Source organism: Antennarius striatus, chromosome 16 (assembly GCF_040054535.1).
Source record: "Antennarius striatus isolate MH-2024 chromosome 16, ASM4005453v1, whole genome shotgun sequence".
Lineage (NCBI taxonomy): Eukaryota > Metazoa > Chordata > Actinopteri > Lophiiformes > Antennariidae > Antennarius > Antennarius striatus.
Window position 1 is genome coordinate 18,526,279 of NC_090791.1, and position 66,787 is coordinate 18,593,065.

Genomic DNA, 66,787 nt, shown 5'->3' on the forward strand with positions numbered 1-66,787 from the left:
TTGATCTTCCTCACCACCAGAGTCATCCTACACACCACCGTCCTATGCTGTTTGGCTACACTCTCACCTACCACTACTTTGCAGTCACTGATGTCCTTCAGGTTACACCGTCTACAAAAGATGTAGTCTACTTGTGTGCTCCTACCACCACTCTTATAGGTCACCCTATGTTCCTGCCTCTTCTGGAAGAAAGTATTCACTACAGCCATTTCCATCCTTTTTGCAAAGTCAACTACCATCTGTCCTTCTGCGTTCCTCTCCTGGATACCAAACCTACCCATCACCTACTTATCATCTCTGTTTCTTGCACCAACATGTCCATTGAAGTCTGCACCAATGACAACTCTCTCACTTTTAGGTATGCTCTGCAGCATTTCATCAAAGTCCTACCAGAATTTATCCTTCTCCTCCAGCTCACACCCTAACTGAGGAGCATACCCACTAACAACATTGAACATCACACCTTTGATTTCTAGCTTCAGACTCATCACTCTGACACTTTTTTTTAACCTCCAGGACATTCCTGACAAACTCCTCCTTCAAGATAACTCCTACTCCATTTATTTTACAATCTACACCATCGTAGAACAACTTGAACCCTGCTCCTAAACCTCTAGCCTTGCTACCTTTCCACCTGGTCTCCTGGACACGCAGTATGTCTACCTTCCTCCTCTGCATTAAGTCAACCTTTTCCTGTCATAGTTCCAACATTCAACGTCCTTAATCTTAGTTCTATACTCTTGGCATTCCTCTTCTCGCTCTTCCTACACTTTCCTCCTCTGCTTCTTCGACCAACAGTAGTCCAATTTCCACTAGGACCCTGTAGGTCAACAGCACCGATGGCGGTCGTTGTTAACCCGGGCCTCGACCGATCTATCACATCATCAGAAAGTATTCACTACAGCCATTTCCATCCTTTTTGCAAAGTCAACTACCATCTGTCCTTCTGCGTTCCTCTCCTGGATACCAAACCTACCCATCACCTACTTATCATCTCTGTTTCTTGCACCAACATGTCAATTGAAGTCTGCTCCAATGACAACTCTCTCACTTCTAGGCATGCTCTGCATCACTTCATCAAGGTCCGACCAGAATTTCTCCTTCTCCTCCAGCTCACATCCTACCTGTGGAGCATACCCGCTAACAACATTGAACATTACACCTTCTATTTCTAGTTTCAGACTCATCACTCTATCCGACACTCTTTTTACCTCCAGGACATTCCTAAAAAACTCCTCCTTCAAGATAACTCCTACTCCATTTCTCTTCCCATCTATTCCATCGTAGAACAACTTGAACCCTGCTCCTAAACTTCTAGCCTTGCTACCTTTCCACCTGGTCTCCTATACACACAGTATGTCTACCTTCCTCCTCTGCATCATGTCGACCAACTCTCTACCTTTTCCTGTCATAGTTCCAACATTCAACGTCCCTACTCTTAGTTCTATACTCTTGGTGTTCCTCTTCGAGCGAACACACTTTCCTCCTCTTTCTTCGACCAACAGTAATCCAATTTCCACCGGCGCCCTGTAGGTCAACAGCGCCAATGGCGGTCGTTGTTAACCGGGGCCTCGACCGATCCGGTATGGAAGTCATAGGTTTGATTCGCATCTTTGATTTGGCAAAAGTTTTACACCGGATGCCCTTCCTGACGCAACCCTCTGTATTTATCCGGGCTTGGGACCGGCACAATAAGACACTGGCTTGTGTCCTCTTGCGGCTACATTAATGTAGTATTGAATTAGTGGTCGTTAAGACTATAAATACTAAATTCAATCTACCCACTAAAAACACAGGTCAGTGTCCAGAACAAACGGGACAAGAGGCTGGTAATTAAACAAGAATTTACAATTTATTAAAACAGGTTACTGGGTTAAAACAATTAAAAATCCGACACCTAAAATTACAGGGCAGGCCAATGAGACAAGCCTAGCGCCACACAGTATAAAAACACCTGACAGGTAAGCAGTGGTAGTTATGCACAAGTACCCAAAGGCTTCACCTTCTAGAGCCCAAAACACACACTAAAATACTGGGAGTCACTGCGGACACAGCACACACGTTATGATGCCAATATACAGGCAAGGCACTCCAAACAATAAAATATAGGATAAATAAAGCAATGACTCAAAACAATTAAAAGGAGGGTCACTAGAGGAATGGAGCCATGCGTCTCCCCCCGACCCTACCACTCTTAAATAATTGTACCTGTCGGTATAGGTGACGCTCCTGCCCTTGTAATGTGTCAGTTAAAATAGAAATAAAATAATAAAAAGGGAAATAAAACACAGGCCAGTAACTCTAAAAGACTAGGGAAAGAACAGTGACAGTCATCGCACTTGTGGACAATTCTATAAAATGAACAGGAAATTAGAATACATTAATTCATACATTTTCTAAAAACCATAAGCATTCATAAAACAGTCCAACAAATGAGCGTTACCTGGCTCATCCAGGGACTTAGTCACACTAAGGTGTGGCTCAGGTGTGTGTCTGCCACCGCGCAAACCAATACTAAAAAGAACAGCATTTATTAGAATAAAAACAGGTGGCTGGAAGCATGGTGAACAATCCTTAAAAACCCCAGTTCTCGGCTGTCCAATAATCAGTGCATTTATGTCAGATTGTGTTATGAGCGGTCACCATATTAAAAGCTAAGACTACTCTTTAAAACACTAAAATCACAAATATCGCTCAGCCATATTTGGCGTGACTTCCTTCACCGCGGCCGCACTTACGCATGTGACGTCTGATGCTGATAGAGAGAGAGCGAGAGCATTGCTACCAGCTGCTTAAATAGCTTCCGCCCTGGGTCTTAAAGGTATCCCTGTTACATTAACAACAATATTAACACTATTAACACGAATAATAAAAATAATGTAACAGACAAGAAAAGATTGTTTAACTTTGGAGTTTTATTAATTTCACCAAAATCCCTCACGATGTGTTTTGATTTCTTTTGAGGATGTGAATTTATCCCAGTTTTATATTTTGTATTTCCTATGCGCTTACGGTCAGCACCTTTATTTTGAAGAATAAAGGAAGTGATGTCCGTAACATCCTGTCTGTCCGACTCTCGTCAGTCTGCCCTGAACCTGACTGCGGGAGGTACGTGCACCGAGCCGCTGTCCATAAAAAGTTTTAGTTACAAGTTTTGATGGCGATTTCTTGCGGTGATGGGGGGTGTTGTTGTTCGGTGACATGTTTGCAGTGTTTTCTGTTGTGGAATGTAATCGATTAGCTGCTCTTGAATGGGAAAATGTAAGCTAGCTTTCCACGTGTCCTACCTGTGTGCGTGTGTGTTAGCGGGTGTGTGGAGGGGTGCGCAGGAGCGCCCGTGCTAACTGTTCTCTCCTTTTTTTATTGCAACTTAACATATTTCCCCCTTGTGTTAGGTGTTGCATGGAGGGCATGAATATTCACACTCTGTTTTAATATCATCACGCTGCAGGTATGTGCAAAGGTGTTTAGTGTCCTGTGTTATGTTCATAAATTGTAGGTTTTCTTTCATGTACATTGTATTTTATTTTCATTCATTTATATTTTATTTATTTTCTGTGACATTTTGAATGTTTTAACAGAGTTTGCCCTGAACCTGACTGCGGGAGGTGTTGCATGGAGGGCATGAATATTCACACTCTGTTTTAATATCATCACGCTGCACGAATTAATTCCTACCGAACAAGTCGTCTCTGTGTCCAGACTATTGTGCACCAGAACACAACGCAGGGTAGTCGGAGCGTACGGACCGCCCCAGCTACAATAATAATAATAATAATAATAATAATAATAATAATAATAATAACAACAGTACCCATGCATGGTATTGTCATGATCACTCCATTCCTGCAGTCTGCTCCACAGTTTCCACTGTCCCACCTCCCAGCCTGACCACACCTCCCGCTGATCACCCACACCTACAGCCCATCTGCAATCAGTCCGGTATTTAAACCTACGTCTCATACTCAGTCTCTGCCAGATTGTAATTGACCCATGTCTTACTCTCCAGTGTGCTACTCCAGATTGCCTGCCCGATCACGACCCGTTTCGTCCCTGGACCCTGCCTCTCGTCTGCCTCCCAGCCAACCTAACCGCCCTTCGTCCACGGATTCTGCCTCGTCTCTCTGTGCCGGTGAACCTGACCCTCGCCTGTCCAACGACTCTGCCTCCTGTTCCAGCCCTGGCAAATTGGCTAGCCTTCCGTCCCTTGACCTCGTCTCCTGCCTGTTCCCTTTCTCTGGAGGGATCCTTTGTTTCTCTAGCGTGCTCCGCTGGCGTAGTGGTTACCTGCCTGCCACCTGGGAGACCCAGGTTCGATTCCCACTCCGCCCGGCCTGAAAATAAACCTTGTTGAACTTACTCCTGTCTTGCCTCTTTGTGCTGCACCTGGGTCCTGTTTGCACCCCGTGACAGGTATGCGTTTAGTCATAAATAAGTGTGGCACTCTGTGGCCATACACAGGAACTAGTGAAGCCATATCTTAACATCAGACTGGTGGTGGGACTGTAGCTGATATTTTCGAGTTGTTGTACAGCGCGATGGCTTGTGGCACGAATGACTTCCTGTACCTTTCTGTTCGACAGCAGAGCTGTAGTAGTCTATTGGAGAACGTGCTCCGCTGTCTGTCCAGTGTGTGGTGGAGAGGGTAAGCGGGGTTATATATGATGGATAAAAGTTTGTTAAGAGTCCTCCTCTCCACCACGGCCTCTACAGTGTCCAGACTGCAGCCAATCACAGAGCCAGCCTTCTTTATTAGCTTATTAAGTCGGTTAGTATGGCTTGCTCTGATGCTGCTCCCCCAGCAGACCACGGCAAAGAAAAGTATGCTGGCCACAACAGACTGGTAGAAGATCTCCAACAGCTTGCTGCATACAGTGAAGGATCTCAGCTTCCTCAAGAAATGGAGTCTGCTCATCCCCTTCTCGTAGACTGCATCAAGTTTGGAATTCCAGTCCAGTCTGTTCCTGATCTTCACACCCAGGTACTTATAGTCCTCCACCTCCTCTACAGCCTCTCCTAGGATGTGGATCGGTTGTGGCGTGCTCCCCTTCTTCCTGAAATCGGTCACCATCTCTCTAGTCTTGCTAACATTCAGCCTCAGGTGATTGGCTCTATCCCACTCCACAAAGTCGTCCACCACAGCCCTGTACTCCACCTCCCTCCCCTCACTTATACACACAACAACCACTGAGTCATCCGAGAACTTTTGTAGGTAACATGACTCAGCGTGTACTGAAAATCGTTTGTGTACAGTGTGAAGAGGAAGACGGACAGCACAGTCCCCTGAGGGGCTCCTGTATTGCAGATGGACAAACTGTGGCCTGTCTGTCAGGTAGTCACCGATCTCGGAGATGGTGGAGGTGTCGACACCCATCCCCCGCAGCTTCTCACCCAGCATCCTTGGCTGAAAGCACTGGAGAAATCAAAGAAGGTGATTCTCACAGTGCTTCCCCCACCATCCAGATGCAAATGGCTATCTGCAAGAGGTAGATGACATCGTCAGCAACCCCCAATTGGGGCCGATGCGCAAACTGTAGAGGGTCTAGCACAGGGGTGGACAACCTTAAACGTTCAAAGAGCCAAACTGAACCAAAAAACTAAAATCAAACCAGTCACAAAAAATTATAAACTTTATATGAAGGCAACACAAGCTCTAAGTGTAAATACTAGCTCTATTAACCTACTATCAAATTGATTAACTAGTCTACAAATGCATAATGAGATTCATGATTATTTATTTTCCATGCAGCGCATCCTGGAGAGAATGACACCACGTGACTACTGTGGTACATATTTGGTGCTTTAAGTTTACCTTCCATTACTATATTGCCGTTTTATGTTCTTTTGCATTGATGAATTTGTTAAATCTGCTCCCAAATGCAGCTCACATATCGACGATCGCTCCTAAATACAGTAATCCCCATTCAGTGTGTGATTGTGATGAACATCTCTGGACTCTTTCAGGGATGAATACAGTCAGTTTGAGCTCCAATGACAGAACAGTGTTTCTGCTCCATGAGACTTTCATTGAGCATGTTTAGGTAACGTGTTCCAAACAAGCAGTACTATTAACTATCACTCTTCTTGTGGCTCGTTGGAGTTTACATACCTGCACAACAGCGCTGTCTGTTTAATTTCGATCACATCACACGACTCATCACGTTTAATTGATAATGCTGGAGTCTAATTAATGTCCTACATTTGCTGATTGGTGATGTTGCATCTTCTTTCCTTCACTGTCTTTGCAGAGAGAAGCATGTCTAACTTTCTGTAGTTTTGTTTTCATTATTTTAATGAGTCCTTCGTGTAACATATTGCAGATATATGTAATCGGGGGGACTGTTTGTGTGTTGGAACCCCCTTATCCACAGCGGTAACTCTGGTCAGAGAGCAGGCACCACACAGGGAACAGTTGATTTCTGGCATTTAATCAGTAACTTGCAAGCATTGCAGAACATAATTTCGTGAACGACTCAGTTTTGTAGTTCACCCGCGCTCTCCAGAATCGCCTCCATCCAATGGATGCGTTCTTCAACGGAGCAACAGGCGCTTCTCTGGTCCTGAACCTGGTCCCGATTTCACCCCCTACCAGAAAAACCTGCCCTGCAGACAGACCATACATACATAATATTACACATAATAAGGCTGAACAAACCCAAAAGGAACACACTTGTTTGGATTAATGATAATAACTACCGTATTCACATCGCCATTATTAACAGTGCAATTAGCAGCCGGCATGGCTGGAGCGACTTACGTGACCAGCACACTTAGCATGGCTAATACGACCATCCTCACTAGCACAGCTAGCACGATAAACGTGGCTAGCGAGGCTAGTGCGACTTTCAATTCCTGTCCTAATCTATATGTACTCATATATATATATGTGTACATATATGTGTACCGACAAGCAGTGGGCCTCCTCCACTCACCACTGAATGGCCGCAGCGCTGCTGTCCTTTATTAAATAGAATGTGGAATCCTTGTGACTCTCTCTCTCCCAACCCGACACGGTTCGGCAGCTCTCCAGGACAGAGTGGTAGAGCTGTGGCTGATGGGAAGGAGTAGACCTTGGTAGACCCGCCCTCAGGTGGCCAGAGTCTCACCAAAGTGGCCAGAGTCACTGTCATATGTGGGAGGGTGCTGGTGGGGGAGGGTGTTGGTTCCATTAAGGATGTGGTGGTGTGTGTGTGTGTGTGTGTGTGTGTGTGTGTGTGTGTGTGTGTGTGGGCAAATGGTTGTAACTTAACCTGTTGAAGAAAATATTCAGCTCGTTGGCTCTATATAGACCGCCTTATGGTTGTCAGGAATGAGTGCTTTCCACTCTTCATCTTCTTCAATGCCCTCCTCACTTCTTCCTAACTAGTCTTCGCTACTTCCTGGTCCACAACAGCCACCTATTCTAGTCTTTGTTCTCTCTCATTTTCCTCATCCATCAACTCTTCAAAGTACTCTTTCCATCTTCCCATCACACAACTGGCACCTGTCAATGCACTTCCCTCCCTATCCTTAATCACCCTAACCTGCTTGTCCTTCCCATCTCTGTCTGGCATGCCAACCTGTATAGATCAGTCTCTCCCTTCTTACGGTCCAACCTAGCATACAAATCATCAAAAGCCCCTTGTTTGGCCTTTGCTACCTCTACAATCAGCTTACGCTGCATAGTCCTGTCTACTTTCCTCAGTCTTCTCAGTGTCCCACTTCTTCTTAACCTCTTTCTCTGTATACACTCCAGTACCTCCTCATTCCACCACCCAATCTCCTTATCTACTTTTCTTCCAGATGACACACCAAGTATTCTACTACCTGTCTCCCTGATCACATCAGCTGTAGTTGCTGTAGCACCTCCTGACCACCTAGAGCATGTCTTAACTCCTTCCTAAAAGTCATGCAACACTCTTCCTTTTTCAGCTTCCACCATTTCGTCCTCTGCTCTGCCTTTGTCCTCTTCATCTCTCACCACAAGAGTCATCCGGCACACCACCATCCTATGCTGTTTGGCTACACTCTCGCCTAATACTACTTATCAGTCAGTGACCTGCGTCAGATTACACCATCTACACAAGATGTAGTCTACCTGTGTGCTACTACCTGCACTCTTATAGGTCACCCTATGTTCCTGCCTCTTCTGGAAGAAAGTATTCACTATAGCCGTTTCCATCCTTCTCACAAAGTCAACCACCATCTGTCCTTCTGCATTCCTCTCCTGGATACCAAACCTACCCATCACCTACTCATCATCTCTGTTTCTTGCACCAACATGTCCATTGAAGTCTGCACCAATGACAACTCTCTCACTTTTAGGTATGCTCTGCAGCATTTCATCAAAGTCCTACCAGAATTTCTCCTTCTCCTCCAGCTCACACCCTAACTGAGGAGCATACCCACTAACAACATTGAACATCACACCTTTGATTTCTAGCTTCAGACTCATCACTCTGACACTTTTTTTTTAAAACTCCAGGACATTCCTGACAAACTCCTCCTTCAAGATAACTCCTACTCCATTTATTTTACAATCTACACCATCGTAGAACAACTTGAACCCTGCTCCTAAACCTCTAGCCTTGCTACCTTTCCACCTGGTCTCCTGGACACGCAGTATGTTTACCTTCCTCCTCTGCATTAAGTCAACCTTTTCCTGTCATAGTTCCAACATTCAACGTCCTTAATCTTAGTTCTATACTCTTGGCATTCCTCTTCTCGCTCTTCCTACACTTTCCTCCTCTGCTTCTTCGACCAACAGTAGTCCAATTTCCACTAGGACCCTGTAGGTCAACAGCACCGATGGCGGTCGTTGTTAACCCGGGCCTCGACCGATCCGGTATGGAAGTCATAGGTTTGATTTGGCAAAAGGTTTACGCCGGATGCCCTTCCTGACGCAACCCTCTGTATTTATCCGGGCTTGGGAACGGCACAATAATACACTGGCTTGTGTCCTCTTGCGGCTACATTCCCGATCTGAACAAGAGTGGTGTTCTGTTGTTGGACTTCTGTGCTAGTCACAGTTTGTCCATAACAAACACATTGTTCAACCACAGGGATGTCCATAAGTTCAAAGACAGTTTCACCAGGTGGTCAGGGGGCTCAACTCCCTCCCTGCTCCGCCCCCTGCCACAACCCAGAACTCTACTCTCACTCTGCCCTGCCCTCCCCCGAGCACCTGACTACCTATCTCTCTCCCCCGTCAACTTAGGGACTGCACACACGTCACTTCCCCTATGGGATTAAAGAGTGTATAGAGATGTTTATCGTCCCTTGTGTTTCGTCTCATACATTGTGTTGTACTGTCTGATGTACTGTCTGTGTTGTACTGCCTGTTGTCCTGCCTGTGTTGTACTGCCTATGTTGTCCTGCCTGTGTAGTCCTGCCTGTGTTTTTCTGCCTGTGTTATCCTGCCTTTGTTGTACTGTCTGTGTTGTACTGCCTGTTTTAAATCACTTTCACAGGAATCCATCCATCCCCCCACAAAGGAGTCACCACTCTGCCAACCAGTATGTTCCGGGGCATACAGCGTGATGAGCTCGGTTCCACCACAACAGTACTACCGGCAGATAGTCTGGTCCCAGGTGGAAGACGACCCCACACTACATGTTCGCTCAGGGGCTCCAATGTAACAGCTTTCTTCAGTCTAACTGTTCCCACCTTATCCGGAATTTCATCCCCACGCCACCTTTCCAAATTTGCGAGAAATCGGATAAACTCACTCGCACCCTGCTGCTGCGATGACTCAGGTTTGCTCAGAATACGCCAATAGGCCTCACTAGCCTTAAACTGCTTGATGACTGGTTTAAGCAGGTTAGTCCCCACGATTATCTCATCCACCTGTCCATCAACAACCAACACTGGGACAACATAGTCAGAGTCAAACAGTCTGAGTTTCAGATCACAAATCCCCACTGGCTCAGTTTGCTTCCCACCACACCCAATGAGAACAATGTCCGTAGGGGACAAGACATCACCATGTACAACTCCGGCCTCCCTCAACTGAGGTACAATGTCCGCACGCAGAGAAGTAGCCATGGACCCACTATCTAACATCCCCCGAATTTCAACTTTGTCCCCAACAACCACAGTAGTGAAAAACAAACCATCACTTTTGCCTACTCTCGTGGTGCTCTGAAAAACCACTGTTTTATCTGGTGAAGCTGATTCCCGTGCAGCCGAGAACACAGACTGTGAATATCATCATCATTGGAGGAGAAACCACTTAGCTCCACATTGCCCTCCACCAAGTTGGACCCAGCTAGTTTCCCGAATCCTGTGAAACCCGAGATACGTGAGATGGCTGAAAAGATGCTAGTTTCTTACAGTTTGCACCTATGTGACCCGGCGAGTAGCATTTGAAACATAACCTGTCCATCCGGCAGTGTGCGCTAGTGCCGTGGTCAGAGCTGCCACAGACCTTACAGTCACGGGTCTGACTCTTAACACCATTCCGGGGAGAACTGCGACCTAGCTGAACATTACAAGAAAGGGTCTGTTCCAGCAAACTCAGAACTCTATCTAGAGTATGACCCTCATCACCGGAGCTGGGCTGAGCTGATGTTGCTCTAACGTCAGGTGCGATGTACCCACCCACCTGAGCATCACAAACTGTCCCACCCTGGCTCGATATACCCTCCACCCCTGTCTGTACAGAGCTCTGGGCCCCACAAAATGTCTGCACCTTTCTGTTATTATCCAGGTGTTCCTGCACTTCCTTAGCGGACCACTCACGAGGGGGCTTGGTTTTAAAAATCAGAGCCAATTCTTTGTCAGGACAGTTGCGGATAAACATGATGACTACATGGCGATTCAGATCAGTAGTAGGTTCACCTTTACTGACGAGGCATTGTTCTGTCAATTCAGCTGCTTTGTTGAGCCTAATCCAGTAATCTAAAGATCTTTCTCCAGCTAAAGGCAACACCGCGTAAAAATCAGCCAAAGGCAGGTCCAAATGTACAACATCCCCAAAATGGCATCTGAGAACACCATATATCACATTGACGTCTGTAACATCAGGGTTGCTGCGCAGCCATACTTTGGTAACATCCCTAGCTCTGCCCATTAACCGACCCACAACCTCATCGACACATTTTTTTTCAATGAAACCTTGTTTCACAGAGTAATTTCGCATTAGCTCCTCCCACTCTGAAAGAGAGTACTTATCTGAGCTATCCCCCCTAAAGTAAGGCGGAGCATTGACATCAGATCGTAACACTAAGTTCAATTTAGATGCATCAATGACAGTGGCACCACAGTGGCCTGAATGGGAAACATTCCGACATCCATCGGCGGCCACTTCTGGTGTTCGGTCAGAGGAATTTGCATGCTGTAGACTAGCTTTAATGGACTCGCCGATCTCAGCTCCAATCGACCTCACCAGCTCTGCGAGCTGGCCAGGAGACGCTCCCAACCCGGAATCGGTCACGTTCTGAAGTGGGGGGTCTATAGGTGACAAACCTGGACTAAATGGCAGTGGCATGACTACAGAGTCACTCAATCCCCGTAACCCGCTCCTTTCCATAGAGCGACATGGCTCTACACGGCTCCCTGGCGTGGACTTTGACACAGGGGTATACATCAAAACACCTCTACCACGTCCCCCACTCATAAATGGATTAACGTTAAACGACTCCATATTGATGCAACGTACAATTATCACAGTGAGAATATTAGCAACAAACAAGTCACCAACTGCTGAAAGAAACAGAGTACAATGTTCGTATGAATCCTCAGCACTTTGAATCAGCTCACAAAGGATAAAGTTTCTTCATTCAGTCCGAGCAGGAACGATGACACCAGTGCACACGTCCGATAGCCTCCTAATAATCTCTGGTTCCCGCCGAAACCTCGCAGATTCCCGCGTCGTAGCTCGTACTGCAGCAACGAAGGTGGTCAGCTCCAGCCAACCAGTCGAAGGGTCACGGCACCAATTTGTGTAGTGGGTTTAACTCTGCGTTGTGTAATTTTTATAGTTATGGCAAATGAAGACACCTTCTCCTTTCGGCAATGAGTTTAATTGTTAGCGGGCAGGAATCCAAGGTTCGCACATGGCAGACCAGTAGCATGTATGCTAGGGTACTTCTCCATCGAACAGTGTCCATCCACGAATTAATGAATTCTCCTTACTGGGGTCGGCAAGGGTCCACAGCAATGTACCTGACGAGCGGAACTTTTTCCGTAAAGCTCGCAAGAAACGTCCACCAGTTGACTTCTCAAAGCACCGTCATCCCGTTTCTCCTCCGTCCGCTGCACCTGCTTGTCTTTCGCACACCCGGAGAACTTTTTTTCGAACCCCCGTCAAACACCCTAACATGTAAACGGAAATGCAAATTTCCGCATTTCAAAATAAAAGTATAAACTTCCCTTACAGAAAATTTCAAAATATAGGCTGTCCCGGTTTCATCATACAGCGCAACAACATACTACAGCTACACATATATGGTACACTTGACAATGAAGCTGACTTTGAACGTGAGATTGAAAGATGGATTGGTGCAGCTTCTACAGTGATGCAGTCGTTGTATAGGTCTGTCGTGGTGAAGAAGGAGCTGAGTCGCAAGACGTTCCTGATGTCACCTATGGTCATGAGCTTTGGGTCATGACCGAAAGGACACGATCTCGGATACAAGTGGCTGAAATGAGTTTCCTCCGTAATGTGGCTGACACTCATATACTAACACACTACTAGATGTTGCATCACTTCTATCATGTATGAAACTGGCTTTTTTCCAGCAGGGAAACAAGTCTCTTTGTGTATTTCCACTACAATTACACAGCTGCGCAAGTGCACCACATTATTTACACGCATCAAAGAAGAGCAAGAACTTTTTTTTTTAGTATATTTGTCATTTTATTTTGTTATAATTGAATTGATATAAATGAAATTGAATTTCAAGAACATTAAATATAAAAACTTATAAATGAAATACTTGTACAAAAGGCTTTCTTTCCTCAAGAATACTCCGTTAGCTAGAACAGGTTAGCTACTTCAGATTAGATAGAACAGGTTAACTAGTTCAGATTAGCTAGAACTGGTTAGCTGGTTAAGGTTAGCTAGAACAGGTTAGCTCCTTCAGGGACCAGACCCTCCTCTCACTAGAGGTTCTCTTCAAATGTGCGTCTGTATAGCGTCGCCTTCTCACGTGATCTGATTGGCTATCACATCTGTTTATTAAATATATGTTCCTATTCAGTCACAGCACAGGGAGACCTGTAGTCTAGATTCTGAAGGCCCTGGGCAGATTTAATTCAACCTGCTTGCTGAATTCTGATTGGATAAAACCTCTCTAACCTAAAAATAGAACACTGACCCAGTGTTGGCCTATGTCATATGATATCCCAATTATATATTTACACACATATTTGAATATGTTTATTTAAAGAAAATGCATTAAAATCTAATTAACTTTTATCATAAATATCATGATTTCTGGTTATGTTAGACCAGCAGAGAAGGCCTTGCTGGCCTTGACCACCCACCACTGAAATATACTGTACATGTATAATTAAGAATTCAAAGCTTGGGTTTGTGTCTGTGTCTCTGGTTCTATTGTGCAGTACAGCAACCTGTAACCACTGGTGATAACAGTATATCTTTAAAACCTTAGATCTATGAACCATTTCATAGGTAACATATTTTTAAAAATCTGCTGTATGGTTTGAAAATGATGTTGACAGAGCTTATGAAATATTTCATCATAGATATATGTTATATGACAAGAAAAGGTTAAGAAATCGATTACGCATGACAAAACTACACAGAGGGGTGGCACGATGGCACATGAGTAGCGCTGTCGCTGCACAGCAAGGCGGTTCCAGGTTCGAGTACCGCTCTGTGCAGAGTTTGCATGTTCTCGCCGTGTCTGCGTGGGTTCTCTCCGGATTGTCCACATCCAAAAACATGCGCTTCAGGTTTATTGGCCGGCCCCAAATTGACCATAGGAATGAGTGTGTGTGTGTGTGCCTGTGTGTGGCTCCGTGGTGCACTGGCGTTCCCCGCCTCACGCACTTTAGACAAGCTGGATGTCACAATCCACTCCTGGTTTTCCTCTCATCTGCCCAGCTCTACCTGCCTTCCACTCCCACCTCATCAGTGTAACTACCTTCACCTGTGTTTCCTCACCTGATTATCACCTGCCTGTTCAGTACATATACCCTTCCATTCCTCTCAGTCTCTGCCAGATTGTCTTCGTATCATGGAAAGCTCTCTCGCGTTGATCTCCGGACTGCTTCCTCGGTTTCGACCCTGCCTGTCTTCAACCAGTCTTCCTCGTCTCTGCCCCGGTAAACTGACCAGCCTTCTGTCCTTGACACTCTGCCTGCTCGTTCCTTGTCTGCTACCTGTCACCTGGGATTCCTGTTTACTGAGACTGTTTTCTGGAATATTGCTGCCATTCCGTGCGAACCTCAGAATAAACTGTTGGACTATTCCTGATCTGGTCTCAGTCTATGCTGTACTTGGGTCGTACCTCTGACTCGTTACACTAGGATAGACTCCAGCTCCCCGCGATCTGTACAAGCGGATGAAATGAGTTGAGAAAATGACTAAATTAATGAATGAAAAGTACACAGACCACAACCATCAGTCACTGAAGGACTACAAAAGGCTTGTTAGAAAAAAGAAAATTTCTTGAAGATAGACCCAAAGTAGTACAACAGAAATTTAAGAATGATAAAAATAAGATGAATTATCACTTTGCTAAAATATTGGCCTACGTCTGTAATTTGTCATTCATAACCGGATCAATTCCACTCAAAATGAAAACCACTAAAGTTATTCTACATTACAATGCTGGAGAGAAACACAGGCCTGTATTTTTACTTCCAATTCTTAAAATATTCGAAAATTTTATTCAGTCAGCTCTCTTTGTTGAAAGTATAATTTGTTGAAAGGTAGCTAATATGAGTTTTGACAAAAACAGATATGCATCAGTGTTCTCGTTTGTGTGTGTCCTTGCATATTTTATGCACATTTATGGACAGGGATGCACAATAGTCAGACAGCATGCATCCTGTTACGACCCAGCTAGAGGACTGGATAGATAACATAATAACAGATTTAAAAAGGGGGAACATAAAACATTTATTCAAAATTCTCGCAATAAGATCAAAGGTTTAACTAAGGATCTCGGTCAATGGGCGCATTTCAAAGATGAAAACTTCCGAACCTTCATTAACAAAAATACTCAAAATGGAACACGTTCTTAACAAAGGTCGGACACTAACTCAATACACACACAAGCTCACAATTTGACGGCATCAAAGGCGTGCTGCCACAGTCAGACAGGCGTCCTGACTAACTGGCTTGCAGAACTTTTAAAGTGTCCCTGCCAGGTGACGTGACAGGGCTTGGGCCATGCAGGAAGACAGCACACCAATCAGGAGATGGTCATGATGACGAGGCGTAGTCCGGAGTCCCAGAGAAACCACACCTGGCACTGACGGAGGGCGGAGCATCTGGGAGCAGAGCAGGGCAGGGCCAGCAGCTCAGAGGCAGGGCCGCAGAGGGACACACAATACAAACAGATGAGCTACAGCCGTAACACATCCCTAGGACTCAAGCTTTGAATGCACTGCCAGTCAGCAAAAATATTGATAATTTGTCAATTTCGGCATTTAAATTTCTAACTCGGAAATTGTCATTATGTTTTGATCCTGCACAAGTCTCTCATCACTAGACTCACCTGTGTGATTCTACTTGATTAAAATCGACCGAACGGCAACACGACGTCTGCATGTTTATGTGCTGCATTGAGAGCGAGGAGTTTGATAGACCCTCTAGAGCAATCATAAGTGTTCTGTTGGGTTTGTCTGTCAGTTAAAAAGGTTTGAAATGTCCGCCGATGTGATTAAATGTTAAACAAATAAAGGTCGATTGATTGATTGATTGATTATCAATATGCCTCCGAAAAAGATTCAAAAGTTGGAGAAAAACCAAGGGACAGTTAGTGCTTTCTTGAATAAAAAACAATCAAAAGCTAATGATGAAAAATATACAGTTATTACTGACATATTACTGAAATGTGTGCGGAGAAGGCTCTGTCAGCTTGGTGCAGCGTCCACAAGAGAATATATTAATTAAAGGCAAAGAAAACTGTTGTGTGAAAAGCAAAAGTAAAAAAAACCCCTGTTACATCTTCCTTTATTTCTAAAATTGTTTTTTTAAATAACTACCAGTCTTTAAGATTTTGATAAAACTAATATAAAATTAAGCTTTTTTTTTACTTAAACACTTATGACGTTGTTATTAATAAAATTATTTACATTTACAACAGTTTGTTCAGTTTTTACATTGGGCTATTGGAAAAATTATGCTATTGTCACTTACAACAACAAGGCGGACTTCTGCTACAACTCAGTACTGTGTCACATCCAGAAGTACGCAGATGACACAGCTATTGTGGGATGTATCAGGGACAATGAGGAGGAGGAGTATAGATGCCTGGTGAAGGACTTTGTTGACTGGTGTCACAGCAACAGCCTGCAGCTCAACACCTCCAAAACTAAAGAGCTGGTCATTGACTTCATGAGGGACAGACCCCAACCTAGACCAGTTCTGATAGGAACGGAGGAGGTGGAGATGGTGCAGACCTATAAATATCTTGGGCTGTGGCTAGACAATAAGCTGGACTGGACCAGCAACACGAGGCAGCTGTACAAGAAAGCACAGAGCAGGATGTACTTTCTGAGGAGGCTGAGGGCATTCAACATCTGCAGGAAGCTCCTTTGGATGTTCTATCAGTCTGTGGTCGCCAGCGTCCTGTCGTTTGCTGTGGTGTGTTGGGGAGGGAGCGTCACCGAGGAGGATCTCTCCAGGCTGGAGAAGCTGATCAAACGGGCCAGCTCAGTGGTCGGGATGAAGCTGGACCCTCTGGAAACGGTGGAAGAGAAGAGAACCTTGGATAAACTGCTGGACATCATGGACAATGTCAGCCACCCTCTGCACATCGTAGCAAACAACCAGAGAAGCCTGAGCAGCCAGAGGCTGCGCCTCCCAACATGCAGGACAAACAGACTTAAGAACTCGTTCAGCCATTAAACTGGTCAACTCCTCTCTGGGAAAGATAAAGAAGAGAGTCCACGCGAGAGCTGTGGGATGACACAAACAATGCACCAAAAGCAATGCAAACACTATTTATTTAACCTTTATTTAACCAGACAAGCAATTAAGAACAGGTTCTTATTTACAAATGCTGCCTGAGCCTATAGACATTATAGACATTTCAATATACCCATACTTAACTAGGCCTGTTTATTTTTATTTCTATACCTATTTATGATTTTCTATTTGTATATTCTTGATGGGTTATTTATTAATCTTTATATTTGGTGTTGTATTACTTTCTATGTGCTGGTGCTTTCTGTGTGTTTTTCTGTGTTTTGTGTAATTACTATGCTTTGTGCATACCACATACCTCCTTAAGGGATAAATAAAGTTATACTCTACTCTCTACTCTAATTGTTGTGTATGTAGATCGAGGGAAGTAGATAGCAGGACAGACACAATCCGTAACTTTCACAACGTGTTTACTTCTTCTTCTCCATGCATTTTATCACCTTCAATATCGTAGAGCAGTGCCACAGCTGGATGGGGAGTGTTTTGCACGATACCACATATTCCTCTTTTGTTAGAATAAACCCTCGAACAGTAACATAAGAATCTACTCCATTAGCAAGTAGAAATAACAAGTAGATTACCATTAATCTGTAAAATAAGCAGTAACCCTGAGCTAAGTATCAACAAATAGAAAATATTAGTGTCATATTCATTACCAAATTGCAGGTAAGTATTTATCAAAGATAAGCCATAGGCCTATTGTAAACATTGTGAACATAAGCATACTGTATGAAGATCACAAGTCATAAACAAACAGTATAATGACATTTCAAGGACATTTCAAGCACATTTCTCTCTTTTTTTTCTTTTCTTTTTTTTAAGTCACATAATCCTTAAACCATGCGGGAGCATGTTGTACTCTCGGTACACTTGGAGACTGATGCGGTGAGGGTGCAGTTTCAGGTTCAGGTGGCTCAGCACCTTGGTCATTTGGCAGGAGGCAAGCATCTGCAGGCAGTGATGCTGGAGCAGCAGCACAGGTGGAAGAAGAGGGGGCAAGGTGGAAGGCATTCCACACTTTTCCATCGGACAGCAAGTAAGTGGCGGGACCCTTTTGGGCTACCACTGTCAGTGGTTGGGTAAACTTTGAGTGTCCTTTGGCAATGACTCCAGGTTTGCGGATGCGGACAGCAGAGCCAATCTGGAAGCTTGGTGATTTTGCACCACGACGTTTGTCCGTGTATTGTTTCGACTTCTGTTGTCTGTTTTGGATGTTTTGTAGCATGTTGGCTTTCTCAGAGCAGGGGCGCATGGAGTACAGACCTGTGATGTGAAGCTTGGTATTCAGTGCTCTACCATGCAACAAGTTCAGCTGGGGACACTGAAGTCACAGCATGTGGTGTGGCTCTGTATGTGTGTAAAAACTCAGTAAAGAAGGCTTTCAGTGATTTACCTTCGATGTTGGCGGTTTGCAGGCCGTCCTTGAAGACTCTGTTGAAACGCTCGATTTTACCGTTGGCCTGTGGGTAGTACACAGAGCTGCGACAGTGCTGGATGTTCCTGTCACTAAGGAAAGCTTCAAACTCAGCTGACACGAACTGAGGGCCATTGTCAGTGACAATTTCCTGTGGATTACCCTCTCTGCTGAATAGAGTGGCAAGGAAAGTCATGACAGAGGCAGAAGTCACATTTGAGCAGAAGGCAATCTCGGGCCATCGACTGTAATAGTCAATGAGAGTGATGGCAAAGCGGCAGTCAGCAGGCGCTGTATGAATGGGACCGACAATGTCCACAGCAACCTTTTCCCAGGCTGCAGTTGGGGTAGGAACCGGCTGTAAGGGGGCAGTACGGGTGGTTGCAGTTTTATCATGCTGCAGGCAGGTGGCGCATGATTTGATGGCGGACTCAACCTGAACATCCATTCCAGGCCACCAGTACAAGTCTCTCAGTCAATGTTTGGTGCGAACGATCCCTTGGTGTGTAGCATGAGCAAGCTGGATCATCTTTTCCTGTAGCTGTCGCGGTACGACAACACGGTGAGTGCCACGCACAATGACACTGTTCTGCACAGCCAGCTCGTTCTGCACACAGAAGTATGGCACGATGAGGGGGTCAAGGCCTTTTGCAGTATGAGGCCATCCCTTTTGCATGTAGTGTTGCACTTGCTGTAGTACAGGGCATGTATCACAGGCACTGGAGAGCTCATCAGCTGTGACTGCAGCGAAGTCAGGGGACACAGCAGCCACCATTTCCAGCTCCATCTGCTCGTGGTCATCTGTGATGGGAAGAGGCAAGCGCGACAAGCAATCTGTAGTAACATTCTCATGGCCCGGTTTGTATTCGATGGTGTAGTTAAAACACAGCAGGCGAGCAGACCAGCGAGCTATTCTCATGCCTGCGCGTCCAAGGCCTTTGGTTGTAAGTAGAGTGGTCAAAGGGCTATGATCAGTCCGTAAAGTGAAGTGACGGCCCTAGAGGTAAGTACGCCACTTTTCAGTCGCCCAGACGCATGCCAAAGCCTCTTCTTCAACTGTTGAGTAGTTGCGCTCACATGCAGTAAATGTTCTGGAAGCGAATGCAATGGTCTGTTCAGTGTCGCCTTTCATTTGTGTCAGCACAGCACCGATGCCATAGTCTGACGCTTCTGTTGTCACGACAGTTGGCAGGGAAGGGTCGAACAAGGCAAGCGCAGAGCTGGTAGTGATGATTTCTTTTACTTTGCAGAAGTTCGCTTGCGCCTCCTCAGACCAGTGGAAAGTAGCAGACTGTCTGAGTAGAGCACGGAGAGGTTCCACAAGCATGGCATAGTTGGGAATGAACTTCGAATACCACGCAGTCAGGCCTAGGAAAGACCGCAGAGATTGAGCGTCATATGGAGGGGGAGCTTCAACCACAGCCAGTACGTGGCTAGGGTCTGGATGAAGGCCAGAAGCAGAGATGAGATGCCCAAGGAAGGACAGCTCAGTCTTTCTGAAGTGGCATTTTTTTGCATTGAGCTTCAACCCACTCTCCTGTAAGCAGTGAAGAACAGCATTCAATCTGGTGTCATGTATTTCAGGCGTTTCCCCACAGACGATGATGTCGTCCAGATAGCACTGTACGCCTTTTTGACCAGCCAGGATCTGAGACATCATGCGTTGGAAGGCACTGGGTGCTGAGGCCAGGCCGTAAGGCACCCGCGTGAAACGAAAAAGTCCCTCTTGTGTTATAAAAGCGGTAAGATCTCAGCTGCTTGGATGTAACTGCACTTGGTGGTATGCATTTTGTAGGTCAATCGTGGAGAACATTGTAGCGCCACGGAGCTCAGTGAAAACTTCCTCAATGTGTGGCAACGGGTGACTGTCGATCACCACAGCCCTGTTAGGTTCACGTAAGTCCACACAAACACGAAGGTCACCTGTCTTCTTGCTCACGACCACCAGAGGCGACACCCATGCAGATGAGTCCACTCTCTCAATGATGCCATCGGTTTTGAGTCTCTGCAGCTCCTCCGACACCTTGTCACGCACAGCATATGGGAGCCTGCGTAGCTTCTGCTGGACTGGAGGCACATCTGCACGTACCTTAACTTTGTGTATGAAACCAGTGGCAACGCCTAAAGCACTGGCGGCGTTGACGGTGTGACTCACCACAGATGCAGCAGGTGATGCAAATCTTCCCATCGTGAATGTGAAGGCGCAGGGCAGTGAACAGGTCCATTCCGAGCAGTGGTTTGCCATCGGGAACAATGTAGAAGTCGGTTTGTGCGCTCTGGTTGCAGAATGTGGCAGTAAGTTTAAGACAGCCCAGTACTGGAATCGGCTTCTTCATGTAGGTCACCAGGCGTACAGTAGGCTTTGAGAGAGGCACATGCATGAAAGACTGTCTGTAGGTGCTCTCTGGAAGAATGGAGACAGCTGAACCAGTGTCCACAAGCAGCTCAGTATTAAGAGACTGTTCATCCTTAACATGAAGAGTACAGGTAAGGTGCTTTGAGACTGCAGCTGGTGGGGCTACATGTAACACAGTAAGGTCTGGAACAGCAACTTCACGCACTGATTGTGTAGGGACTACACTGCGGCACACTTTACTAAAATGTCCCATTTTCCCACAGTGATTACATTTTGCCTTTTAGCAGGGCATTCGGGGTTGTTTGCTAGGTGAGAGTTGGATCCACAATGGTAGCAGGTTTTGTGTTGAACTGTAGATTGAGACTTGCCTTTGCCCCGACGCTTTTTGTGTGCACCATCACCTCTCGGCTGCACGAGTTTCACAGTAGCGTCGTGAACGTGCACAGGGGCGATAGCCTTAGCTTCTGCCATCGCTGATTCGATTTGTGTAGCAATAGCGATCGCCTTCTCTAGCTTTAAGTCCGTTTCCAACAGCAAGCGTTCTCTGATCCTTGTAGAGGACGTCTTCTCAATGAATTGATCCCTAATCATATCATCAGCAAACATACTAAAGTCACAGTTAACAACTAAATCCCTCAATGCAGCAATGTACTGTACTGTCGTTTCGCCAGGTCTCTGTGCACGCTGACGGAACTTGCTCCTCACAGCTACGACATTCACCTTCGGCACAAAGAAAGTTTTAAGCGCATCACAGGCGGATTTGTAAGAAGTGCCAGTGTTGGGGAGGGAAAGAAAAATCCGCTGACCTTCCGTGCCTAAACAGTGCAGCAGCAGTGCGCGCTTTCGTTTGTCCAGCATGTCATTATTAGTCAGTGCTAGCAGGTAATTTTCAAACATCTGTATCCACGTCGTATACAGCATTGTGGGCTCACCCGGGGTTTCAAGCAAAGCAGGAGGTTGTGAGATTCCGATACAAGCCATTCTCGTCGCCAATATGTTGTGTATGTAGATCGAGGGAAGTAGATAGCAGGACAGACACAATCCGTAACTTTCACAACGTGTTTACTTCTTCTTCTCCATGCATTTTATCACCTTCAATATCGTAGTGCAGTGCCACAGCTGGATGGGGAGTGTATTGCACGATACCACACTAATGATATAAAAATGACTTTGTAAAACGGGATTCCTAGGAAACTAGGAATACTGAAAACTAGGATTCCTTTGCATGTCCTACTTTTCATGTTTTGTAAACACATTATAAAATGTTGAATAAATTTGGTTCCACTTTACAATTTTGTCTTACATGTTGTTGATTCTTGAAAAAAGATTTTCATTTTTTTACCTTTCAGTTTAAAGCCTGAAATTTGGCAAAATGTCAAAAAGTTCTTGGGGGGCCAATATTTATGCAAGCCACTGTATGTCTTGTGACTGTCTCTATTTTATTAATGGAGGAACTCTTGAGTCTGTAAAATAAAGGACATGTTTTGAACCTGCTCTTTGTGACAAGTGTCTTGAAGTAGCATATAATGTGATTTAGATAGATAGATACTTTATTAATCCCGGAAGAAATTGCATATATCCACTGCTCAGGCATTACATAACAAATAATACTGGATAAACACCAGGAGAAAAGGAAACATTGACATCACAGGACATACCACAAGACATACATTACACTAACAGACAGGCACATGCAGCACTAACAGGACTTATATACTAAACTATAACTAAAATATAAACAGTATAAAATTTAAAAATATTACAGTATTAAAATATAAAACAGTATAAAATAAAATCTAAACAGTATAAAATTGAATTAAAATATAAAACAGTATAAAAAATAAATAAATAAATAATATATATATATATATATATATAACAGTATAAAATTAAATTTAAATTAAATTAAATCCATATTCAACCCCGTGCTGACCTCGCCACCTCCCCCCCGCTCCTCCTGAGAGAGTCATTGTACCCCCTGATGGCACGGGGCACGAAGGAGGACCTCAGCCTCTCTGTGGAGGCGCTGTGTGACAGCAGTCTGCCGCTGAAGGTGCTTCTCTGCTGGGAGAAGGTGGTGTGTAGGGGGTGGCTGGTGTTGTTCATGATGGCCTTAATTTTAGACATGGTCCTGCTCTCCAGAAGCATATCCACAGAGTCCAGGCTCAGCCCGACCACTGAGCCCGCTCTGCGGATGAGTCTGTTCAGACGGTCCATATCTCTTTTCCTGGCCCCCCCACCCCAACACACAATGGCGTATGACAGCACACTGGAGACTACGGACTGATAGAACATGAAAAGGAGCTTAGGACAGATGTTGAAGGAGGCCAGCCTCCTTAGGAAGTACATCCTGCTCTGCCCCTTCTTGTACACACAGTTGGAGTTAAGTGACCAGTCCAGTCTGCTGTCTAGCTGCAGTCCCAGGTACTTATAGTTTTCTACCACCTCCACCTCACTGCCTTTGATGATCACCGGCTGTGGAGAGGGAGGTGCAAGCCGGAAATCCAGAACCATCTCCTTTGTCTTGGAGACGTTGAGCTGGAGCTGGTTCTGTTGGCACCACTCCACGAAGTCAGCCACCAGTGTAGTACAAATAAAGTGGTTTGTATTGATTTGTTCATAATATATGTTAAAGGGGTCCTATTATGAAAAACCCATTTTTTCAGGTCTCTACATCTGCAGAGTGGTACTCCCTAACCCTACTAAATCATAGAATCTAGAAAACAAACACTTCCTGCCTCAATAGATTTTGGAATCTTTTGGATTCATGGCATGGACAGAATCAAAAATGATTGGAATGACCACAGCGCCGAACCTTACGTCATCTCCGGGGTGATTGATAGACTAAATTGACCTATCCTTAGTCATATTTGATTGTCCACCTGGATATGGGCGTGATCATCCCTGAGGCGGAGTTCCGACACCTTTATTTACAGCCTAATTCATTGTCACCAGTCAAGTGTTACGTTCAACTGACCTTGCATGTGAAATAATACAGACAGAAATCAAGAGGTGAATGTATCACTCATTCCCAGCCTTGTGAGAGACAAAGGGTGGATACACACAAACACACATGTGCACAGAGAGAGAGAGAGAGAGAGAGAGAGAGAGAGAGAGAGAGAGAAAGAGAATGCTTTTTTTCAGTTCAATTTCATTTTTATATACGTCTCCGGTAACTATGTTAGCTTCACTCCCCAGTGTTGTTAGTAAGTGATCTCTAACTGTCCGTGATGATTGTCTGGAAATACGGCTTTAAATACCATCTCTCGTCTTCTCGTCTCCACTGATTTCTATCCTATGTGTTTTCTGTTTTTTCCACAAATCTTCCCCCAGTCTCAGGTCGATCAGCCATCATATTTACTTAATGACCCACGAGTTACGTCAGCAGACTGAGAAAGCAGCTCCACACTTAGCGCCAAAAAATCAACCATTTAATCGTGGAAAACAAGACTAAAAAGTCTGATAAAAACAAGAGTGAAATACGTAATAGCAAAGTTACTGAAGGTTAAAAAAGTTCCAGACTACGGCAATCGATCGATAGGTGGTAAGCGTACATTCATGTGGCGCATGTAAACAAAATGCACATGAACACAAGGGGGGAGGGAGTTGTTGATAGAGGCAGCTCAGAGGGGGTGGGGTGGGAGATGTGATAAAGGGAGCTCAGAGCCAAGTGCATTAACACGGAACGTTTCAGGGCGGAAGTGATTTGAACAATATTCAATCAAAGATATTAAGGACCACGGATCAGTTTGGGGCAAGACATTTCAAATACAGTGTAGTCCGACATTTGGCAGCTGAATGACATGAATTAAAAAAAGAATAATAGGGGATCATTAAATTATTTTTTAGTTTACTTTTATTGCAGTTATCATTGTTTTTTTTCCCGAATGAAAGAGAAGGGGTGAATTTTTCCTTGAGTATGCAAGTACATCATTAGAGACTCCATGGGCACATTGCAAGCTTGTGAAAAGTTTCTGTTTGTTTCCGCAACTGAATATACAAGCAGAAGAAGAAATGTACTTTATTTATCCAGTAGGAAATATTTTTTTCATTCAAGGTGTTTTGTTTGTATATTCAGTCATGCATATACAGTATGTGTGTACAGGCCCCTGAAGCAAACCCCCCCACCCCAATCCCCTCTTGTTTTTACATTTTTACCTCTACTGAATGAATTTCCTCCCCGGGGGGTATAGGATAGGTCAAGCTTCAAGCCACAGAGGTATTACACCACACTTAAGTTAATGCCACTCTGATACGCTTCCTGGTAATCAAAAGTCTGACATGCATCTTTATGCTTGATTACTCTCTTTTATTTCCAGTTAGTTTCTAAGTTAACTCAACCAATAGTCAAACAGCAAAACATTCAGCGTTCAGCAGTTAATGCTTTCAGGCAGAAACCTAACCCTGCCATCACTGATTCTTGCATCCTTTAGCTTTTTTCACCAAAGCAAACAAGAAGAGGCTCAGAGCTGATCCCTGATGCAGTCTAACATACAATACTTCTCTGCCACTCCAGACTTCCTCATACAATACCACAGTTCCTCTCTGGGAATCTTGTCATGAGCTTTCTCCAGATCTACAAAAACAAAATGCAGCTGCGTCTGGCCTTCTCTGTGCTTCCCTATCAACATCCTCAAAGCAAACACTGCATCTGCACTAAGATTCTGTTGAACAACCCTGTCAGAAACTCTACTGCCACCTCTCCTAGACACTTCCATACCACCACATGAAAATCCTCAGGAACGACTGCCTTTCTGAAGCATGTTGTGTGTGAGGGATTTGTCAGGTTTTCTGCACATATACTTTACACTACCATCTTCTAAAGTGGGTGTGGTCATCTTTTCTGCACACTTGAACATTAAAATTTTAAATAGCAATTGACACATTGTTCATATTATTTTCATTCTTAAAATAGCATTTTGCTGTTTTATATGCTTCATACGTTCTTAACAGATTCAGCATATAGTCTCAGTCTCTCAGTCACTCACAGTGAAATAAGGCAAGGTATACAGACAGACAGACAGGTTTGCACTGGATCCGCCCTCTACCTGGAATGCTGACTAACAGGTTTGTAACATGACATCTCTCACAGAAAACAGTCAGTATAAAGAGCTTTAGTTTGAAGTAATGCTGGTACCTTTTTGAAAATCTAGAGCAGTACATTGTGTTTTTCTTCTACAGAGCTGAAACCAACTGAAGCCAACTGCAAGGTAACAGTGTCGAATAGGTGAGTGTGAAAGGGCCAATTCTCTATATAGGAATGTGTTCACACGTTTTGCAATCATTTATTTCCTTGTTGTTTTCACCCAGTTTTCGGCTTTGATGGCAGCTTTCTCAGCGGTGTTGATTGCTATGCTGAGCCTGCTGCAGCAGGCACACTGCTCTGTCCCCTCTAGATACTCTGCAGGTAAAGGAGATTTTACTCAAAGTTTGTCAGGTCCTACATAGACATTATCTCAAGTATGAGATCTCAATTTGTTCTCACACTGAATGACTGGTTGTCATTCATGATGGAATAGAAAATAGTTCTCATTGTTACGTCGTAGCCATCAGTTTCACTCATAAGACAAATGACATAAACACACACACACACACACACACACACACACACACAATATATATATATATATATATACATATATATATATATGTGGAAGAGTAAGGTTACAGGGAAAAGAGATCAAGAAGGTGGAGGATTTTAAGTACTTAGGGTCAACAGTCCAGAGCAATGGAGAGTGTGGAACATAGGTGAAGAAACGTGTACAGGCAGGATGGCATGGGCAGAGGAATATGTCAGGTGTGATAGAAGAGTTTAAGCTAAAATGAAAGGTGTACAAAAACTGTGGTGAGACCAGCGATGTTGTTTGGTCTAGAGACAGTGTCACTAAGGAAAATACAGGAGACAAAGCTGGAGGTAGCAGAGATGAAGATGCTGAGGTTTTCTTTGGGAGTGACCAGAATGGATAGGATCAGGATTGAGTACATCAGAGGCACAGCACATGTCAGAGGTTTTGGAGATAAAGTCAGAGAGGCCAAACTGAGATGGTTTGGACATGTGCAGAGGAGAGATAGTGAATATATTGGGAGAAGGATGCTGAGTTTTGAACTCCCAGGCAGGAGACTTAGAGGAAGACCAAAGAGGAGGTTTATGGATGTAGTAAAAGAGGACATGAAGGTAGTTGGTGTGGGAGAAGAGGAGGCAGAAGACAGGGTTAGATGGAGGCAACTGATTTGCTGTGGAGAACCCTGAAGGGAAAAGCCGAAAGGTAAAGAAAAAGAAGATAGATATACACATGTGCACGAGGGCATTAATAAACAAAACCCCACTTATTCAAATGAACACCACAATGTATTGAGCATTTAAATTCTGCCCAGAACAAAGTCGCACAGCGGAAGTGTCATAATTCATTTAAGCACCAAGTTTTTTTTAGGCTCTGTTTACCTATGAAAGATTATCCTGAAAATAAAATAAGTTTTAGAATCTGGCAATGCTCTATGTTTAAATAGAATTGCTTTGTCCACTTGGATCTACAAAACTATCACTGCAAACAATGTAGATCCATGCCAAGGCATTAGCAGTGTTTCAAAATTATAACCAAAGAATAGTATTACAGTCGTAGTTCAACAGATCAATGTATAAACATAACAGAGTGTGCAGTGCAAACAAAACAGGACAGACAAGCAATGTCTCTGTTTGATCAGAATGTTCTCATTAGGCTTAGTGGCTATCACTGGAGTTGCAGTATACAGGCTGATAGGAAAAGCGGTGTTTTGAAATATGAACTCTCTGAAACTTATTTTCATGTTTCCAAATTGAATCTTTTTTTTAGCAAATGGCCCAAAAGTTTAGTATTCTACTCAATCATCATGCAAACAGTTATTAAATAACAGATGTAATCCATTTTTGTACCTTGCATTTTATTGTTAAAATTAAGTAGGGTCAGGAACATTATTGAGCAGCAAATGAATTTGAAATATCTGTACAGGTGGTGGTGATAGTTACAGAGCCAGAACAATGGACAATGGAATCTCATTAGTATGACTGTACTGGTGCTGTCACTCAGTGTGAACTCTACATGGACTGTGTTTCTCAGGAGAACCAGTGTTGGTGGATGAACAGTCAGCAGCCTCCTTCCTGTCACGCTCCTTGCTCTATAACAGCTGGGATTTTGAGCTGGTGGTACCAGACAATCTGGAGAGGGAGTGTCTGGAAGAGATGTGCAGCTACGAGGAGGCAAGAGAAGTGTTTGAAGATAACAGTCAGACGGTAATGTCTTTTCGTCTTCTTTTGAGTGCTTGTAGGTATAGCAGCAGTGTGTTTACTTATATTTAGTTTGAGGGTGTTATTTTGGGGGGGGGGGGGGGCATTCAACGTAAACTAATGAGGTAGTGAATTGACCATTATCATCACAAGATTGTACCAGAGGCAGAACACATCAATATCTGCTAAAAGAGATGGACTCTCCAGCAAGTCCCAGGTCTTCTCCGAGGCCTCCTCCCCGTAGGACATGCCCGGAACACCTCCCGAGGAAGGGGTCCGGGAGGCATCTCAAATAAATACCCAAGCCACCTCAGCTGGCGCCGCTCTACATGGAGGAGTAGCGGCTCTACCTCTAAGCAGCTCTACCTTTCTAATCCAAGGGTGCGCCCAGCCCCTTTACAGAGGAAACTTATTTCAACCATTTGTGTCCAGTATCTTCTCCTTTTGGTCATGACCTAAAGCTCATAACCATAGGAAGGTCTTTAACTTCCACCCCCGGAAGAACTTTTCTGAGACCCCGCAGGGAGTTGAGGATATTGAATCAGAGTGGATTTTAGATTCTTCCCCTCGTCTCAGAGACAATTCCTACATGCTAAAAATTAATAAAACTTACCTCAGAGTTCAAAAAATGCTTTATTGTAGAGTGGTCAGAGTTGAATACAGAATACAAGTTCTTGGGTTCCAGCTCTGGTTACACTTAGTTGCGATCACAAAGTGGGAATCCCGGACAAAAGGTCAGGCTGCTTATATATTTGTCGCCAAATGGAATAGTGTTTTTTCTATCAGAACTACTCATCTAACTCCATATTTGTTATTTTCTACTTTAACTAACTATATGATTGGCTACGTAAACGTGTCACATGATACTTAAAAGACAGAAGGTGGATAGTCGTAAAAGATGAAAGGTTGGTACTTCCCCCCGGAATTCAAGGTTCATCATAAGGGGGCTGGAGAATGCATGGTTGCATCCTTTTGTTTTAGTGCTGCAACCATGCAGTCTACCAATCTTGAATTTTATTTTACTACATGAGCACACATACCCTTCAATTCCCCCCTTTTGACCTCTGAACTACAGAGGTTAACACAGTATATGCTAAAGAGACTATACATCGTAATCACAACAGTCGGAATTGTCATGATAATTTGGAAAAATACATGCCTAGAGGAAGGAAGATCTGTGCTCATGTTCCCAAATCATCGAAGTCAGTGATAATTGACAAGGCTGCAGTAATTTTTAAAGCTAATGTATGCATAGAAGGAGCAGCATGAAAGAAAGAAAATGGCCCATAGGCATTTTGAAAATGGATCCACATTTGAAATCTGTGACTTATTAATTCAACAAAAGTATGTAAGGTATGAAACTCTATATCACTGACTAAACGTTATTTAATTTCGATCTAATGAACACAATGAATAATCTACTCTACAACCGTAAATACATCCTAATAAAGTCAAACACAATGAATGATCTACGCTACAACCATCAATACAGCTTAATAAAGTCAGAAACAGTGTCACTGAGGAAAATACAGCACACAGAGATTGAGGTATAGCAGAGATGAAGATGCTGAGGTTTTCTTTGGGAGTGACCAGGATGGATAGGATCAGGATTGAGTACATCAGAGGCACAGCACCTATTAGAGGTTTTGGAGATAAAGTCAGAGAGGCCAGACTAAGATGATTTGGACATGTCCAGAGGAGAGATAGTGAATATATTGGGAGAAGGATGCTGAGTTTTGAACTCCCAGGCAGGAGACCTAGAGGAAGATCAAAGAGGAGGTTTATGGATGTAGTGAAAGAGGACATGAAGGTAGCTGGTGTGAGAGAAGAGGAGGCAGAAGACAGTGTTAGATGGAGGCAACTGATTCGCTGTGGCGACCCCTGAAGGGAAAGCCGTAAGAAAAAGAAGACGAAGAAGAAAAAAGTCATATACAATAAATGATCTACTCTACAACAATCAATAGTTCTACACAAATTGACTGTATGTGTGGGTGTATGCGTGAGTGCCTGTTTGCATCTCTGCATGGCTTTGTGTGTCCGTAGCGTTCTCTGCCTCACACGCCAAGCCAACCGAGACATGCTTCAGCTTCCAGCGACATGCCACAGCGGATTAAACAGTTAGAAGATTGATGGATGGAATCTCCGTCAACAGACGTTGCAGTGATGCGTTTCAATTCACCAACCACTGTTGTCGTCTCGTGGTTTGGATCTAGTTGGCCATCTTCTAGTGCTGTTCTTTTTATTTGGAGATTTGGGGTTGGACTACCCATGCTCATGGAGACAAAAAACTTGGGTCTAGGAGGAGCTCAGAGAGGCAATGGAGAAGGACTATCAATTGACCTCGAAGAAATTTTGGCAAACCGTTCAGCACGGCACGGCGGTGGTGGCTCAGTGGTAGAACATGTGGTAGAGCGGTTGTCCAATGTTTCAAGATCGCCGGTTTGATTTCATTCCCGCCCAAAAAAACACCCGGAGGTGAGCTGACAGAGGGGGGTGTTAACTGACCTCCAGAGCACTGCCAAGGTGCCCTTGAGGAAGGTGCCGTCCTCCTTACAAGTTGCTCATTTGGGTGCACCACGAAGTAGCTGTGTGCCACTCTACCTCCCCTGCATGTGTACCCTAGTGTGTGTGTTTGTGTGTTCAGGTACTGTACACACACATATATGCATGGTTTCAACTCACTAGAGTGTGCCACTAACCCTGCAGGGATTAAAATCAGTATATAAAATTAAAAAAATTATTTAAAAAAAGCACCTTAGGAGGAGAAAGTAGTGTAACACCAAAACTGATTATAGTGGAAGCAGGGAGCTGCTGGCCTCGACTGAAAATATTGTTAGGCAGTGGAAGGAATACTTTGAGAATCTCTTCAATGCCACTGCCATGTCTTCCATAGAGAAAGAAGATGCTGAGGTTTGACAGGAGAAACTGAAGTCTCCGAGGTGGTTGCCAAGATCCTCAGTGGCAGGACACCGGGGGTGGATGAGATTTGCCCGAGTACCTCAAATCTCTGGGGGTGCAGGGATTGTCTTGGTTGACTCATCCCTGTAACATCACATGGTTGTCGGGGACAGTATCTCTGGATTATATAGACTACTCCAGTGGACAAGCACATGCATGTAATTTCTCGCAAAGTACAAGCATCATAATCAATCAGGAAGCCAAAGAGAAAAGTGGTTCTACATTACTTATTTTATCTAGAGAAGCCATGGAATCTCATCAGAATATTATAATTACTTACCTAGCTCTTTATATATCCTTAATGCTAAAGAATTGATCACGTATTATAATTATTATCATACACTGTAGCACTACCAAGTAGTCTCTCCATATTCATATAGCTTTTTCCCTTTAAAACGCCAAAATGTCTTCATTTTAAAGTTAAACTTCGTTATCTGAACATACATTGTTTTGAATGGAGGGCATAAACTTGCAGACTGGCAATCCCTTTTATAGTTCCTTTTAAAGAAAATCATGTGTGATGTGTTGAGGCATCTGATTAATTCATCATTTATTTATTATTCTACCAAGAGAAGCCAAATTAGCTTTATGTGACAGTGGAGGACAGTGAGTTGGCTGCATGTTTTTCTATTCTTCTATTGTGATGAATTAGTAAATCTTCTTTTGTGTCCATTTGTAGGACATATTTTGGAAGAACTACGTCAACAGTCAAGGTAATGCTTTCAAAAAATGTTTTTTCCATTATTTTCAGCAGTAGGAAATTGTGTTAATTCCATTTAGGAGATAACGCACTCTTAAATGGGAGTTAGGTTAGATAACACTTAACACTCCATATAACACCAAGTCAGTTGAACTTCATGGTTATCAATCTGTCCATATCTGAAGTACAAGTGTTCGTCAATCAATGTCACCTGCTTTGATGAAATGAAAGCAAGAACGGAAAGGCAAAAACAAGTCCAAAAAGGAAATGGTTTTCGTGTTGTGTCTGTTCTCAGTTATCCATGTCAAAGTTATCCAAAGCTGTTTGGCCTTGCCAAAATAATTAAATTTTAATTTACATATTATTTTATTTTGCTTTTTTTGTTGCACAGTTACCTTGAGTTTGAGGTGAAACTTTTAAAAAGTTTTTTTTTTTTTTATAATGTGTCAACTAAAATATGCATCACATCCATGTCTATAGCACTCACCTTTACCTGCAAGTAGCCTCTGCTTCTTGAGTGTGTGATCCCCACAAGTAAGCTAACCATGAAAAAATCCCATCCATCCATCCATCCGTCCATCTTCAACTGCTTATCCGGGGCAGGGTCGCGGGGGGCAACAGTCTCAGCGGGATGCCCATACTTCCCTCTCCCCAGACACCTCCTCCAGCTCCCCCAGGAGGATCCCGAGGTGTTCTCAGGCCAGCCGAGAGACATAGTCCCTCCAACATGTCCTGGGTCTTCCCTGAGGTCTCCTTCCGGTAGGACATGCCCAGAACACCTCCCAAGGGAGGCGTCCAGGAGACATCCGGAACAAATGCCCGAGCCCCCTCAGCTGGCCCCACTCAAGGTGAAGGAGCAGTGGTTCTACTCCGAGCTCCTCCCTGGTGACTGAGCTCCTCACCCTAGCTCTAAGGGTGCTCTACAGAGAAAAATCATTTCAGCCGCTTGTATCCAGGATCTTGTCCTTTTTGTCATGACCCAAAGTTCATGACCATAGGTGAGAATTGGAGCGTAGATTGACCAGTGAATCAAGAGCTTCGTCTTGCTACTCAGCTCCTTCTTCACCACGACAGACCTATACAATGATTGCATCACTGCGGAAGCTGCACCTGTAACAGGTCAGAGGTAGGACCCAAGTACAGCACAGACTGAGACCAGATCAGGAATAGTCCAACAGTTTATTCTGAGGTTCGCATGGAATGGCAGCAATATTCCAGAAAAACAGTCTCAGTAAACAGGAATCCCAGGTGACAGGTAGCAGACAGGGAACGAGCAGGCAGAGTAGTCAAGGACAGAAGGCTGGTCAGTTTACCGGGGCAGAGACGAGGAAGACTGGTTGAAGACAGGCAGGGTTGAAACCGAGGAAGCAGTCCGGAGATTAACGCAAGAGAGCTTTGCATGATACGAAGACAATCTGGCAGAGACTGAGAGGAATGGGAGGGCATATGTACAGAACAGGCAGGTGATAATCAGGTGAGGAAACACAGGTGAAGGCAGTTGCACTGATGAGGTGGGAGTGGAAGGCAGGTAGAGCTGCGCAGATGAGGAAAACCAGGAGCGGATTGTGACAGCACCATTCCATCTGTCAATCTCACATTCCATCCTTCCCTCACTCGTGAACAATAATAATAATCATCCTTTATTGTCCCACAGTGGGGAAATTTGTGTGATTGTGACAGCGGGGGAGGGGGGGGTCATACATAAATAAATAGATAATGTACATACATATGCAACATATGAAATACACATATTCACATATTGTAAACATATTAACATATATCATATTATCAGAAATTTTCTGTTATATTTACAAAACTACATTACAGACTGCAGAACTGCAGATTACACTGGTCATCCAGATTTAGAATGTTTTGTTCTTTGAGTGGTCTGCTGGGAGGATTTCTGGTTATACAGTCTGATGGCTGTGGGCAGGAAGGACCTGTGATAGCGTTCCTTCACGCATCTTGGGTGAAGCAACCTATCGCTGAAAGAACTCTCCAGTGATCTCAGTGTGCCCTGCAGGTGGTGGGAGTGGTTCTTCATCATTGATGACAGCTTGTTTGTCATCCTCTTCTCCACCACCTCCACTGAGTCCAGGGAGCATCCTAGGACAGAACCCGCCTTCCTAATCAGCCTGTCCAGTCTCTTCCTATCGGCCGCAGTGATGCTGCTGCCCCAGCAGACCACCCCATGAAAAATAGCTGAGGCTACTACTGTGTCATAATAGGTCTTTAGGAGTGGCCCCCTGCACTCCAAAAGACCTCAGCCTCCTGAGCAGATAGAGTCTGCTCTGACCATTTTTATAAAGTGAGTGACTGTTGGTACTCCAGTCCAGTTTAGTTTTCAGGTGAACACCCAGGTACTTGTAAGAGGACACCACCTCGAAGTCTGTACCCTCCACCTTCTTGATCTCTTCTCCCTGTAACCTGATTGTCTTTTCTTCAAGAAGATGAATGAATGAATAATTAGATCCCGTTTCAAAGTGGTGTATTGTAATTGTCAGCCTTTGTGTGTTCGTCCGTTTGTCTGTCCGTCCACCAAATATCTTTGCAACCATTGCAGATAGAAATATGAAACAAAAAGCACATTACTCAGGAGGTACGGGGATGAAAATGATACGATGACCTTGAGAAAACTAGGTCAAGGTCAAATTTTAACTTTTGTACACTCAGGAACCGGATAAGATAGAAAGACGAGGGAGAAGGTAAGTGTGAGAAAGACCGTAGATCAAAGCTAGTGCTTTGATCTTGTGGTGGGGGTTTCGTTTTTCTTAAGGACAGGACACAGTGTGTAAAACACAAGGTATTTATTTGCCAATTCAAATCATGCATAGGTTGGATTAGTAATACAATAATATCATCCATAGGTTGAGTAGCAGTACAGTAATATCATCAATAGGTTGAGTATGAGTCCAATCATATCATTGATGATATTAACAAACAGACAGAGAAGTTCAACAAACAGACAAGTTCAACAAATACTTATCTAAGCATGATGAGAGTTCTGGAGATGATGAATGGTCCATTGAGGTGTTGTTACAGAAGATTCTGGGTACAGGAAAAACTTCACACACGAGAGCTGCAGCAGAGTTCCAGGTACAAAATATGAAAAGAATCACACATCATTTATACTCTAAAGGTGTGACTAGGGGGAGGTATTAACCTAGGCTCATCTGCTTTCAACCAGTTCTTTACGGGCTTTCAATTGGTACGTCAGGACCTCCAGACGTTACCAAAAATATCAAGTCGACAGTTTCACAAAACTATTTGATGACATGATATAATCAGTCACCCGAACCCTGTGAGCACATATCTTCTGCAGACATTCTTTGGATGACCCTGTGCAGAAACATACAAAAATATTCTCATTTCAAGTACAGTATATGAAATGATCTGGCCAGCTGCTTCTGTGTCTAACTTCTTCCAAGGATACCGACAGTCATGCAAGCATTTCCAAATATGGTCTAACAGTAATTATTTTCATGCAGCGTCTTCATGACCTCGAGACATCCTGGTGCCACCTTCACAAGCGCTGAATAATTTGACAGACACAACAATCCAGATATTTGTTTCAATTAAATTATATTATTTTACTATATTATTTTATTGTATGATTTTATTGTACAGGTAGTCGTCGACTTACGACCGCGATTGGGACCGACAGATCGGTCATAACTCGACTTGGTCGTAAATCGACTCTTAAGTAAAAATTAAATCCAGCAGCGCTGGTTCTTGGCTGGGGGTCGTCCGGATCGTCAGCTGGGGCAGCGTGTGGGTTGGTGGGAGCGGGAGACGATCTTTTCATAATCATTGTGAGCTTTGTCTGAATTGTTCGTTCCTTTTCTCCTCATAAATTTCACGATATGGACGGAAAGCGTCGTTTGCCATCTGTTCAATCCTTGCAAATGTTTCTATGTGTGACTGCTGTGTACCCATCCCGCCAAGAATCCACACACACACAGGCTGGTTAGATGATGTGGTTTTACTTAGGGTAGCCTGCAATGACTGGTCAACAACAGACACATACAATGTGGTAAGCACCTCCACTGGTATGGCATCGGAGCAGGGTGCTGGGCAGAACTGACGCCAGTATAGGACATATTAATATTTTTACAATTACCTTAACTGCATATAAAATGTCTTAATATAATGAATTTTAACAAGTGATCGTATAGTGGTGAATATTTTTTACAAGTAATTGCATACAACATGTTTTAACTTATTTTAACCAACATCATCCTTTTTTTATATATTTTATGAATTAGAAATATGAAATAGAAAATATAAAATATAAACGTACAATCCAAGACTCAACATAAAATAAATAAAGAAATAGCGTAATGGCGCTCTTTAGAGGGAGCTTACAGATATCACAGGCTCCGCCTAAAAAGGCAGCGCTACACATGTACGTTTTGAATATTAAACTTCACGCATAGTGCAACAACATTTACCTGCAATGAGTGGTCAACAACAGACACATACAATGTGGTAAGCACCTCCACTGGTATGGCGTCTATATGGGGGGAAATAATATTGACTTCAATACAAAATATAACATGCTAACGTGAGCAACAACAAAGCGATACAAAACGTAAATGCACAGAGATACCATGACAAGTGCTGTTACTTCTCTGTTAATCGTATAACAAATCTCACGTTAGCTTTTGTGTAATTTGCATATTTTGCGGAGCACAACATCCGACCATCTTACCGGAGCAGGGTGCTGGGCAGAACTGACACCTGACATCTGCTTCCGATCTGTTTTATATAGACTCCAGTAGAGGGCGCTATTGAACCTCTCAAAGCAGGGTGAACTATATGCATAGTTTAGCAGGAATTTCACAAAAATAAATAAAGTATTTCTTATACACGTTACATATGTTCTATGTCCATTTCTTCAAAGTGTGCACGGAGTTTATTTAACAGGGAAAAGCCTTCTGACAAGCCTTTGGTGGTGAACATTTTTTCTGTTTCCTCCTCTTCTTTCTCTGCTTCTCTTCTCTCTTCTTCTTCCACTCTTTCTTCTTCCAGCGCGATCAGTTCTTCATACAGCGCCATCATTCGTGAGTTCTCCAAGGAGAGGTTTTTTGCCAGTTTCACTATTTTCTCTCGAATCTGATCAAGTTCTTCGTCACTTTCAAATCCAGCAAAAGAGTTCATGTAACGCTTGACAGTTTTTCCATATGCCATTCATACATTTCTCCGTCACAGCCTCCTAAGCAGCCCAGCCCATCAGTAGTGGGCTGGGCTATTGATCTCACAGTGTGACTGAACAGCGTGTGTGCGCCGTGGGAACTGAAGCGCGTGAGTACTGTGGCTGGAGGGAATGCCCGCGTTACCCGGACATTGTGGTCGTAAGTTGCATAGGTCGTAAGTCGACGACTACCTGTATTAAAAACTTTCCACCACAATCTATGAAAGTAGGTCAGGGTACCAGCTTTGATCTTTGATCTATGTGAGTACGTCAGGGTCAGTCTCTGACTGCATTGGTTCTTGTTACACCCCGCTTCAAAGCGGTGATGTTTTGTAATTGTTAATGTTCATCCATCCATCCATCTGTCAATCCGTAAAGGGAGATACTCTGAAGCTTCTGTCACTTCTCCTTCGCTTTCTATTCTCTTAGAATTTATTACTACTCCTAGAATTTATTACTACTACTGTCAAATCACACTCTCTGTCTGCACGATACTGCCGTTGTCTTTGTGACTCTGTTCCACAGGTGGAGAACGCGGATGGAAGACAGGATACCCAAAGGCCTGGAAATCCCACCCCCAATTCAGCGACAGCGAACTATGGACATGAAACTCAAAGTGGCCTATCTGCCACTCTCTCACTCTCTCCGTCTCTTTTACTTGACCTATCTCTTTCCCCAATGTATTTCTATTTCCCAACCAACAGGTCAAGGCGGGCAGGACCCCTGCCCGGAGTTTCTTCCTCAATGAGGGAGTTTTTCCCCACCACCGTTGCTTATGCTTGCTCTGGAGGGCATTGTTGGTTATCTATCTGTAAAGCGCTTTGAAATGTCTTCAGATATGATTAAGCGCTATATAAATAAAAGTTGATTGATTGATTGATTGATTGATTGATTGATTGATTGATTGATCTATGAAAGTAGGTCAGAGCACTAGCTGTGAACTATTACCTATGCAAGTAGGTCAGGGTAAAATTTTGAATTCAGGGGTGTCGCAGGATGTTGCAGTCACTGACTGCATTGGTTCTTTTTGTCATTAGATTTGTATTTCATTATATTGTTCTTTCTTTTTTTGTGGATGATTTTTGATGCTAAAACCACAATTTATGTATCTTATTTCAATAATTTTATGAGTTCAGTATAATCAAAAGCTCCGTAATGAATCTACGATTACAACTGTAAACAAGAACCAATGCAGTCACAGAATGCAACATCCCGCGACAACCCTGAATTGAAAATTTTACGCTGACCTACTTGCATAGGTCAAAGATCAACGATAGTGGCCTGGCCTACTATTGTTGACCAAAGCACTAGCTTTGATCAATGGTCTTACACTGGCCTTCCTCGTTTTTCTATGTTATCCGGTTCTTGAATATACAAAAGTTGAAATATGACCCTGACCTAGTTTTCTCAAGGTCAATGTCATCATCTTATTTTCATCCCCTTTGTAGCCCGAGTAATGTGCTTTTTGTTTCATCTTTCTATCTGCAACGGTTGCGAAGATATTTGGTGGACATACTAACGAACTAACGGACGAACAAACTAACGAACACACGAACACTGACAATACATCAGCGCTTTGAAGCTTTGACAGCCGAGAATTCATAGCTTATCTGAGCTCGTATCCAGGGCTGCATGAATGTCACTGATGATAAAAGGCCACCAGTGACATTTTGTAACAAAGCAAGACATAAATGTTGTGGTAAGATGTCTGCGTGGTATGAGCAGAGTTTGATATTATGATATCTATCTTTGTAGGCTATGCCCCCAAAGTGGATGTGTCTGGGCTGGTGGCAGGGATCCTTGCAGTCCTAGTGGTAGCTGTTATTGCAGCTGTGCTGGGAATCTACTGCTACAAAGCCAAGAGAAAGGACAGGCAGAGGCCAACGCAGTGAGTTTACTCTGAATCCCAATCCATCTTGTTACATGAATGAATAAGGTGACATTGGCTAGTACCCAGCTGGTCGTGTGTGTGTGTGTGTGTGTGTGTGTGTGTGTGTGTGTGTGTGTGTGTGTGTGTGTGCATGTGCGTGAGTGCGTGTATGCATGCCTGTCTGTCTGTCTGTCTGTCTGTCTGTCTGTCTTCACCCAGGATGCATACACAGTGTGTCCTTTTTTATGTGATTCTCTTCAAGGGTAACTGAACATGGAGTTGGGCTATGGAATGGGCCTCTCATCATTATACTGTAATGTAGAATCCATTGGGATTCTACAATTAGCTCAGAATGCTTCTGCCCACATATTGACTCAAACTGGGAGGAGAGAGCACATCTCTGTGCATCCTTACATTGTTCACGATAAAATCTAGAAGGAAATTCAAGATACTCATGATCACCTATAAAGCTCTTCATTGTGACACTGTCTTACATTGATGATCTAATTGACGAGTATCACCTTCCAGGGCTCTTCGCTATGTAAGAGTAGAACAGGAGGCAGAAGTTTTAGCTTCTGCCGGCCTTGGAACGATCTCTTGGCCTTGGTCCGGGGGGAGACACCTTTAGTTTATTTAAGAGTAGACTTAAAACCCTCCTCTTTGCTAAAGCTTAAAATTAGAAACAGCACAGATTCCATTAGATAAGCTGTTATAGGCTTAGACTGCTGAGGGTATTTTCTCTGTCTCTCCCGTTAAAGAGAGTTCCTTTAATTACTTTAGGAGCTTCTGTTACTTCTCTTTCTTTGCTTTGCTTTGCTAAAGAAGATTTTCAATAGTACTGTGCGTTTTCTGAACAAAGGAACACCTAACCTTTTAACATTTATCGAACTAAAAAAACTGAAAAAATTAAGAAAAAATACAACTATCCATTCTCCACAATCATATCTTTTACAAGACAGATTTTTTGATTTTGATTTTTAACATCACATTTATTCATAAAAGTCAAATTACAAAATAATCACATTGACACAAAATCCGAAAGAGATTCACGTAAAGATTTTCAACAGTACTGTGCGTTTTCTGAACAAAGAAACATCTAACCTTCTAACATTTATCAAATTTAAAAAAATAGACAAAATTCAGAAAAAAACCTTTATCCGTTCTCCACAATCATCTCTTCTACAGTCATGTCTTTTACTTTTTTCCTTAGTTTTTTCAATCTATAAAACTCTGTGTAAAAACTGGCCCGCCACTTTTTGTTTTACTTTTCATAGAGAGAGAGAGAGAGAGAGAGAGAGAGAGAGAGAGAGAGAGAGAGAGACAGATTTTGATTTTTTAAAATCACATTTATTCATGAAGTCGGTATTACAAGATAGTTACGTTAACAACATCTAAGAGAGATTCACTCAAACATGAACACACACTTGGAAAAAAAATATACTCAAAATATACTCGAATTAAACCAAACAGTGACTGAACATGAGTTCCTCATTTTACACAGAACATAAGACACCTTTAAACACCATAGGTTCGTAAAAGTGTCTAAATCATTCATGGCTCTGAAATGGTTAAAGCTGATTCCGATTCTTGTTTGACACATTCTTTTTAAAATTCGCTTCTGCACTGCAGTCAGATGAACCTTCAACCTTTTCCTTCCTGCTTAGATACACGCCATCTTTGTTCGGCCCAGAAGGAAATTTAGAATCTGCTAATCCTTTTTTTGATTCTTCCTGCGTTTCAAACCTATAATGTATACCTGTTTGTTAAAAACAAGATCAAATGAGAGAAAAATTCCCTCTAAAAAGAGGAATGGATTGTCGATTCTCTGACAGACTAGGAAGCAGTGAAAATTAGTTTCCTTGAGAACAGAACGGACAGTTTTCTGACATATTTGGATTCAAAACTGCATTAAAACTGTTGACGGCTACAGTGCCGTGTAAAATCCTCCACTGGAGATCTCCAACCCTCTTTGTTAACGGTGGCTTGTAGAAAGACTCCCATGAAGGGTTCACATTCGCTGCCAGATCAAGGTGAACCCTCCATCAATTTATACATGTATTTTCCATTACTGTCACTGAGGCTGATTGGGTCTTCCCTGCACGGAAAGGGTCAGTAGAATCGGGTTTAATAGGCCTCTACAATAAGAATTTGTCAAAGTCAGTTGCTGTGGGCTGAGTTGGCTCTCCCAGCTCCTCAACAGTCTTCCAATGAGTCTCACTGAGGTCATACACACAGTAGAGGATAGAGCAGCAGCGCCATTCAGGATGAGTGTGGTCCCACCCTGAATTTCCACCCTACGTCCAAACGTGGAGATTTTAGTCGCAATAAATTTGGACTTCACTGATGTTCCTGCAAAAGTTCTTACATTGAAAAGTCCTCCTTTGATAATAGGTTCCTTTAAAAACCAATAGAGTGATTTAAGATCTTGTTGGACAAAAGTCCCCAGATTCCAAAAACACTCTGACAAAAACATGGAAGATTTCCCAGTCTTTCGTTTTTCAGGTCCATTAAGAACAGCAAGTGATCAAGTCCCAGACTCCAGCGCTGGGCCAGTATTGCCTGTGTTGTGGGCTGCCACACCAGCTCCTCAAGACCAGTCAGGAACCTCTGAATGAATTTCAGCCGGAATGCAGCACTTCTGCTGGTGAGATGGATGAGTCCCTGCCCTCCCTCCTCCTTCGGCAGAAAGAGGACGTTCTAAGGGATCCAATGATGGTAGTCCCAAAAAAAAGCTTGGATTCATTTTAGCAACATTGGTGGGGGTTCTACACAGGACTGTCGTTGCCACAACATTAATGCAACCACATTGTTTATAATTAAAACTCGACCTCTAAAAGACAATTCTAATAAAATGCATTTCCAGTTTTTTTTTAGCCTTTCTTCCACTTTCTCTAAAATGCTTTACCAGTTATTTTTCTTAATAATCTGGTTTCCCAGATACACTCCAAGGTATTTTAACCTGTTTGTTTTCCATTGGAGTCTATACAGACTCCAATGGCTTTGAGGATGTTGATAGAGAAGTACAGAGAAGGCCAAACAGAGCTGCATTGTGTTTTTGTAGATCTGGAGAAAGCTTATGACAGGGTGCCCAGAGAGGAACTTTGGTATTGTATGAGGAAGTCTGGAGTGGCAGAGAAGTATGTTAGAGCGGTGCAGGACATGTATGAGGACTGTAAGACAGTGGTGAGGTGTGCTGTAGGTGTGACAGAGGAGTTCAAGGTGGAGGTGGGACTGCATCAGGGATCAGCTCTGAGCCCCTTCTTGTTCGCTATGGTGATGGACAGGCTGACAGATGAGGTTAGACAGGAATCTCTATGGACTATGATGTTTGCAGATGACATTGTGATCTGCAGTGAGAGCAGGGAACAGGTGGAGGAGAAAGTAGAGAGGTGGAGGTTTGTCCTGGAAAGGAGAGGAATGATGGTTAGCCGCAGTAAGGCAGAGAACATATGTGTGAATGTGAGGGACCAAGTGGAAGACTGAGGATACAGGGAGAAGAGATCAAGAAGGTATAAGATTTTAAGTACTTAGGGTCAACAGTCCAGAGCAATGGAGAGTGTGGAACAGAGGTGAAGAAGCGTGTACAGGCAGGATGGAACAGGTGGAAAAAAGTGTCAGGTGTGATGTGTGATAGAAGAGTTTCAGCTAAAATGAAAGGAAAGGTGTACAAAACTGTGGTGAGACCAGCGATGTTGTTTGGTCTAGAGACAGTGTCACTGAGGAAAAGACAGGAGACAGAGCTGGAGGTAGCAGAGATGAAGATGCTGAGGTTCTCTCTGGGAGTGACCAGGAAGGATAGGATCTGGGATGAGTACATCAGAGGGACCGCACATGTTAGAGGTTTTGGAGATAAAGTCATAAAGTCAGAGAGGCCAGACTGAGATGGTTTGGACATGTCCAGAGGAGAGATAGTGATTATATTGGTAGAAGGAGTTTTGAACTGCCAGGCAGGAGGCCTAGAGGAAGACCAAAGAGGAGGTTTATGGATGTAATGAGGGAGGACATGAAAGTAGTTGGTGTGAGAAAAGAGGATGCAAAGGACAGGGTTAGATGGAGGCAATTGATTTGCTGTGGCAACCCCTGAAGGGAAAAGCCGAAAGGAAAAGAAGTTTTCCATTGGAGTCTATCTGGGAGTCTGATTTCGTCCAGCCCAACTCCTACCATAAGAGCCTTGCTCTTCGCCCAGTTCACGTTAGCGGAGGAGATCTCACAAAAAAGCTGTACAGTGTGTTCCAAAGAGCTTATATCATGCCGGTCTTTGATAGCAACAATAATATCATCAGCATATGCAGACATTTTGAAACTACAAGAAGAACCAGGAAAATTAACACCAGAAATATTTGTCCTCAGCTGATATAAAAAATGTTCTAGTGCCAGAGTAGAGCATCCCTGAGAGGGGACAGCCCTGTCTAATGCCTCTTTGGACCTTAAAAGGAGCACTCAAGCCACCGTTAATCTTAGGTACATTCTCAATGTCTCCATACAGGGTATGGAGACATTGAGAATTTATATTGGTAATAAAGTTAGAAGTGAAACCGAAACTGTGTAGAGTGTGCCACAAGTACGAGTGCTCCACTCTTTCAAAAGCATTTTCCTGGTCTATAGAAATAAGACCAAGTCTTGTGCCTAATAAACTTGACAGGTCTAAAACATTACGAATTAAATGTACGTTATCTGTAATTAGCCTGCCCGGTACACAGTAAGTCTGGTCAACATGAACAACCTGCTCCGTCACTTTTTTTAGCCTGTTGGTCAAGACCTTGGAGAGAGAGAGAAAGAGAGAGATTTTGATTTTGATTTGAACATCACATTTATTCACAAAAATCAAATTCTAGGAGTAGTAATAAATTCTAAGAGCATAGAGAGATAAAGAAAGCGAAGGAGAAGTGACAGAAGCTTCAGAGTATCTCCCTTTAACGGGAGAGACGGAGAAAAATACCCTCAGCAGCCTAAGCCTATAGCAGCATATCTAATGGGGTGAGTGTTATTTCTAATTGTAGGCTCTATAAAAAAGGAGGGTTTTTAGTCTACCCTTAAATAAGCTAAGAGTGTCTGCCCCTCGGACCAAGGTTGGGAGATTGTTCCGGAGTAAAGGGGCCAGATAGCTAAAGCTTCTGCCTCCTGATCTACTCTTTAAAACCCGATGGGTCACCAGAAATCCTGCATCCATAATCCTTTGTTGTCCACAGTGGGGAAATTTGTGCGATCGTGGCAGCAGGGGAGGGGGGGGTCATACATAAATACTTAAATTATATACTTACATATTAACATATGTAACCAGGGCTTTGAGCTGGTTCATGGAACGAAATGAAAACCAGAAACATTTGGTATTTTGGCAGGAACGAAAACGAAACCGAAAACGTTATATTTTTTAATGTTCTGGAACAGAATTGGAACAGAAAATAATTGTAAACCAGTTAATACCGGGGTTTTTTTCTTGAAAAAATTTTTTGACCTCATGTTTCACTTCCTATCATTCACTCGACGCAGGATGAGAGCAGAGAGAAGTAGCGGCTATCGGCAGCAGTTAAGAAAAGGGAAGTTTCCCAGTCACAATTTAATCATAACAGGTATACATGCAGTATATCAATCTTAAAAAATGTATGATTTAGACATTAACTCATTGGCTGCAGTCATTTTCAGTGAAGTGTATCCCCGACCCCGTATTGCCAGCGCTTTGTAGCAATGCAGAATGAAGATCTGTTGTTCAGCAATAAATTACATGGTGGAAGTTATTCTTGTCTTATTTAATGTAGTGTCTAAGTAGGCGGCATAAGCCTTAACTACAGTGATATAACTTGCATAAAGCAGAAGTGTAGTGCTGTACTGTTTACTGTAGGGTAGGGACACATCTATAATTATACTTTATAGTATATAAACTAATTGCTTAAGTTGCCAATTTAAAAGTCCTTAAGTTACCATATTTTGAGCACCATTCAACTTATTGTATAAAGAGGAGCAGTCTAAATAATGGAGTTTATTTCTGCACTTTAACCAGACACACGATGAATGTTATTGTTTAGTCCATGCTTGCTAATGGAAGCAAAAAGGTGACTGTGCTAAATCCTTCGAAGTCCTCATCTTCGGTCTGCATTGAATAGCTCGGCAATTTCACTATCGCTGACTGTTACGTTTCCAGGTGGCTGCCCGGTAATGATGCCTGCTTTTGCGAAACATTGGACAAAAGACGAAGCAGACATGTGAGTCCAGTATCCACAATCCACGCACATATTGTGGCGTAACTCGCTCGGCACTGCCCCCTAGTACTGGTAAACGTGTGTTCACCGTCTCTCATCCATCACTCCCACGACGCACGCAGCTTAACTTTAAAGGCTCTGTTTACACCAATGTCCAGCAGTTGGAGTTCTTTCGTTAATCTTCCCAGGATGATGACAAGCTCCGAATTCAGCCTCTTGACGTGGTTTTTTACAGAAGTGGTGGTATGGGCGTGCATGGAGTCACACATCAAGAAAGATGGCAAAGAGTGAAAAAAGCCACCCGGTCTCTTTACGTGTACCACAACAACTGCATAACTGAGTCTGGAATTTACATTTTGCGTCGTAAGCGTGTCTCTTCGCTGACGCCATTGTCGGGGTCTTTAGCCAAACACATTTCTTTGGTTATGCAGCATACCTGCGGTACAGTACCGGCATATTCTGTACACCAATACCTACCGGAGGTGTGCCGGACGTAGCCTCGCAGCATGTTCTCTAATTGGTCCATCACTGCCGGCGTACGGAGTTCGCTGAGTGGTCTGCTGGGAGGATTGCTGGTCGTAGAATCTGACAGCCATGGGCAGGAAGGACCTGTGATAGTGTTCCTTCATGCATCTTGGGTGAAGCAACCTATCGCTGAAGGAGCTCTCTAGTGATCTTAGTGTGCCCTGCAGGTGGTGGGAGTGGTTCTTTATCATCGATGACAGCTTGGCTGTCATGCTCCTCTCCACCACTACCTCCACTGAGTCCAGGGAGCATCCTAGGACTTTAACCCGCCTTCCTAATCAGCCTGTCCAGTCTTTTCCTGTCGGCCGCAGTGATGCTGCTCCCCCAGCAGACTTGTGCTGGGGGAAAATGTATATATATATAACAAAAAAAAAAAAAAAATATATAGGAAGCTGGAAGCTCCTGTCAGGCATCATGGCAGCTAAGATGAGTAGGCACATGGATCAATATATGAGTGGTACACAGAAAGGAGTTGGTAATAACACCAGGGGAGCCAAGCACCAGCTACTGGTGGACAGAGCAGTACACAGAGACTGTAAGAATAGGCAGACCAACTTGTGCACCGCCTGGATTGACTACCAGAAAGCCTACGACTCAATGCCACACACGTGGATACTGGAATGTCTGGAACTGTATAAGATCAACAGGACACTAAGAGCCTTCATGAAGAACTCAATGGGGATGTGGAAGACAACCCTGGAGACTAACTCCAAGCCAATTGCCCAAGTTAACATCAAGTGCGGCATATACCAAGGGGATGCACTATCACCACTGCTGTTCTGCATAGGCCTGAACCCCCTCAGTCACATCATCACAAAGAGTGGCTACGGATACCAATTCCGAAGCGGGACAACAATCAGCCATCTCCTCTACATGGATGACATCAAGCTATATGCCAGGAATGAGCGAGAAATTGACTCACTGATCCACACCACCAGGATCTACAGCGACGACATAGGGATGTCATTCGGATTACACAAATGTGGCCGAATGGTATCAAGAAGAGGCAAGATGATCAGAACTGAAGGGGTCAACCTACCAGGGGGCAGGATAGAAGACATCAAGGACAGCTACAAATACCTTGGAATCCCACAGGCTAATGGCAACCATGAGGAGGCCCCAAGGAAGTCATCCACAGCCAAATACCTCCAGAGAGTAAGGCAAGTCCTGAGAAGTCAGCTGAATGGCAAGAACAAGGTCCGAGCCATCAACATGTATGCACTGCCGGTCATCAGATACCCCGCTGGGATCATAAGCTGGCCAAAGGAAGAGATAGAAGCCACATATCAAGACTAGAAAGCTCCTCACCATGCATGGAGGATTTCACCCCAATCCAGCATCCTGAGGCTGTACAATAAGCGGAAAGAGGGAGGCCGAGGACTAGTGAGCATCAGGGCCACTGTCCAGGATGAGACATCAAAAATCCAAGAGTACATCAGGAAGATGGCCCCAACAGATGAACTGCTCAGTGAATGCATTAGACAGCAGAAGCCTGAGGAGGAAGAGGAGGAGGAGGAGACAACATGGAGGGACAAGCCCCTACACGGCATGTACCACCGTCAGATAGAGGAAGTTGGCTGATATCAAGAAGACCTACCAATGGCTGAATAAAGCTGGACTGACAGACAGCACAGAGGCACTGATCATGGCAGTACAGCCCTAAGTACAAGGGCAATAGAGGCCAATATCTACCACAGTAGAGCTGACCCAAGGTGAAGGCTATGTAAAGAAGCCCCAGAGTCAGTCCAGCATGTGGTAGCAGGGTTTAAGATGCTTGCCAGCTCAGCATACATGGAAAGGCACAACCAAGTAGCTGTGATAGTGTACAGGAACATCTGTACCCGGTATGGACTAGAAGTACCCAAATCCCAATGGGACATACCACCGAAGGTGGTTGAGAACGGCAAGGCTAAGATCCTGTGGGACTTCAGCTTCCAGACCGACAAACAGCTACTGGCTAACAAACCGGACATAGTGGTGATGGACAAAGAGCAGAAGAGAGCAGTGGTGATAGATGTGGCGATTCCAGCTGATGCCAACATCAGGAAGAAGGAACACGAAAAGATTGAGAAATATCAAGGGTTGAAAGAACAGCTGGAACAGATGTGGAAGGTTAAGGTTAATGTGGTCCCCGTGGTAGTAGGAGCACTTGGGGCAGTGACCCCCAAACTGGAAGAGTGGCTCCAGCAGATTCCTGGAACAACATCTGAAGCCTCAGTCCAGAAGAGCGCAGTCCTAGGAACAGCTAAGATACTGCGCAGAACCCTCAGACTCCCAGGCCTCTGGTAGAGGACCCGAGCTTGAGGATGACACATAGATACCACCCTGAAAGGGTGAGAGGGACATTATTTATACATTTTCATTTCCCTTTTTTTTTTACATGATTATTTTTATGCAATTTAAGAATTGCATTTGTGTATACATCTCCCTGTCTTTGGTTTAATTGTTGAATAAAAACTAAGTTAAAACAAAAGAAGCAAAAAGTAGAGTGAGTAGATGTGCAGATATACTAACACACTCTTTCCTCTTCTCAGAAAGAGAGAGATTTTGATTTTTAAAAGCAAATTTATTCACAAAAACATCTGTGTTTGTCTGTCTGTAAAAACGTTTTGAAATGTCTACTGATAAGCACTTTAGAAATATGATTGATTGATTGATTGATTGATTGATTGATTGATTGATTGATTGATTGATTGATTGATTGATTGATTGATCATGCTTCAGAGACAATGATGGCCACATCCTGGACAAAACAAAAAAAATGGCCACAAAAAAATTGAAAAACCTAAAAATACCCAGATAAATGGAAAATGACATGCAATTATCTTTAACTTTAAAGTCACGTAACACTGTGGCGCAGGGGGTAGCACTGTCACTCCCACAACTAGACGGTTGTGGGAGTGACATGTAAATAAGATGAATTGATTAGTTCTAAATTGACCGTGCTTGTGAGTTTATGCCTGACTAGTTGTTTGTCTGTCATTGGGCTTTGTGATGTGCTGGTGTCACGTCCAGATTGTACTCAACTTGTTGCCCTGAGTCAGCTCGGATAGCCTCCAGCAACACCTGTGGCTTGCATAGTGGAAAAGTAGCTGTAATAAAATGGATGGATGGAATAGTCATTTTTGGGAGCAGACATAAATTTTGACAGAAACCAATCCCTTACCTCTAAAGCAAATAGCTAACTCAAACCAACTGGAAACAGTCAATGCATGAATGTTCTATCATTAGGAATGTTGACATTCAGAGGTCATATGACCATTCTTTTCTCTATCATAGTCCATCCATCCGTCTTCCACTGCTTATCCATTGTCGGGTTGGGAGGGCAACAGCTTCAAAAAGGGAGCCCCAAACTTCCCTTTCCCTGGCCACCTCCACCAGCTCTGACTGGGGGATCCCAAGGCATTCCTAGGCCAGCGTTGAGATATAATCTCTCCACCTGGTCCTTGGTTTGCCCCGAGATATCCTCCCAGCTGGACGTGCCAGGAACACCTCCCTAGGGAGGCGCTCCGGAGGCATCCCCACTAGATGCCCAAACCACCTCAACTAACTCCTTTCCACACGAAGGAGCAACGACTACTCTGAGCCCTTTGTGAATAGCCATGTTTCTCACCCTATCTCTAAGGGAGATACCAGCTACCCACCTGAGAAGCCCATTTCGACCATTTGTATCTGCAATCTCGTTCTTTCAGTCATGACCCATCACTCATGACCATAGGTAAGGGTAGGAACAAAGATTGAACGGTAGATGGAGAGCTTTGCCTGTCGGCTTAGCTCCCTCTTTGTGGCAATAGTGCAGTAAAGCAAATGCTATACCACTCCTGCTGCACCAATTATCCGTCCAATCTCATGTTCCATTGTTCCCTCACTTGTAAACAGGACCCCAAGATAATAAACTCCTTCACTTATGGGAGGACCTCATTCCCGAGTCAGAGAAGGCATTCTACCGGCTTCCTGCTAAGGACCATGGCCTCAGATCACAGGTCACAGGCCGATGTTTCAAAAAGGATCACATCACCTGCAAAAAGCAGCGATGCAATCCTCAGCCCACCAAACTGTAAACCCTCCTTACCCTCTATCATAGTCTTTTTTTCTAAATCATCCATTTAATCAGCTAAAAATTCAGTTTGGTTTACACCTGACTTTTATTGAATTAATTTCTTTCATTGAATTCTATTTGTTTCTGATGTGCTGATCTAGACCTCCAGTGAGAATGGCAGCAGATTGTCGTCCAGCCGCAGAAACCGTGCCATTGGCTGGGATAATCCCTCCAGCTCTACCCAGTTATAATGAGGTTCTGCACCGCAGTGGTCAGCATGATGCCCCACCACCTCCATATTCAGGGTAAGTATATGTGGAGGGGATGGTGCTGAACAGAGGAATAATTGAGATCTGTGAAATAACATTAAAAATAGAAGAAAAACAAACAAACTCTGACTTCAATTGTAGTAAAAGTAGTAATTATAACAATAACACTCTATGCTGAATAAATTTATCCAGACTAATGGTAAAATCTGGAAGAAAGATGTCTGTATAGGTTCTCAGTTATCCAGGTCATGGTTATCCAAAGCTGTTTAAATCAATCTACTGGACTTTAAGAAGATGTTTCACCTCTCATCCAACGGATTTCTCAAGAACTGAAGAAGCCTCTTGGACGAGAGGTGAAATGATTTCAAGAAACTTTTTTGAAAACCAGTGGATTGACTTAAATAGCTTTGGATAACTGGAATGAAGATATTCTAACACAAGGGTGTCAAACTCATTTTCACCGAGGGCCACATAAGCTTATAACTTATGAATGTAACTAAGTGTAACTCAATGTAATGTAAAATAAATGTATAATCCAGTAAATGTAACTACTCCTGAATGTTAAATAATGCTGAATTTAATACATATTTAATTTAAAAACCTTACAGTTTGTAACTTACATTTACTTGTTGCTTACATTAACTTGCCAGGTTATGGAAGCTACATACTGTAACTCCATCAAGGATCAAACTATCCAAGTGGATAAAGAAAAATAACATCAAACACAATTCAAGACATTAACTTTGTTCAAAATGGTTTTGTCATAGCTAAAATGGGCTGAACTCCTGCTTTGTGGAAAATTAAATTTTGGTCAAAGCACACTTTTTGGTCAAAGCACACTCTATGCTCTCGCGTAGAGTGTCTAAAAATGAAAAGGCAGCCATATTTGGCCCCCAGGCCTTGATTTTGACACATTTTGACACTCTCAATGGCTAGTGGGGACTTCCAGACATAATTAGATGAGTGTCAAAACATATTCAAGTATTTCCCAAAATTTCAGTTGATTTTATTCAACACAGAAATGTACCATGACAGAATACCTCCAAAAAAATGTTAACAATACTCCTGCTATGACTAATTCTGCTACTAATTAAAGTAATAATAGTATGTAGTGAAACTAATTAAGGACGTCCCCTGAGACATCTTGGGTTAGCTTTTCACATTCATTGAAAGATTGAAAGATTGCCTCCACCTAACCCTGTCTCCTGCATCCTCTTCTCTCACACCAACTACTTTCATGTCCTCTTTCACTACATCCATTAACCTCCTCTTTGGTCTTCCTCTAGGCCTCCTTCCTGGAAGTTCAAAACTCAGCATCCTTTTACCAATATATTCACTATCTCTCCTCTGGACATGTCCAAACCATCTCAGTCTGGCTTCTCTGACTTTATCTCAAAAACCTCTGACATGTGCTGTCCCTCTGATGTACTCATTCCTGATCCTATCCATCTTGGTCACTCCCAGAGAGAACCTCAGCATCTTCATCTCTGCTACCTCCAGCTCTGTCTCCTGTCTTTTCCTCAGTGACACTGTCTCTAGACCAAACAACATCGCTGGTCTCACCACAGTTTTTGTTCACCTTTCCTTTCATTTCAGCTGAAACTCTTCTATCACACATCGCACCTGACACTTTTTTCTACCCGTTCCATCCTGCTTCTTCGCCTTTTTTCCACACTCTCCATTGCTCTAGACTGTTGATCTCTTCTCCCTGTAACCTCACTCTTCCACTTGGGTCCCTCTCATTCACACACATGTACTTTGTCTTACTGCGGCTAACCTTCATTCCTCTCCTTTCCAGGACAAACCTCCACCTCTCTAGCTTCTCCTCCACCTGTTCCCTGCTCTCACTACAGATCACAATGTCATCTGCAAACATCATAGTCCATAGAGATTCCTGTCTAACCTCATCTGTCAGCCTGTCCATCACCATAGCGAACAAGAAGGGGCTCAGAGCTGGTCCCTGATGCAGTCCCACCTTCACCTTGGACTCCTCTGTCACACCTAGAGCACACCTCACCACAGTCTTACAGTCCTCATACATGTCCTGCACCACTCTAACATACTTCTCTGTCACTCTAAGACTTCTTCATACAATACCACAGTTCCTCTCTGGGCACCCTGTCATAAGCTTTCTCCAGATCTACAAAAACACAATGCAGCTCCATCTGGCCCTCTCTGTACTTTCCCTATCCACATCCTCAAAGCAAATACTGCATCTGTGTTGAATATACTGTAGTACTTTTCAATATGTACCGCCAGTGGATGTTGCTGTTGAACTGCTGCTCTCTGTGCCACCTCTGTTTCTAATGCTGCAGCACTTCCGGTTCAGATGTGTGTATGAGATCATTGTTGTTGATGCTGTGTGTGTAGCTCCTGCTACAAGCTAATAAAAGCTCTGCCAAATAACATAAAGTTATGGGCCCAGATCATCGCTAAAAAAGCTGTTGTACACGGTTGTGTGGGATCAACAGTGTTGTGGGAATTCACAATGGAGGATAAGCTGTTTATTGACAGGCTGAACGGACCAGAGAAATGGGCAACATGGAAGTTTCAAATGGAACACTTGCTAAAGGCTAAAGGATTATGGGGTATGTTAATGGAGACAGAAACGCTAGCTCAAGATGCTAATGCAGCAGCACAAGCTGAGTTCGCTAGACGGAGAGAGAAAGCATTCTCTATGTTGGTGCTGAACGTAAGTACACCCCAGTTGTACCTGATAACAAGCTGCCAGACTCCCTAAGAGGCGTGGAAAGCCTATTTTGAGAGAGACACCTTGGCAAACAAACTGTTTCTGAAGAAAAGATATTTCCAATGTGAAAAGATGGAAGGAGATGCCTTAACTGATCATTGGAAACAGATGAAGGAGCTAACTGATCAGCTAACAGCAATTGGATCTGTAATTGAAGAGGAAGATCAAATTGTAACACTGTTGGGCAGTGCTATGTCAGGTGGTGGTGCATCAGCCATGTCATCACAATTTCAAGGAAATGTGTGGGATAGCTCCAAGTCAGTGGGAGCAGTAGACAAAAGCACGTGGAGATGCTATAAATGTGGGAAAGAAGGCCACATAAAGCGTGACGTCCAAGCTTGAAAAATAAGACAAAAAAGAAAATTCACAAGGCCAAAAACATGACATGTGAAGATGAGGAAGATTCCTCTGAAAGTACTTTTGTAGTTAGAGAGGCTAGCACTGACATACCATGACAGGTTGAATGGATAATTGATTCTGGAGCATCAAAACACATGACTTGTGATAAAGACATTCTCCAAGGATACCAGCAATTCTCAAAAGCACAGTCTGTGAAACTAGGTGACGGCAGGGTCGTTGATGGCCTTGGAATTGGAAATGATAACATGAAAATGACTTTCAAATTAAGTCATGTAAAAAATGCCACAATGTACGATGTACTGTATGTTCCAAAGCTGTCTGGGAATTTATTTTCAGTGGGAGCTGCTACCAAAAAAGGGAATATAGTGCAGTTCAGAAAGTCTCGCTGCTACATACGTGGAAAAGATAGAAAACTAAAAGGAATGGGAACACAAAGAGCTTATGGACTGTACCAGCTAGACATTGAAGGAAACGAATCTGTCTGTCACAGTGCATCAGTGGCTGCCAGCCTGTGGCAACACGCCTAGGTCACATCACAAAACAGAAGGAGCTAAAAGATCTGGTAAATGGAGTGGACTTCTCCACAGAGAAAGAGATTCTCTTTTGTGAAGGATGCGTGGAAGGCAAATTAGCTAAAAGCCATTCAAGTCGATTGGAGGAATCCGTTCCAAACGCAAGGTGCAGCTGATTCATAGTGATGTCTGTGGTCCCATGCAGACTGAGTCAATGAGTGGAGCAAAATATTTTGTGACTTTCATTGATGACTATTCAAGATGCTGCAAGGTATACTTCATGAAACAGAAGAATGAGGTGCTAAACAAGTTCAAGGAATTTGAGAGAACGTTCTCAAATGAGTGTGGCTTGAACGTTGCAAGGCTGAGAACTGACAATGGCGGGGAGTACACCTCAAAAGAGTTTCAAGAATATTTGAAGACTCAAGGCATCCACCATGAAATGACTGTACCTCACTCACCACAGCAAAATGGTGTTGCGGAAAGAAAAAACAGGACATTATTTGAAGCAGCTAGAAGCATGCTGTCACATGCAAAGTTGCCGAAGATGTTCTGGGCAGAGGCCGTAGCCACCGCAGTGTACGTACAGAACAGGCTGCCCACAGCTGTTCTAAAGGAAGAGACACCATATGAGAGATGGTGTGGAAAGAAACCTAACATGAGTCACATGAAGGTGTTTGGCTGTATTGCTTATGCATGCACAAGTCCCATGAAGAGAGAAGGAAACTGGACAAAAAGGCTGTAAAGCTTCGTTTTGTAGGTTATGCAAACAATGCCAAAGGCTATCACCTGTATGATGAAGAGAAGAGGAGGATTCTAATTCGTCGTGATGTCATCTTTGATGAATCAAACTTTGACTGGAAACAGGAAGTGAAAGTACCCTGTTCAGAGAACGAGATAAGCATGAAAACAGATGAGAGTGAAACACAATATGATGCAGTCACTGCTGATACCAGCCCTGTTAGAGGAAGCGGCAGAATCAGAAATAGCCAAGGAGATATGGATATGATGAGTTTGCGGATTTAATGACTGTTGATCATCATGCCAATATGTGTCGTGTGACAGAGCCAATCACACTAAAAGAAGCATTGGAGAATCCCATTGCAAAAGAATGGCAGGAGGCGGCTGACTTGGAATATGAGTCTCTGCTAGAAAATGAGACTTGGGACTTAGTGGATTTACCAAGAGAAAGAAAAGCAGTAAGATCGAGATGGGTGTTCAGAGTCAAGCATCATAGTGATGGAAGAGTGGAACAATACAAGTGTAGGCTCGTTGCCAAGGGCTACTCACAGTTGTATGGTGCTGACTATTATGAAACCTTTTCACCAGTTGTACGTTTCAGCTCTATTCGTACATTACTGTCCTTTGCTATTCAAAACAATCTACATGTACACCAGATGGATGTTGTAACTGCATTCCTTAATGGTTACTTGGAAGAGGAAATCTACATGCAGCAACCAGAGGGCTACATAAAACCAGGGCAGGAACACCTGGTGTGTAAGCTGAAAAAATCAATCTATGGACTGAAGCAGTCTCCTCGCTGCTGGAGCAAGGCTTTCACAGAGTTCATGATAGAAATTGGATTCAAACAAATCACATCAGACCCCTGTGTGTTTGTGAGATTAAGACAAGAGCTTGAGATACTAGCAGTCTACGTGGATGATCTCATTCTGATAACAGAGTCAACTGAAAGCATGAACGAGCTCAAGGTGGATCTCAAGGAGCGCTACAAGATGAAGGACATGGGTGAGCTGTCCTATATACTGGGCATCTCTGTGATTCAAGATAAAGAAAAGAACTGTGTCATTCTTCATTAGAAGCATTACATTGAAGCCATACTTCAGAAATATGGAATGGATAATGCAAATCCTGTAGCAACTCCTGCTGATGCCAACGTCAAGTGGAAGAAGAGTGATGGTGTCAGTAAGCCAGTGGACCAACATACTTATCAGTCAATGGTAGGAAGTCTGCTGTATGCTGCAATGGCAACAAGACCAGACATAGCTCAAGCAGTGAGTGCTGTGTCAAAGTTCAACGCAAATCCAAATGCTTCACATCTGACTGCTGTGAAGAGGATACTACGTTACTTGAAAGGGACAGTGAATCTTGCTCTCAAGTATGAGCAGTCAGCCTCTGGAGCTTTGATTGGATTCTCTGACTGCGGACTGGGCTGAAGATCAGGATGATCATCGCTCAACTACAGGCAACATTTTTCTACTGAGTGGAGGAGCGATGAGCTGGCTCAGCAAGAAACAACCAACAGTTGCACTTTCAACAGCAGAAGCCGAGTACATCGCACTCAGTCAAGCAGGAATTCAAGAAGGAATCTGGCTGAGACGATTACTGAGTGATCTTGGAGTGGAGTCTATGTCCACAGTGATCCTAGAAGACAACCAAGGAGCCATCGCAATCGCGAAGAATCCTGTGAACCACTCTACGACCAAGCACATAGACATTCGCTATCACTACATCCGTGAATGTGTGCAGAATGGACAAATAGAACTGCAATATTGTCCAACAAATGACATGAAAGCGGATATATCGACCAAGCCACTGACCAAACAAAGGTTTGAATATCTCAGGGGAGAGATTGGACTTTTCCCTGTTCAATTAGAATAGGTGTTTGTGCTTGACAGGTGTACGCCGAAGGCTGCCTGATCAATGCAAGTCTGAGAAATGTGAAAATGAGTTCCAGATAAAAGCAATGTAAACAATAGTATTTGAGAAAGGAAAATGGAAGTTTTTGTTGTTGTTTAGAATTTATTGACAGTTTTGTGAAGGAGAGCACACTCTGTAATATTATTTAAAGGAACTTAATCCTAATTGAAAAAGTAAGTGGGAGTGTTGAATATAGTACTTTTCAATATGTACCGCCAGTGGATGTCGCTGTTGCACTGCTGCTCTCTGTGCCACCTCTGTTTCTAATGCTGTAGCACTTCCGGTTCAGATGTGTGTATGAGATCATTGTTGTTGATGCTGTGTGTGTAGCTCCTGCTACAAGCTAATAAAAGCTCTGCTAAATAACAATAATCTGTGCTACTCGTTTTTGGCATGAAACCATACTGCTGCTCACAAATGCTCACTTCTGCCCATAGTCTAGCTTCAACCACTCTTTCCCACAACTTTATTGTATGGCTCATCAGCTTTATTCATCTGTAGTTGCCGCAACTCTGCACATCTCCCTTGTTCTTAAAAATGGGCCCCAGCACACTTCTCCTCTATTCCTCGGGCATGATCTAAGATCATGTTGAACAACCCAACCCCCTCTCCTAGACACTTCCATACCTCCACAGGTATAACATCAGGACCAAATGCCTTTCCACTCTTCATCCTCTTCAATGCCCTCCTGACTTCATCCTGACTGATCTTTGCTACTTCCTGGTCCACAACAACCACCTTTTCTAGTCTTTGTTCTTTTATTTTCCTTGTTCATCAACTTTCATCTTCCCATCACACTTCTGGCACCTGTCAATACACTTCAATAGACTACTTTTGTCTACTCTCCTCAGTCCTCTCAGTATCCCACTTCTTCCTAGCTAACTTCTTTCTCTGTATTCACTCCTGAACCTCCTCATTCCACCACCAAGTCTCTGTATCTGCTTTCCTTCCAGATGACACACCAAGTACTCTCCTACCTGTCTCCCTGATCACATTAGCTGTAGTTGTGGAAGCACCTCCTGACCACCCAAAGCCTGTCTTAACCCCCTCCTAAAAGTCATGCAACACTCTTTTTCAGTTTCCACCATTTCGTCCTCTGCTCTGTCTTTGTTGTCTTCATCTTCCTCACCACCATCCTATGCTGTTTGGCTACACTCGCCTACCACTACTTTGCAGTCACTGATATCCCTCAAATTACACCGTCTACACAAGATGTAGTCTACCAGTGTGCTCCTACCTCCACTCTTATAGGTCACCCTATGTTCCTGCCTCTTCTGGAAAAAATTAGTCACTATAGCCATTTCCATCCTTCTGCATTCCATCTGTCCTTCTGCATTCCTCTCCTGGACACCAAACCTCCTCATCACCTCCTCATCACATCTGTTTCCTGTACCAACATGTCAATTGAAGTCTGCACCAATGACAAATCTATCACTTTTAGGTATGCTCTGCATCACTTCATCAAAGTCCAACCAGAATTTCTCCTTCTCCTGCAGCTCACATCCTACCTGTGGAGCATACCAACTGACAACACTGGACATCACATCTTCGATTTCTAGCCTCAGACTCATCACTCTATCTGACACTCTTTTTACCTCCAGGACATTCCTCAAAAACTCCTCCTTCAAGATAAAACCTACTCCACTTCTCTTCCTATCTACACTATGATAGAACAACTTGAACCCTGCTCCTAAACTTCTAACTTTGCTACCTATCCAGCTGGTCTCCTGGACACACAGTTTGTCTACCTTCCTCCTCTGCATCATGTCAACCAACTCTCTACCTTTTCCCATCATAGTTACAACATCCCTACTCTCAGTCCTATACTTTTGGCATTCCTCTTCTCCCACTTCCTATGAACACACTTTCCTCCTCTCCTTCTTCGACCAACAGTAGTCCAATTTCGCATGTTGGATTTGGCAAAAGTTTTAAGTCAGATACCCTTCCTGACACAACTCTCTGTATTTATCCGGGCTTGAGACATATATATATATATATATATATATATATATATATATACACATATATATACATATATATACATATATACATATATATATATTAATGAGAAAATGTCAAATGTATATATATATATATATATTCGAAATATAAAAAAAATAATGATTTGATGATGTGTATGATGATGATGATGATGATGATGATGATGATGATGATGATGATGACGACGATGATAATGATGATAGCCCAAGGCAATGTTATTTCCAAGGAAACAAGTACAAAATCTCATCAGTCGCATGTAAAAAAAAAATAAAATCTAGGAATAATACTCTACAAAAGAATAATGAAGGATGTAAGAGATTCCCCCCACATAATACAGACCAAGTATATATATATATATATATATATATATATATATACATTTGACATTTTCTCATTAATATATATATATATATATATATTAATGAGAAAATGTCAAATGTATATATATATATATATACATATATATATATATATATATATATATATATATATATATATATATATATATATATATATATTCGAAATATAAAAAAATAATGATTTGATGATGTGTATGATGATGATGATGATGATGATGATGATGCTGACGACGATGATAATGATGATAGCCCAAGGCAATGTTATTTCCAAGGAAACAAGTACAAAATCTCATCAGTCACATGTAGAAAAAAATAAATAATCTAGGAATAATACTCTACAAAAGAATAATGAAGGATGTAAGAGATTCCCCCCACATAATACAGACCAAGTATATATATATATATATATATATATATATATATATATATATATATATATATATATATATACATTTGACATTTTCTCATTAATATATATATATATATATATATATTAATGAGAAAATGTCAAATGTATATATATATATATATATATATATATATATATATATACATATATATATATATATATATATATATATTCGAAATATAAAAAAATAATGATTTGATGATGTGTATGATGATGATGATGATGATGATGATGATGCTGACGACGATGATAATGATGATAGCCCAAGGCAATGTTATTTCCAAGGAAACAAGTACAAAATCTCATCAGTCACATGTAGAAAAAAATAAATAATCTAGGAATAATACTCTACAAAAGAATAATGAAGGATGTAAGAGATTCCCCCCACATAATACAGACCAAGTACCAAGTACTGTACTAAGTACAGTAATCCCTCACTCATTTGTGCTTCAAGACAGCTTTACTACATAGCAGATTTCTTGCAGGTAGTAACTTGATACCGTACGTGCATGGTACTGGCTGACAGCATCTGGAAGTGCACTGCGTTCTGAGACTCCAGAAATGCAGTGCACTTCCATGTATTAAACAAACACTTTTCTTTAATACAAAACTGCTTTAAACAGTCCATAAGAGGGAAAGGGTAAAAACGATATAAGAAGGTTTAATATCAGTATGGGGAGGTTTAATAAAAGTTTAAATTATCGTAAATAATAAAATAAATAGTTTGTCAGCGGTATTTTGTTATTTGTGGGTGGTCCTGGAATGCATTAACCACAAGTAACGAGGGATTACTGTAAACATGACACCACATACTTTTAATTCAAACACACAGCAGTGCCTGTACATTTTGATTTGTTTATTAGTTCACTTTGAAGCAGTAAACATCAATGGTAACAAAAAAATATTTTTCTGTTTATTTGTCCACTTTTTTCAACCACAGAGGGGCACCATCAGAGACCGCTGATCCAGCAGACGATGAGAGAGAAGTTTGAAAAGACAGATAATAACTTACTAATACAGAAGCTACCATGCCACTGGTGAGACCAGGGCCAGCTCTTCTTTTGATGTACAGATGTGATTGTTGTGATGGTCATGTCAGAGGGATCAATAACCTGGCACTTTGAGTGAACTTGCATGGTATATACTGTGTGTGTCCGTTTGCGTGTGTGTTTGTGTGTGTGTGTGTAAATATCTTTTTAACCATTCTATTCCACCAATTCTGAACTCAAAACTAAAACACTCTAAGCCAAATTAACAGACCCATATAATGCTGAGAAAAGGAATTCAGTAAAATATGCATATTTAAAATTAAAACACATCTCTCTGTATTTAGAGACAAAAAACAGTAAATTAATGGATCAAATCTACATTTTCTCATTAATTACCTCCAAGTTCCAGTGTTGGAAAATCGATATGTCTACTTGAAACTGTTTTAGCAATTCATGACAGCATCATAACACTACACTGTACTATGAATTGTCATTGTCAATAAAGAGATTGTCAAAGTCTGTCTTCATCTCCATATATATATATATATATATATATATATATATATATATATATAGTTATATATATAATACACAGTATACAGTGTATATCGCAGTTCTGTGATGTTGCAAAAAACTATTTTATTATTTACAAAAATTTAATGATAATAATAATAATAATATTTACTTAAAGGCGCCTTTCTTGACAATCAAGGACACTGCACAGAAATAAACTAAGTCTAATTAAGAATCAACAACAGAGTAACAGATTTCAGCTGGAATAAGCAGTCTTAAACAGATGTGTTTTCAGTTGTGCTTTGAAGTGGGGAAGTGAAAGTTGGGGTGGTAGTGAGTTCCAGAGATGGGGAGCAGAGCGGCTGAATGCTCTGCTCCCCATGGTAGTGAGACGGGCTGAAGGAACAGACAGGTGTAAGGAGGAGGAGGATCTGAGGGAGCTGGAGGGAGTGGTAACATGAAGAAGGTCAGACAGATATGGAGGAGCGAGGTTGTGGATGGCCGGAACTGGACCGGAAGCCAGTGAAGTTGTTGGAGGACAAGAGTGATGTGGTGAATGGAGGGGGTTCAAGTTATGATGCGGGCAGCTGAGTTCTGGACCAGTTGCAGTTTATGAAGGGATTTGTGAGGGAGCCCTAATAGGAGAGAATTGCAATAGTTGAGTCGAGAGGTGACAAGACTATGGACAAGAATGGCAGTAGTATGAGGTGTTAGGGAGGGGCGGAGACGACTGATGTTGCGTAGGTGGAAGTAGGCAGTCCTGGTGATGTTGCTGATGTGTGACAGGAAGGATAATGTGCTGTCAAGGATGACACCCAGACTCTTAACCTGGGGAGAAGGCAAAACGGTGGAGTTATCGGTAATGAGAGAAAGTTGTCTGTTTTGGAAATGGTGGATTTGGTGCCAATGTGGAGGACCTCGGTTTTATTGCTGATTAATTTAAGGAAGTTTAGGGTGATGGAGGGGTAAGGGAGTTGGACGGAAGAATGGACGAGGGTTTAGTGGTGAGGTAGAGCCGGGTGTCAGCAGCATAACAGTGGAAATGAATATGGAATTTATGAAAAATATGGCGGCATGGTGGTGCAGTGGGTAGCACTGTCACTGCACGACATGGCGGGTCCTGGTTCGAATCCCGCTCTGTGCAGAGTTTGCATGCTCTCCTCGTATCCGTGTGGGTTCTCTCTGGGTTCTCCAGCTTCCTCCCACCCCCAAAAACATGCACTTCAGCTTAATTGGCCAGTCCCAAATTGCCTGTAGGAGTGAGTGTGTGTGTGCGTGGTTGTCTGTCTGTGTGTGGCTCCGCGGCGCACTGGCGTCATACCTGAAGTGTCCCCCACCTCACGCCCAATGGCAGCTGGGATAGGCTCCAGCTCCCAGTGACCCGCTGCAGCGGATAAAGCGGAGGAAAATTAATGAAATGAATGAATTGCTAAGGGGAAGGAGGTACTGTATATGATGAAAAGGAGGGGCCCCAGGACAGAACTGTAGGGCACAATTGAAATTTGGGGAAAATCTAACAGACCTGAGTTGGATGAGCTGAGTGCAGCCAGAAAGGTAAGATGAAAACAAGGCTAATGGAGTGTGGGTGATGCCAGTAGATAATCCTTTATGGTCCCACACTGGGGAAATTTGTGAAGGTAGAAGATAGTCTGTTAAGAAGGGCCCTCATCCTCATCTCAGGAGACTTAAATCACGCCACCCCCCCCCCGTCCTCCACTCTGCCCACCTTCACCCAGTATGTTACTTGTTTCACCAGAGACAGTAAAATACTGGACCTTTGCTATGCCAACACCAAGGAGGCATACAGATCATCACCCCTCCCCCCCCTGGGAAGAGCAGACCACAACCTGGTTCATCTCCTGCCCGTCTACAAGCCTCTTGTGGAAAGGCAACCAGCTGTGTCCCGGACTGTGAGGAGATGGTCCGACGAGGCAGAAGATGCTTTGAAGGACTGTTTCCACAGAACAGAGTGGGATTTATTCTGTGACTCTCATGGGGAGGACATTGACGGTCACACAACCACCGTCACAGATTACATTAACTTCTGTGTGGATAACACCGTACCCACCAGGTCTGTACGGTGTTATCCCAACAACAAACCCTGGATCACCCCGGACATTAAGGCCCTTCTTAAGGAGAAGAAAAGGGCCTTTAAGTCTGGAAACAAGGACGAGCTGAAGGCTGTCCAGAGGGAGCTGAGGAGGAAAATCAGAGAACATGTACAGAAGGAAGATGGAGGACCAGCTGCAGCAGAACAACATCAGCGAGGTGTGGAGGGGCCTGAAGACCATCTCAGGCCATAAAGGACCCGACCACCAGGTCACTGGGGACCAGAAGTGGGCAGATAACCTAAACAATTTTTTCAATAGATTCAATCAGGCATCCACCCCCCCCCCCCCCCCAGCCCAGCCCTCCATGCTGTAGCCCTCTCCTCCCCCTCCCCCCCTGCCCCTGCCCCTCTCCAACACCACCCCATCTCCTCCCCCTCCCCCTTTACAATAATCACCTCAAGGCCACCCTCCACTGCTCAGGTCATGTTACAGCCACCCCCTACAGTTCACCTCTTCAACCCATCCCCCTCACCCACACCCCCTAGCACACAGTCCCCCTGCTCCACCCTGTCCCTCACTGAGTCCCAGGTGAGAAACCAGCTCTGGAGGACTAAGATGAGGAAGGCTGCGGGTCCAGACGGCATCAGCTCCAGGCTCCTGAAATCCTGCGCAGACCAGCTGTGTAGGATTGTTGGACACATGTTTAATATGAGCCTGAAGCTGGGAAGGGTTCCACAGCTGTGGAAAATGTCCTGCTTGGTTCCCGTGCCCAAGACCCCGCATCCCAAGGACCTAAACAGCTACAGGCCGGTGGCACTAACGTCCCACCTGATGAAGACCCTGGAGCGTTTGGTCCTCTGTCATCTCCGCCCCCTGGTGAGCCCATCACTGGACCCACTCCAATTCGCTTACCAGCCTGCCATCGGGGTGGATGACGCCGTCATTTTCCTTCTAGACCGAGCACTGTCCCACTTGGAGAGGCCTGGGAGCACTGTGAGGATCATGTTTTTTGATTTCTCCAGTGCTTTCAAAACGATACAACCGGCACTGTTGAGGGACAAACTGGAGATCACTAGTTTGGACCACCACCTCACGGACTGGATATTGGACTATTTGACCAATCGCCTGCAGTTCGTGAGGACCCGGGACTGTGTGTCGAACACAGTTGTCTGCAGCACGGGGGCACCACAGGGAACGGTTCTGGCTCCGTTCCTGTTCACCCTGTACTCTGCAGACTTCTCCTACAACTCCCCAACATGTCACCTGCAGAAGTTCTCTGACGACTCTTCAATCGTCGGCCTCATCACCGATGGGGACGACAGAGAGTACAGAGAACTGACCCAGGACTTTGTTGACTGGTGCCAGCGGAACCGCCTCCAGATCAACGCGGGTAAAACCAAGGAGCTGGTGGTGGATTTCCGCAGGCGATCACTCTGCCCGGTTACACTGGTGAATATCCAGGTACGGACATCGAGGTGGTGTCCTCGTACAAGTACCTGGGTGTTCACCTCAACAATAAACCGGACTGGCATACCAACACTCACTCTCTCTATAAGAAGGGTCAGAGTAGACTCTATCTGCTCCGGAGGCTGAGGTCTTTTGGAGTGCGGGGGTCACTCCTAAAGACCTTTTATGACACAGTTGTAGCCTCAGCTATTTTTCATGGAGTGGTCTGCTGGGGCAGCAGCATCACTGCGGCCGACAGGAAGAGACTGGACAGGCTGATTAGGAGGGCAGGTTCTGTCCTAGGATGGACTCAGTGGGGGTGGTGGTGGAGAGGAGGAAGACAAACAAGCTGTCATCGATGATGAAAAACCACTCCCACCCTCTACAGGGCACACTGAGATCACTGGAGAGCTTCTTCAGTGATAGGTTGCTTCACCCAAGATGCGTGAAGGAACGCTATTGCGGGCCCTTCCTGCCCACGGCCGTCAGTCTACGACCAGCAGTCCTCCCAGCAGACCACTCGAAGAACTCAAAAAACTCAGGGAACTCTAAGAACTCACCAAACTCAAAGAACAAAACATTCTAATTCTGGATGAACAATGTAATCTTCAGCCTCTAGTGTATATTTTTGATGTGTGAATATAACTGTACATTCTGATAATATGATATATGTTAATATGTTTCCAATATGTGAATATGTAAATTTCATATGTTGCAGTTGTTAATATGTATGTATATTATTGAACTATTTATGTTTGACCCCCCCCCCCCGCTGCCACGATTGCACAAATTTCCCCACTGTGGGACAATAAAGGTTTATTATTATTATTATTATTATTATTATTATTATTATTACAGATGGTATCAAAGGCTGCACTCAGGTCAAGAGGGATGAGGATGGTGAAGAGACCAGAATCAGCTGCAATAAGAAGATCATTGGTCATTTTGTTGAGGGCAGCTTTAGTGCTGTGGAGTGGGCGGAAACCAGACTGGAACTATTCATACAAGCTATTGTGTGAGAAGTGAGAATGGAGTTGGGAGGAAACGGTCTTTTCAAGGATTTTGGAAATGAAAGGTAGATTGGAGATGGGACAGAAGTTGTTGAAGTCAGAGAGGTTGGAGCAAGGTTTTTTCATTATTGGGGTAACAACAGCAGTTTGAAAGAAATCGGGACAGTTCCAGTGGTGAGAGAGGAGTGAATGATGACAGAGATTAGAGGAATCAAGGAGGGGAGACAGGCTTTAACAAATTGTGTAGTAAGGGGTCTAGTTGACAGGTGGATGTCTTCGCATTTCTGATGAATTTTGTTATTTCTGAGGGATTAGGTAACTGGAAGGAAGAGAAAGATTGTAAGGGTGTGTGAGAGTCAGCTGGGATGCTGTGATGGGGATGGATCCAAGATGTTGGTGGATGTTTTTGATTTTGTCATTAAAAAGGTCATGATGGAGTTGCAGAAGGAGGCTGTGTTCAGGTGAGGGGGTAGAGAGTGCTAAGGTTTGGTGATGTTATTGAGTAGGGAGAACAATGACTTTGAGTTTCCCTTATTGGCTGTGATTATATTGGTGAACTATTGAGTTTTAGTGTTGGCAATGGCCTCTATGTAACTTGAGACACGGTTATCGTATAATTCCTTATGGACAGTGAGACCAGTTCTCCTGTAAAGTCGTTCAAGTTGCCGAGCTTGGGCTTTCTTGAGATGAAGATCAGAGGTGAATCAGGGAGCAGAGATGGAGAAAGAGATATATCTGGTTATTAATGAAGTGAAAGAATTTAGAGTGTTATGGAGATTGTTGTTGTAATAGGAAACCAGATCATCAGGGGGCGATAGGTTATGGATTTCTTGGGTGTACAAGGAATGGATACTTGAGCTGAGTGTGGCAGGGTTTATGTTCTTTATGTTCTGGAATGAAATGAGACGTGATGTTTTAGAAGAAGAGATGAGGTGTGTGTGTGTGTGTGTGTGTGTGTGTGTGTGTGTGTGTGTGTGTGTGTGTGTGTGTATACACATTACAGTAACAGTGCTGTTACTCCCATAACACTGTGTGTTTTGTAAAATAAAGTAAGAACTGAGTGATTAAATAACATGATAACTATTAGTTGAATGTACATTCAATGTAATAAGTAACTCTGAGATATTTTAGTGTTAGTTATTACTAAATCTGAAATGTTAGTAATAACTAACTGAAATGTGCAGAAGTGACACATTTCAGCTGGGCACCCCTCACAGGTCTTCAACAGGCGACCCTCCGGTCCCCAGGCTTGCCACCCATTTGCTCTCTTCTAGGTTTCGCAGCTCTCATAATTGTGTCCTAGCAATTGTACTTCCATGTGCACCTTTTAGTGCCGCTCACTGAAGGTGAATAGGATAAAATACAATCATACAAAACATTGTTCAAATGAAATAACACAGGCGGCATGGTGTCACAGTGGTTAGCGCTGTTGCATAACAACACAGTGGTCCCGGGTTCAAATCCTGCTCTGTGCAGAGTTTGCATGCTCTCCCCGTGTCTGTGTGGGTTCTCTATGGGTTCTCTGGCTTTCTCCCACCTCCAAAAGCATGAACTTCAGATTGATTGGCCGGTCCCAAATTACCCGTAGGAGTGAATGTGTGTCTGTCTTTGTGTGTGGCTCCACGGCACACTGGTGTCGTGCCCAGCTCCCGCTTTATCCGCTAAGGTGGATAAAGCGGCAGAAAATGAATGAACGAAATAACACAGGGAAATGTGTAATATTCAGTCTCATACAGTAAATGAATAAAAAATGTCTGACAATTGAAGTATGATCCTTCTTTGGTGAGTGCTTTGATTTTAGATTTGCCAGTCTGAAAGGCCTGGGAGCTGTGCTGTCTCAAGT

General features: G+C 43.4%; 1 protein-coding gene across 2 annotated transcripts; it reads left to right on the forward strand.

The window, feature by feature from the left end:
• The first annotated feature begins 25,966 nt into the window (after positions 1-25,966).
• prrg2 (proline rich Gla (G-carboxyglutamic acid) 2) lies at positions 25,967-60,435 on the forward strand. 2 transcript variants are annotated; one of them, XM_068337228.1, is made up of 8 exons: positions 25,967-26,101; positions 26,185-26,281; positions 27,969-28,141; positions 31,773-31,806; positions 38,743-38,875; positions 44,997-45,057; positions 49,780-49,923; positions 59,876-60,435. In XM_068337228.1, the coding sequence occupies exons 2-7, from the start codon at positions 26,197-26,199 to the stop codon at positions 49,867-49,869; spliced, it is 576 nt and encodes a 191-aa protein (XP_068193329.1). In that variant the 5' UTR covers positions 25,967-26,101; positions 26,185-26,196; the 3' UTR covers positions 49,870-49,923; positions 59,876-60,435. The 2 variants fall into 2 exon arrangements, with proteins under 2 accessions (XP_068193329.1, XP_068193328.1); XM_068337227.1 differs by lacking the exon at positions 44,997-45,057.
• Positions 60,436-66,787: the final 6,352 nt, after the last annotated feature.

Bases quoted from the DNA above. Each gene is read 5' to 3' on its own strand.
- prrg2 (XM_068337227.1), top strand. From the start codon at position 26,197: ATGGCAGCTTTCTCAGCGGTGTTGATTGCTATGCTGAGCCTGCTGCAG. The intron at 28,142-31,772 runs GTAATGTCTTTT...GTCCATTTGTAG, and splicing joins TTGAAGATAACAGTCAGACG to GACATATTTTGGAAGAACTA. The intron at 31,807-38,742 runs GTAATGCTTTCA...CTATCTTTGTAG, and splicing joins GAACTACGTCAACAGTCAAG to GCTATGCCCCCAAAGTGGAT.